Below are 71,118 nucleotides of genomic sequence, written 5' to 3' on the forward strand. Positions count from 1 at the left end.
AATCTCTTTCATTACAAAGTGGTTGAAACAGTGGATGTGCGGTTCGATAAGACAAATGGTTCACAAAGAGAGCAACTGCCAAATGTGCTAGATGAGATTCCAGCTAGTGAATCAATCAAGCTAATGGGAACTGGAGAGATTATACCTTCTGAAGCTCATCCTGAAGAAGAACTTATCATCTCAGCACCTGATCAACATGAAGACAATGCTCAGCCTGAAGACATTCCTCCCAACAACAACACAGATCAGCAAGAGCAAAGTCTTCGCCCTATACATCCTCGTGTTGCCAATGAAGTGCAGATTGACAGAATAATTGACAGCATCAATGCACCTGGTCCACTCACTCGTTCAAGGGCAACTCAGCTAGCAAATTTCTGTGGGCACTTCGCATTCGTCTCAATATCAGAACCCAAGAAAGTTGAAGAAGCCTTCATGGAACCTGAATGGATTCAAGCTATGCAAGAAGAGCTTCAACAGTTTGAGCTGAATAATGTATGGGAACTGGTTAAGCGTCCTGATCCACGGAAGCACAACATAATAGGCACCAAATGGATATACCGCAACAAACAAGATGAGCATGGTCAAGTTGTCAGAAACAAAGCTCGTCTCGTTGCTCAAGGATATACTCAAGTGGAAGGCATTGACTTCGATGAAACATTTGCTCCCGTGGCTAGGCTTGAAGCCATACGCATTCTGCTAACCTATGCAAATCATCATAACATACTTCTATATCAAATGGATGTGAAAAGTTCCTTTCTCAATGGCAAGATTGAAGAAGAAGTGTATGTTGCACAACCGCCTGGCTTTAAAAATCCAAAACATCCTGACATGGTATACAAGCTCAACAAGGCACTGTATGGCCTCAAACAAGCCCCTAGGGCCTGGTATGACACACTCAAATACTTCCTGAAGAGCAAAGGCTTCATACCTGGTTCCCTGGATCCCACTCTTTTCACGAAGACATATGATGGTGAACTGTTTGTGTGCCAAATATATGTGGATGACATTATCTTCGGCTGCACCAATTAGAAGTACAGTGAAGAGTTTAGATATATGATGCAAGAGCAATATCAGATGTCCATGATGGGGGAGCTGAAGTTCTTCCTTGATCTTCAAATACGACAACAACGCAATGGCATCTTCATATCTCAAGGGAAGTATCTCAAAGATTGCCTGAAGAAGTTCGGTATGCAAGACTGCAAAGGCTTCACAACACCAATGCCAGCCAAACATCATCTAGGTCCTGATGACAATGGTAAAGAGTTCGATCAAAAGGTATATCGCTCCATGATTGGTTCTTTGCTTTATTTATGTGCATCTAGGCCAGATATTATGCTTAGTGTTTGCATGTGTGCTCGATTTCAAGCGGCACCAAAGGAGTCGCATCACTTAGCTGTGAAGCGAATTCTTCGATATTTGGCTCACACCCCAACTCTAGGATTATGGTATCCAAAGGGCTCAGAGTTTGATTTGATTGGATTTTCGGATGCTGATTATGCTGGTGACAAAGTTGATCGCAAGTCTACATCAGGCACATGTCACTTTCTGGGACGATCACTTGTATGTTGGTCTTCAAAGAAGCAGAACTGTGTATCTCTCTCCACTGCTGAATCTGAATACATTGCTGCTGGATCTTGCTGCGCTCAGCTTCTGTGGATGAAGCAAACACTCAAGGATTATGGCATTCATCTGAAGCAAGTACCACTTTACTGCGACAACGAAAGTGCTATCAAGATTGCCAACAACCCAGTTCAGCACTCGAAGACAAAGCACATTGAAATTCGTCATCACTTTCTCAGAGATCATGTTGTGAAGGAATACATTGATATCATACACGTCAACACTGAAGAATAATTGGCAGATATCTTCACCAAGTCCTTGGATGAGAAGAGATTTTGAAAGTTACGGTGTGAGCTAAATATCCTGAAATCCTCAAATGTCCTGTGATCAGGCACAAATCCTAACACTTATGCATATGATGACTTAGATGTGCAACGCACAAAGTAAAGTATATCTTCAATCAATGAAGACATACATTCTAAGTGTGAATACATTAATGTGGAATTTGACTTCGGAGCGCCACGATAATTGTGCGCCGTGTCTGGGTCTAATACTTCCTATACGGTGGGTAACGCCACCACCAAACGTTCTATTTTGAAGTGTTTCACTCATGGCATTACCTTGCAATATCTTCACATTTGGTTTGGCTTCGAACTCAACATGTCTTCATGATTATCTTCACTACGTTGATTATATAGATGTATACATACTAGTGTTCTGTCCTCTACAGCATTCACTTATAGCTATGTCTTCTTGGTTGAATCTTTTGAACTAAGTGAATGTGATCGGACCCTAATCTCTCTATGCTTTCTATCTCAAATTCTATCTCTCCAAGTCATATGCATTCTATTGAAACTGTCGAATGTCTTCACTGCGTCCTTGTCAGGAGAAGATATAGAGACAACCATAAAGTCTGTTTTCAATGCTCATTCCTCCACATAAAATCCGGAGAAGCAGGAACGACCACCCGACAATCCAGGCATGCGTGGGACGTGGAACAAACCCCAAACTTCCGCAAACAGGCCACGCGTTCCTCAGATGCGAATCGCCAGGGACACCTGTGTAATAGCACAGTGCCGCCCCTGTGCCTATAAATTCACACTTACCGCGGTCATTATCTCCTTCTTCCACCCTGGCACGAACCCTAGCGCCACCGCTAGCTCTCGACGACGCCGACGACGAAGCGCTTCGCTGCCGCAACCTCTCTGACGCCGTCCTCACGCCGACCGCGGACATCGTTCTCTCTGCCGTCGCCGTAGGTGTCTTCCGTCGCCAAGTTAGGGCACGAAGGACTGAACTGCTCGGCATCATCTCCCACTTCTGTCTAGCAGTTCCAAGTGTGGTAAATAAAACTTCTTTTAACAGCCCCTTTTGATCTCATGGTTCTGCCACTTGCTACCATAAGAAGTTTATCTTCACACAAGTTAGATCTCTCAATCTGCATCTCATAACATGCCTAGTATATTCACTTGTGCTTCATGAAGTAGTTAGATTCCTCACTTGTACTGATCTGTGGGTTCGTACAAATCTGGAACCAATTTCTTATCTATGAGTGAATGTCTTCGCACGATGAGGTCAATGTCTTCTAAACTGATTAATCTTCAAAACCTTCTGAGAATGCATATGACCTCTTCCCCTTCCCTCGCACCTTAATGCTGTCACAGGTACATGTCCGTGGGAGAATCCTTCGGTTCTCATAGTCTGCATTCATTTGCAGAATTCCTACAGCATCACATAAATTCTCCTGAAGCCAGTTCCTGTTGGTCCAGCAAAAGAAAGCCTTTGAAGCCTTTGAAAGTTTTGAAGCCTTTCAAGTTAAAGTTTATGGCTTCAGAAGCAGTAGCAAGGAAGGGGGGCAAACAGCGATGTGAAGGAACTTCCAAAGATCTGCCTGAAGACCTGGCAGAAATGTATAAAACAGATCCTGAAGATAATTATGGGCAGCGCAAGACCTGAATCCAATGGATTCGACGCTATTGGGCTGAACAATGGTTCAAATACCGCTTCACAACCCAAGAGTATGCTGAGAAAAGTGCCATCAAAAGACCGTGGGGAGACATCTTATACAAAAACCTTGTACCCAGGTCCAGAGATGAAGCTATTGCCCAAAGCTTCTATCCATGCATGGTTCGTGGGCCACAGCCTGATGATGCACATCCGTCATCACTACTCTGGTGTCGTGACGACAATCTATTCAAGCACAACTTCCAGTTTGCCCAACAATCAGCGAAGCAGAACAAGAAGAAGTTGGGGTTAGACTTCAACACTGGTCCCTCAGCACCAAGGGAAGATGGCACACGCTACGCAGAACCCAATATCATCGGTCCGTATGCCAATCTTGAGGGCCTCATCACCCGCATCTTAGTCCAAGGGACTGCCGTGAATGACCCTCCAGCTGACTCTGAGTCTAATGAAGCTCCTGCTGTACCAAAGCCAAAGCAGTCGAAGAAGCCAAAAGCTTCAAAGCCAGCCCCTTTATCAAAAATCTCAAGGGCGAAGCCATTGGCAACTGCACCTCCTGAAGACAGTGTGCAGTCTGAAGACGTATCCCGCGTCTCCAAGCCCCAGAAGGCCAAGGTGCCTCAGCCACACACCGGCAAAGAGCTCACAGCTGCTGCCATTCTGCGCAGCGAAGCCATTGATCTATCAAGTGATGAAGATCTTGGAGATGACACTCTAGAGCAGCTCATCAAGAGCAAAGAAGAAGCTGAAATCTTCAACAATTTGCCTCTCTTTGATGTCGCCATCATCCACAACTTCATCGACGAATGGTTTGCCACACCAAACATCAGCTTCGAAGATCTGCAGCTGCCTGTTGGCCTCAGCGTCGCCTTCCAAGGCGCAATTGCTTCAGAACTTGCCATTGCCCAGCGCATTGTTGAACTGAAGCAGAAAATTGATCATGAAAAGGCTCAGTTCAAGAAGAATATGGCCAAGCTCAGCGTGCAACAAGTGAAGAGCTTCAAGACCATGTTGCATGAGCTCAAGGAAAATTTTCTGAAGAAGCATGCAGAAGCTCAGGGCTCACGTGAGCGGATGAAGTCTCTGGCTGAAAGATGTGTACAAGCCTACAATGAGGCTGAGAAGCGCAAGGCACTTGGGCGTCCTGGCATCGACCCCAAGATGGCCGCGAAGAAGAAGAAGCCTGCTATGGCTGAACCAGAGGCACCTAGGCAAGAAGCAGTTCCAATTGTCTTCCCAACTGCAACGACTGGCTCGAAGCCAAAGAGCCGGTCAACAGCTTCAGAGCTCAAGAAGACAAGAACTGCTGAGACTGAAGCCAGGAAGAGGAAAAGCTCTGAAGCCTCTCCTACTGCCCCCAGCAAGAAGAAGCGAAAGATCAAGAAATCTCGGGCTGCTCCCATAGAGCCCTTGATAGTTGAACCTATCTCTATGGTTCACCCCAACGCAGAACGACAACTGACAGTTCATGAGCCTGCTTCCACAGAGGCTCCTGAAGCTGAAGACATACCAGCAGCCGACCCCATTGCTGCTGAAGACATTAGTCATCAGGAAAATGTACAAGATGATGCAGCCCTTCCTCAGTATGAACAAAGCGAGATCATCAGCATTGGTCGTCCTCTGACGCCAATTGCACAAGATGCATCATGGGAGGATCGCCCTCAAGAGGAAGAAGACAATGAGGCCCAGCCCACTCCAACCCCACAGGCGTCGTCTGCATTCCGCAGGCTTCGCAAAGGTCCAAGGCCTCAAGTCTATGCTGAAGACATTCCGGCTGCATCAGCCGCAGAAGACGCACCACAAGAGCCTACTCCTATGCTCCACCAAGAAGCAGTTCTCCAGGAGAACGTGCTTGTGACTGACCCTCCAGCTAGTCAAGCGGAGGCTGAAAATATTGAGGCTGCCACAACCAACACTGAAGCCAATGTGGAGCCCTCCCCACCAAAAGCTTCAACAGACAGCGAAGCTACTAATCCAGACACTTCTGTTCCTGAGTTTGCTGCAGGTCCTCAATTTGATTACCATGTTGAGCACAGGCCTCATGTCCAGAAGCCAGTCCCAAGGCTGCCAAGGTTCCCAGGTCCTGCATCAGCACCTGGCTCCTTTGACATCAATAGCTTCAAGGCAGACAATACGTTCTTCAACAGCTCCAAGAACCCCTATTCAAGGGAAAGGATTTCATCAGATAGGTTCTGGAGCTATCCTCAGCGCAGCTACTATTCATGCATCCTATACAACCAAGGTCGCATCTTCCCGCACAAGCGCCTTGATGTTGAAGTCATTGCTGGTCTGCCCTGCTTAGAGGAAGCGCTGGATTGCTTCAAGCAAGTGGGTCTGCTGCAGTTTATAACTGATGAAGAGCACTGGAATGAAGAGCTTCTGTTGCAATTCTATGCCACCCTACACATCAAAGGATACAACAGAGATCCGAAGACTTGGGCCCTGGAGTGGATGACCGGCAATGTCCATCACGAAGCCAATGCATTCGATATCATTGAGCTCACCGGCCTGCCCACTCCTGGCGAACTATTCGAGGAAGGCTGTCCACTACACACTGAAGCTCTTGAGAGCATATTCCAGAGGCCTGAACCAAATATGAGTCAGATGCTCTCCATGATGAAGCCATTGCCCCACGATGCTCCTTATCCAACAGAGTTCTTCATTGAATACTTTGAGTACCTGCCCAGAACCATCTATCACATTATCCGGCGGACTCTCTGGCCTATTAAAGGGCACTCTCCAAATGCCAAGATCGAGGGTGCAATGAAGACTCTGATATTCTGTATCCTTCATGGCAAATGCTTCAACGCACAGGATTTCTTCATACGCCAACTCGCTGCATCAGGCTCAGATCTGTTTGGTTTAAAGTTCTATGCTCCTTGGGTAATGAGACTGATCAAGCTTCACTCTGCGATCTCATATCAGCCCTCAGCCCGCAACCATCGGATCTTCTTGCCAGATGTGGATACCTCTGCTGAAGCTATATATCCTGAGCCTGCCAAGCAACCTTTGAGTCTTCAGAATGCAGAACACCAGAGCTTCACTCAAAACGATGAAGGTGTTGAAGCCATCTCCAGGGTGTATCCTTTGGCTGGCACTACACGTGCGCCACACCCTGCTTCAACTGAAGCCACTGATAGTGCAACTGCTTCCAGACCCAAGAAGCGTGCTCGTGTTCTCAATAACCGAGAGCTTCTTGTGGCCCTTCATCAAAAATAAGATAGGCATCACGACTGGCTAAAGCGTCAGATAAAAAGCCTCTTGGTGGATGTTAATCGTCTTCGAAATCTTGCCACCAAGAATGCTTTCGTCACTCATGAAACCTGTCGTCGTACATGGAAAGGGCTATCAATGATGTGTACTGAAGCTGAACTTGAAGAGGATGGCTTCACTGAGCGATTCAAGTTTGACACCACACCTCCTAGAAGGGCTGTGATGCGCAACACACCATCACTTGAAGACTCTGAGTTTTCTTCATCTGCTGCCACAGTCACTGCCAGAATCATTGATGAAGAAGACGATGCTACATCACCGCCACCTGCTTCAGCACCTCCAAGCTCTTCTGCACCGCCAAACACCTCCAACGACCCTGCTGCTCCTGGGAACGAGTAGACACTCTATGTCTTCAAACCTTTTTGGTCCTTGCTGACAAAAGGGGGAGAAGCATATGGGTTGATAGTCTTCAAGCGGGTCCATATGGGCGGGTGCCTTATGCTTTGCTATATTTTGCTTCGTGCTTACAACTCTCTTTTTGCTTCATTTGGTTCTTTGAGTTGTAACACTAAAACTCGATGGTCGTCTGCTACTTGTTTGCCACCCTGTTTGCGAAGATAAATTCCGCATGTGCGACGATAAATTCCGCACTTATCTCATTCTGCAGACGTCCATTTTCCATTATGCATGTCATTATCTTCATATACTTTCACATGCATAGTGGATTATCATCATAAGCTGAATTGGATCTCCACAAGTACAACCTGCCATGTGCATTTGCATTCCAAAAGCAAATTAACTTATATGCACATCTTCAGGGGGAGCCCTTGAAACTTATGAAGAAAATTCCTTATCCTTTACAATTTCACAGACTATATTCCCCGTTGAAAACTTCAACTAGTTTGTCATCAATCACCAAAAAGGGGGAGATTGTAAGTGCATCTAGTGCCACCCCTAATTGGTTTTGGAGTATTGACGACAAACCTAGTTGAGGGACTAATGTGTTTGTGAGAATTGCAGGATAACACAGGTAGAAGTCCCTCATTGATTCGGTTTTACTAACAGAGATGACCCCTAAAAATGTATGAAGACATTGAAGCCAAAGGTGGTATATGAAGATATTCACATTGAAGACTATGACAAAAGAAGACACGTTATGAAGCCTATGGAGCTCGAAGACTTGGATCTTTCGTAGTTCTTTTTCTTTTGTGTTGAGTCATAGGAACCACCGTACTGTTAAGTGGGGTCCAGGAGAAACAGTCAGAATGACTGAAGTGATGCCTAAACCAAAAACCTATGTCTTCGAGTGAAGACAATGAGAGCGAATCTTGTCCAGAGCTGGACAAGTCAGCTTTGCTTGTAGCCCAAGTAAAGTTGCCATGAGAGTTTGAAATCTGACCGTTGAGACACGTGTCAGTTCCTTAGTGACCCAGGGTCATTTCGGACAAATCAGGTCGGGTTGCCAAGTGGCTATAAATAGCCCACCCCCTACAACCATAAACGGTTGGCTGCTCAGATTTCAGTGCACGGCTTTTGTCGTTTGAGAGCAACCCACCTCGAAGCCTTTGAGAGAAAATTCCTAGCGAGGAGAAAAGCCCTAACCACCCAGAGCCAGAGAACATTGGGCATCACCTAAGTTTTCTTGTCTGTGTGATCTAAAGACTTATTACACTTGAGGACTGTGAATCCTCCAGACGGTTAGGCGTCGCGTTCAGAGCATCCAAGAGACATTGTGGATTGCCAGTGAACAAAGTCTGTGAAGGTTTGGGAGTCTACCTTGAAGACTTACCAGAGTGATTGGGTGAGGACTATGTGACCTTAGCTCAAGGAGAACACGGTGAGGACTTGGTGTCCTGAGCTGCGTGTTCAGGACTGGGTGTCCGCGACTGTGTGTCCTAAGGTTTAAATACCTAGCCGCTCCAACCAGACGTACAGTTGTCACAGCAACTGGAACTGGTCCAACACATCATTGCCTTCAACGAGTCACCGGTTTCATCTTCACTTCCTTTTTCTTACTGTTACTCATTGTGAAGCCATTGCATGCTTGCTCTATCTTTTGTCTTCACAACGTGAATGTATGATCTGTTTGGCTTCATAACTTCTTCCTACCTGATCCTTATTACACTGCAGCTGTTTGTCTTTGTGCTTTCACTCTATTGAATACTTGACCATGGCTTGCCTAGTGTAATCTAACTTCCGCTGCATAGTAATAGGCAAAATCTTCGCTGTTTGTCTTCATAACTCCCACGTTTTGAAGACTTTCATAAAAATCGCCTATTCACCCCCCCTCTAGTCGATATAACGGACTTTCAACGCCGGCGAATCTTACCCAGCTTCGGGGCTCTCCGTGGAGATAACACCCCTACTGTTGCTCTACGGGGTCTCCGCATGATCACTAGATGAACAAGTAGCTACACGATGCTCCGTGAGCTGTTTGGCGAGAGGAGGAAGAAGGGCATGGCTCGCTCTCTTCTCCTTCCTATGTGGTGTCTAAAACTAGCAGGGACCAACCCTTTGCATGGGTGCCCCGGGGGGTTTATATAGGCCTACCTCCCGGGGATACAATGGTAATCCGGCTGGGCGTGGGGCCCAGCCGTCAGTGTCTACACTCGCGGCTGCTGGGGCCCGCTGGCTGGTGGGTCCCGCCGGCTGCCGGCTCCTTGATCGACAGGCAGGCCCCACTATCCAGGGCCTTGTCGGCGGCTGGTTATTGTGGCTCAATCCTGGTGACGAGGGCTTCGCCGAGGTGGGCGTGGCTACAGTGCCGCCGTCCGGCGGGTGATCGCTGTAGCCTCACCGCGTCTTGTCTCCTTAATGGGGGCGTCTCCTTTGAGGGAGGTGGCAAGCCGGCTGTGGGGAGCCGGCTCTGTCTTGGGCCGACTGGGGGAGGCCTGACCGCCTTCGGGTGTCTCTCTGCCCGAAGGGGCCCACCGCCCGTGGGCCGCGCTAGCAGCCCGTCATGGATGACATCAGGGTCAACGTGGCAACAGTGCCGCGCCGGACGGGTCATGGCCACCCGTACGGCGCATTGTGCCAGGCGTGCTCCGGGATTCGGGGGTGGCAGGCTTTACTGTAGCCACGCCCCGTCACATCGCCGTTATGTGGATGCAGACTTCGAGGGTACGATCTTAACCGCTTTGTGGGAGCCGTCTTCTTGGAGTCGGCCTTCTCGCGGCCGGCTTCTCGGAGCCGACCCTCCCGCGGCTTTCTTCATGAGGGCTAAAGTCGGGTTGCCTTCCGATAGCCGGCCTGGGAGACAGCCGGCAAGGGGAAGGTGACCCCATGTCTTGGATTCTTGAGGGCCGGATCGGCTCGTAACTTTTTCAGAAGGGCCAGGGGGAGCCGGCTAGGCTACCCATGGTTATTTACTCCGACAATACAACAATGCAAAATAACAGCGACACCACCACAACCCACTCCAAGATCGCAACAAGAATACAAAGAGAGTCTTGCAAGAAGCGGTCGGAGTGCTCCATCGTGACAGAGGTGTCCCAAAGAGACGACATTGCGCCCGATGAATCATGGACTCCAAGACGGTGCCTTCAGAAAGGGCACGACACCGGAGCACCGCCATCGCTGATTCAAAAAAATCATGGGTTTCACGAGCAAACCGAAGGAGGAGAGTAGCCGCAACGCCGCCTTCACGAAGGTAACCACGTCTATAGTTGCCGCTGCCATTGACCTGGTGCAAGACAAACAAGGATTACCCTGTCGCACACACTCTCCGCCTCCGAGACCACTATTGGTCGCTGAACACCGAACACCATGCCGTCCGCACGTCCATGGCAGGGGTAGTCGCCCATAGCCCGCACCACCCACGACCCACGCCGCTGCACCTAGCAGCCCGTTCCGGTCGCAGCCTGCACCGCCCATGCCACCATGCCGCCCGTCACGCCGCCGCCACAACACCGTCTGTAACCGCTTCGGCACACCACCGCGCCCGTTTTCCAATGCGGTGTCCATGCCTGCTCGATCTAGCCCAGGCCTGACCTCCTGTGCATGGAAGACGAAACTTCCCCGTCGCCGCCTACGCCGATCAGGCTTCGGCCGGCCACGCCCTTTGTCAACGATTAGGGAGGAGGGGGAGGGGGAGGGGGAGGGGGAACCCCGACGACGGTGGCTAGGATTACCCCCGATAGCTCACGGGAGCGACGCAGAAGGGAGAGGGGAAAGAGGGGAGGCCTCCTGACTAGCTCACCACTCGAGTTGTTTTCTTAGTAGCAATGAGTGTACCGGAGCACACTGTCCATGGTTGAATTGCTGGAGGCTTTCGCCCTCAAGGCAGCCCAAAAAGCAATCAAGGGTTAGGTGTAGAATGCACAATTAGACTTTCTTGCGACAATTTTAGTAGCTAATGAATTAGAAATACATACATTCATGTGTGTTAAGACTATTTCTCCTCTAATTTGGCAAAAGCAAACTAGTCTAAAATGGAACAAATGGCCATTTTAGTGATTTGTTATCGATGCCTCACAACCATCACAAAAAAACCAAAGCTCACATATTAAATCTATTAGAGGAAATACTCTCAATATAGTTAAAATAAAAAGCACCTGACCAAACCACATAACTGGACGCTGTTTTCAGTCGTGGTCATCATTCGCAATAGCGTCCAGCCTGGATGCCGTTGTCAATAGCGTCCTTCCTATTTTTCAAATTTCGGCCCTATCATTATCATTTTTCTAATTGCTGCCGTACTAGTTACTATTAATAAAAAATCGGGCATGGGGTGGACAGCACCGACAAACTGATCCGACACGCGAGCTGTCGCTCTGGACGCCACGCAAGACAAGGGCATCACACCCCATGGGCCACTCGCGCAGGCACGCGCCCCACGCATGGGACCAGCGAACATAACCGCCTTACCTCACGCTTGAGCCATATCATGCAGGCGCGATGCAGGTCCTCGCGGTACACCACCACAACGAGACTGAGGAGGCGGGCACTCCAGCATTCCTCATTCTTTTATAAGCGGTCGCTACAGTGTAGCTTTTTCTAGGGAAAATTGTTTTTTTTTTGGAAAAAATGGTTCGCTGTAGTGCGCCCCTGCAGTAAATAAAGTCAGTAAAATGCTACAGAAAACTGTTTGCTGGGCTGACCCAACTGCTCTGGCTTCAGCGAAGCCCTCGAAGAAAAGAAAAACTTGCCGCACACAAGCGGCGACTCTCCTTGGTCAGAGGTGGCGTGGCGGCGTGGAGAGGCTGCGAATCAATCCTCTCTCTGTGGAACGGCGGTGGCGGACGACGGCATCCTCGGCGGTAGCGGGGAATCAGGTAACGGCGCCCCTCTCCCCTTCTCGGTCCTCCCACTGGGACGGCGCCCAACGGCGGCTGGTCGATGGACCGACCGCCTGGAACTTGGTGAACTCCCGTGGAACTCCGGATTGACATTGGCGCTGATTCATCCTCGGGTGTGTCGTGCTCGGCGGTGACCATGCAATATTGTGTAGCAGCGGCGGCGCAAGAGCGCGGGTGCCGGAGAGGGCGCCGTATTTCTGGCGGAGGTCATGTTATAACAAGTACAGTAGTAGATGTAGGCATGTAGCACTGGATTCAGACAACAGCCAAAGCAGCCTTTATACCTCACCTCCCTAAAATCAGTAATGTTGCATGATAGCGCTCGCCCAATGCATCTCTGGATGCTGGTTTGAGCAGACGTGGGGAACATATTGGTTCGATTGTTACAGTTCCAGCTTAGGAGTGAAGAAATCAAACTGCCGTCGCATTCTATTGTTAAACGTTTGATGACTAGAGCTTCTTATGGTCCCAAGCTTGCAAAGAAAAATTAGAGCCTCCATTGTAATATTGGTCTGGTGTGGTTCTGTAATTTCACAAACTACTAACTGATGCGTTTGTGTGCCAGCTTCCACTTGTGTTCTAAGCAGACCAGATCAATCAAGAGATGAAGAGCAGAGGCACGTCGGTTCGCAGAGCGCTTGTTCATCCTGGACAGTATCACAAAAAGAAGAAAGCAATTGTGAGTCCCCACTAGCATTGGACCATGAATCCTTTATTTGTTTGCAACCAATGATTTCCACCTGCTATTGTTGTGTACATATTGCTTCTAATTTGCAAGGTCCTCAATAGCTGGTGATTGTCTGCCAAACAATAGTGAATGCCCACTCTGAAAACGTGTTTGTCTTTGTGGTTACATGATGCATGCTCACTTTATTTTTTCTCGCTCAGTTTCAGGAAGGTGGGGTGGTGTTTTTCTCGTAGTGCAAGCACATCTAAGACTTCCGTTGCTTTGTTAATAGGACATCTCACACTCAGTTCTAACGGACAAATGTTAATGTTGCTATATAACCATGCTTATGCCTACTATTTGTGATACTTTAAGGACTACTTGTGTACAATTGAGTTCCTTGTTCTATTTCCAATCACTAACAATTCAGTTCTGACCATGTATCGTTGCAATCTATTTATGTTTTGAACTATTTAGGGACGGTCCCCTGCTTTATCTTGATTCTTTTTTTTTTGAAATATTATCTTGATTCTTTCATGCAGCTGGGTAATAAGAGTCGTCTTTCTGGTTTTATCAAGATTTTATTGTTTTGCTTCACGGCGACCCATAGCTGCACAACAGCTTCTTTTGTGAACCCGGTCATGGGAAGAAATTTATTTGACAACAAAATAAGTAGGAGAGAACAAATAATCCTGATGCGCAACTGTTTTTAGCACCTATGCAACCGGTAACCACTAGCAATAGCCTGGATAGTATCTACTGGCTACTGATAAAAACGTGCAGATTTGTCATGTTTGTGTTAATTTTGTATTGGTTGCAGATGTGCTTGATGTGTTGCTGGTTGACCATAGAAGCGCTAGCATTTGGAGATCATCTCCAGTGTCAGATTCATGTCATATTCTGTCAGCACTGCCGCTTGTGCCAATCGTGATTTTAATAGATGAATACCACTATGCCAGAATGTTGAGTCTTTTATTCATATAAAGAGAGAATAATGAATAATTGTTGCTGATCTTTATCTTGGATCATGCTTGCAGCATAGAAGCACTGCATTTGTTTGGTCATCTGGACATGACGACAATATCAAGCTCTTTGTTTGGACATCACACATGTATGTGCCTCTACTCCAACTTCACATCACATGTATATTGCCATTGAATCCAACATAGAGATGCTCTTTATTTATTGTTAGTTCATCAAATGCTTTAAGCTGCTCTTGATTTGATACAGAAAAGCTGGTTTATTATTGGTTCATCAAATAGTCTAAGATGCTCTTGATTTGAACGTGTGATGGATTAAAATCAGTTGCATTGAAAACTTACCCCTAAAAACCATGTGGGCTTTCACAATAGTGACCGTGAGAGGTAAAGTGAGACAATTGGAACATTGGGTTTGATTGTACTTTAAAGGTGTCATATTATAATACTCCCTCCGTTCCTAAATACTTGTCTTTCTAGACATTTCAAATAACTACTACATACGGATGTATGTAGACATATTTTAGAGTGTAGATTCACTCATTTTGCTCTGTATGTAGTCACTTGTTGAAATGCCTAGAAAGACAAGTATTTAGGAACGGAGGGAGTAGTGAGTAGCAGCAAACAATGATTTAGCACGAATCTGTCAAATTACATTTGATTTAGTTGACAATAATTTTTACATTGTTGCTCTGTCCTTGATTGACCATTGCATGTCCTAATAGAACTTAGATTATTTTGATATTTTGTAAGTTGGAATTTTTATAGTAGCGGATTATGCGACGGGAGGGCGACGCCGTGCTCACCGCACCTTTGTATGGATGGGCCAGAATAATGAGATTTTGCTGCGACTGTAACAGAGGCCTTGTTTCAGAAGGAAAGAATGGTTCGGGGATATTGCAACAAGACTCTTGTTGCAGCAGAGGGCCAAGCGCACCACTAGTCTTGTACTCTTGTTGCCTGCTACCTCATGTGGGAGAGATCGGACGGCTATCAGGGGCTGTGGATGGCCGGCGAAGCCAGTGGTGGAGGACCCGGTCGGGCAAGGCCTGGCGGCCGCCATGCCTTGATTTGGCTGGTGTAGGCTCGGCGCGGCAGCGGTGGCCAGTGACCAAAGTTAGCCCTACCTCAACTTTGTCCATCATCCTCCACCACTGGGCGAAGCGGTCGATCTTTTAACACTATCACCCCGTGAGCGCATATGAATTTTGCATTTCATCAATCAAAACATAATATTTCCATCGCGCACCACGCAGTCACGTTACAATTTACAGCAGCATGTCCGGAAGCTAGAGACAGAACAGAAGCCCCGTGTCTGTGAGTCACAGCACGTAGACCATGCCGACCTCAAGCAGCGACGCCGGCGGCACGCGCAGCACGACGTCCGGGCCGCGGCAGTTCCGGCGCAGGAAGTTGTAGCCGTACCCGATGGCCAGCCTCCTGAGCAGCGACGACCCGGGCTTGGCCTTCACGTGGGAGTGGCCCATGATGAAGGCCGTGCCGGCCTCCCTCGCCTCGCACAGCTCGTGGAGCTCCTCCAGCATCTGCTTGTCCTCCACGTCGGGGCTCCCGGGGTCCACAAGGAACCTCACCCTCTTCACCACCCGCGGCGCCGCCGCCGGCATGGCCGTGAGCTCCATGGTGTTCGTCCCGTTGCTGCCCGTCGGGCTCTCCACGCGTATCTCCACGGACGACGCGCTGTCGTGGGTGTCGTCGTAGCTGATGCGGCGCCGGAGCGGGTTGCTGCCGATGACGGTGAAGGCGTTCTCGCGCTCGTAGTCGGCGTCGCTGCGGGCGTCGCTGCACCGGAAGAGCGCGTCGAGCCGGATGAAGGACGCGAGGCTCTCGACGAGCTCCGTCTCGAACGAGTCCACGTCCTGGTGCACGTCCCGGTACCCGTAGCGCACGATGCAGCGGTACGAGCGGTGGCCCGGCGGGCCGACGCGGCCGACGAGGTAGCGCTCGGCGGGGAGCACGCGCGGCACGGGCACGGACTTGACGCAGACGAAGACGAGCACGCGGTGGAAGGCCGGGAGGTTGGTGACGAAGCGGGAGAAGTTGGCGGGCACGCCGGAGGTGAGGTCGGTGTAGACGAGGCCGATGCCGGGGACGCGGACCATGCCGAGCCTGTCGCAGAGCGCGAGGAGCCACTCCATGGTGACCTTGTTGTGGAGGTCGAACTCGTACTTCTTGACGGTGGTGTGGTGCCACACGAACATGACGGCGACGAGGATGAGCGCGAGGAGGAGCGGCACCCACGCGCCGTCAAGGAACTTGGTGAGTGATGCCGAGAAGTAGAGCGCCTCGATGGATCCGAAGAAGACGAAGAAGGCCAGCGCCAGCACCGGCGGCCGGTGCCAGCACAGCATCATGACCAGCGACGTGAGGCACGTGGTGACCAGCATCACCGTGATCACCGCCAGCCCCGACGCGTTCCCCATGTGCTTGGTGTCGCGGAACCCGACGGTGACCGCGATGCAGAGCACCATGAGCATCCAGTTGATCTCCGGGATGTAGATCTGGCCATGGACCTTCGCCGATGTGTGCACGACCTTCACCCGCGGGAAGCAGCTCAGGGCCTGACTCTGGTTGATGATGGAGAAGGTGCCGCTGATGATCGCTTGGCTTCCGACCACCGACGCCATGATCGCCAGCACCAGCACTGGCCATCTCACAGCCTCTGCATAAATAAATTTTGGTGTTCAATTAGTGTCTGTTTACTGAATAAAATGGTAAATGCAGAACAGTGCAAGTCTTTCACAGATACTGTGCTACTGTAAGAATCATCAGCTAGCATTAGTACTGGTAATCTACTAATCCAAGTAAGCAGTAGGTCGGTTTTCGCCCGGTTTCTAATTAATCAATCAGGGAATTCTCATCTTTTAATTAATGATGAGGCAAAGTTTTTGCCTCTGTTTCAAAAAAGTAAGCAGTAGGTACCTGGAACTGAGATGTAGTATCCAATTTGGTAGCTTGAGTCGAAGTCATGGTGTTTGGTTAAATAGGCAGCTTGACCCATGTATCCTAGGATCAGTGCAGGGTACACCAAAGAAGTGAAAGCAAGCTGCAAAAGCAAGGAGCAGAGTCAAGATTTGCCCAAACAGCATGATGAGTTGAACAAAAATAGCGTAGGAACTGAACTAGTTGCTGAAATTAACCTGTTATAGTACCTGGATTGCACTGTAGGAGAAGTGGCCAAGATCTGCAAACATTGCTTCAGATCCTGGAAAGAAGGAAACATGTCAGACTGTTTACATTTGGACAATTCCCCTGTGTAATTTTGGCAAAAAATAAAAACTGTGTTAACCAATGTTTCATTTCATACTGAATTTTACCTGTCATGCAGAGCAGAATCCCTCCCAGGGACATCCAACCAGACTTCTTGGTCTTCTTCAAGAATTTGAACATGTATACGGGATTGAGTGCCATGTAAACCTGAGGGTTCCAGTAGATGATATTGTACACGCCAAGCGCACTCATGCAGATCAGCCAGGCTAGAATTATGGGAGCGAAGAGAAACCCGACGCGGTGGGTGCCGTAATGCTGGAGCGCAAACAGGAACACTATTATGGCACAAGTAATCGGAGTGACGGCATCTGCATGAGAGCAAAAACAAGAAGAACAAATGAGCATGGCAGAACAAGCGACAGAGAACTAGTCTAATAGTTTTCACTTTCTGGTCACTTCAGTCGGTACTGAAATAATTGCGTTTTGGTCAGAATATTTCAGCCACCAAATGATCTTCTTGAAATTTCAAAATATTTGGTTGGATTTCAATCGAATTCAAGTTATAATTATGGTCCTTTGGCCGGAATGAAAACCAAAATCACTGAAATTCAGTGATTTTGGCTGTGACTGAAATATTTATGAGACTTTATCGCATTTAACAGTTCTCTCATACTTTCTTTCAGTGCAATTTGTGACAAAAATTCTGACGTACAAGTCATGATACAGTTCTGCTAGACAGCTGATAACTGGGAGTATTTGGGCCCAGGTAAGTGAAGTAGGAACGAGTGACAACTTATCAGTTTGCTCCAAAATTAGTTTTTTTTTTGGTAATCCTCACAGTTTGCTCCAATTTTGCTAATTCCAGAAAAAAGGATTTCGCAAGTCCATAGGCATCATTGTGAAGTACTGTATCAGTTCATCAGTAAAGTCACTAGTGTTTACTTATTATGACCTATTGTGCAGTACTCTGTTCATTGATTTCAGACAAATCCAACAAAATCTTTAAATGCAAAAAAACAAATCTGCAGTTCAGAGTTGAGGGAGGCTCACATTCATGCTGATGCTTGGACAAGGAGAGCTCAAGCCCAGAAACAGCCGAGAACACTGCATTTGCAACAGACAAAAATCAACAGCAGTATTAATAAGTAACTGCTCCTCACTCCCTGAACTGAAGAGCCAACTGAAGAACAAAAGGCCAAAAAAGAAAGAACTTGGACCGAAAAAGTCTGAAGATACATACCGGAGATGACGGGGGTGAGGACGCCGTCGCCGATGACCATGCAGGTCCCGATCATGACCATGACGAGCAGGGCGGTCTTGAGGCTGCGGTGCGCCTCGAGCCATCGCCTGACGCGGGAGCCGTGGGCGACCTCCTCCGGCGGGCGCTCGAGGCTGTAGGTGGAGAGCTCCTCGTCGGCGAGCTGGCGGTTGGGGAGCAGGCTGACGTTGGCGTGCCTGCAGATGAGGGAGTAGAGCGCGAAGGTGCCGCCCTCGCCGTTGTCGTCGGCTCGGAGCACGATGGAGACGTACTTGAGGAGCGGGATGAGAGTGAGCGTCCAGAAGACGAAGGAGAGGACGCCGAGGATCTCGTCGTTGGAGTCGGTGTGGGTGATGTCGTCGGCGAAGGTGCTCTTGTAGACGTAGAGCGGGGAGATGCTCAGGTCCCCGTACACCACCCCCAGGCTCTGGTACGCCAGCAGCATCGTCGTCCGCCATGTCTCCCGCTGCATCCAACCGATTGATTGGCACCAGTTTCTGTCAGCATCGTCGTCTTGCTTAATTTTGAAAAATTGGGAATCTATGGCTGACCTTTCCGGGCTCCATGGCTGCCGCGCTCCCGAGCTCGACCAGGATCCGTCGGCCGTCGGCGAGGGAACGGCTACGCCCCTATGATTTCCTTGTGCTAGCTAGCTCCAAGAACAGAGCACATCATCAAGGTAAAGGCAACGCTGTTAACAGTCGAATAGATTGAACCAGCTGCCAAGAACAAGTTCGCCACAAGCACACGAACGGACGGACGGACGGACACCTCGAAAGAAGCGGGAGCTGGCAATGCCAGGATACGGCGCTATACTATACTAGTAGCATACGAAGGATTCAAGGTGAGTATATGAAGGGGGTTCGGAAGAGGACGAAGAGATCGAGGAAGCAGATAGATAGGGGAGGAGAATGAAGAAAGGCATCGGATACATATCCACCGAGGAAAACATGGTGGGTATCACACCGAGTGGAGTGCAGAGACGTGTCACGTGTGGTGGGGGCCCGTCCACCTACGACCTCCACAACTAGTGCGCCTCTCCCTAGCTGCTTCATCAAAGAGATAATCAACTCAAAAACTCACTCGTTCAGACAAAGTGAGGCCGGCATACTAAAATCCATGGATATGATGTGCACGCAGACACGGGCGGACCAAGCTTTTGGCCGGCCGGCGGCCGTGAGTGTGGTTGGGTGGGGTGGGGCCGGAGGACAAAGAAAGGCATGTGCGTGCGTGAACTCACGCACATTCTCACGGCACTCTGCCGACCCCTATCAACTATCATCTTCGACCTTTAGCTTTCGGGGGCGCGGACCAGGGACGGCCTCCCCCAGATCGCGGCTGCCGGCGCCGGCGCCCCGCGCTAATGGCGGGGCTCGCCTCGCATCTTTCGTGGCTACTAAAAATCTAGGCTTTTCTTCCTTTTCCGCTTTGCCGCAAAGCGATGCCGACGATTGGAGATGCCTCGCTGAAAAGATGGGTGTCTCTTGAGGGTTCGGCGGGGGGAGAAGATTGATTGATTGGTTGGTCCGAGATCGGCGAGCCGGCCGATGGCAACTGATCGGCATTCGGCACCAGCAACTAGGACTGCGAATGGATGGTACTAGTAGCACGGTAGTAGCGCTAGACATGCTTAAGAAGAATCTTGCATTCTTCTTCCAATTAATGCCGATAGATCTATGGGATCATTCCTTTCTTTATTATGGTTGTGCAGGGGAATCGATCGGAAGGGGAGAGATCCTTATCTCTCGCTGCAAGGGAAGGGAGCACGATACCCAAACAGATAGTACTAGTATTGAGAAATGGAAGCTTCTACTGACCTTCTGTTGCAACCAGCAGGCGATGGAATGGAATGATGGACGCAGAAAAACGACGGGGGGTGGAGTAGTGGATCAGTGGAAGAACATCCGTGTATCTTCTTCTTCCTGACCCAAGCAACGGCAGTGGTGCTACTGTTGTGGTACTTCTTCTAGCGAGCTGGGATCCGCCCCGGATAAAATATACATATACGCATGGGCTCTGATCGTCTGATCTGCGTGCAACAGAGAGCGTTGGAACGGCCGGCCGGCCAAGTAGCGAGAACACGTGGGCGATCTCTTCCTCTATCTCCTCGTGGATCTCGCAATCGCAGCGCATGGTCCACCCCCGCGCCACATGATGGAGATCCAAGCGAATCGTCACCGCCACTCGCTCCCGTAGTAATTATGGGATAGTAAATAAATGACTAGTAGCATGCATGACAAGGCCGTCCGTTTCCTCCAAAGAGTCATAGTAGTAGTAAGATGGTGTAAAGTCTCTGAAAAGTTCCTCCCCGTTTGTTTTCAGAGACTAAAAAGTCCCTAGTCTCTTCCTAAAGGTTATTAAATGACCATGTTGCCTCTAGTATATAGAAAAATAACAATCAAACAATATCATAGGGTGGCGGGCCAATGAGTGCATTAAGGGGCATTGTTGGAAAAGTCTCAAAAATTCTCAAAAAGACTCTCCTTGAGAGTCTTCTTCATTTAGTCCCAAATGCCTAATTTAGTCCCTAAAAAGTCCTTCCCGTTTGATAAAAAAGTCTCTAAGAGGGACTTTTTCTAGTCCCTACACAAAAAGTCCCTGAAAACAAACACCCCCTAAATTTTAGCACCGTCGCGGACCCTCCACCGGCTGGGTGCGGCGCGGCGGCGCCCCGCATGGCATGCTACTTCGCACGTCGCCGCATCAGACCTCTTCCAATGTAATGGTGCTTATTCCCTCTCTCTCAGTTTATAGGGCGTGCGCGTACCCCTAGGTCGTCAATTTGACAAACCTTTTGGAATTATTTGGATTGCTTACCACATGTGTCAAGTGATGTCAATTTGACAAACCTAATACAAGTCATAGATTACAAAAAATATATCAATTTAAGCTTCAGATATTCTATTTCTAAACAGTATAATTTTTGTGTTATATAGTTTACATTAGGGTGATAAAATTGGCAACCTAGATATACGCGCAAGACTTAGGCTAGTCATAGTAGGAGTAACTTAGGTAGTAACATAGCGTACTCCAATTTTTTTTTGCTTATGTGGCATGTAGTTAATGAGAAGAGAGGTGTTGAGAGTAACATAATATGTTACTGTAACATAGCGCTTCCCGAGAAAGGATGAGTCTACAAGCTAATAAATGAGGTCATCTATGACACTAATACTATGTTACTCTGCACTATAAAGGTAGTAATTTAGACTAGTATTATATGCATGACACTAGTATAAGTTACTACCCACTATGACCAGCCTTATAAACTAAAACCGAGGGAGTAGATGAGATGCTAAGTGCATTAAATATTTTAGTAACTTAACTCCCGAATGCATAGGTGCTTTATTTATAATAAGTTAACATCTAAAGTCTTTCATGTATTGGTTAAATTGTGTCATTTTAAGTGGTTTATCTAGATTCTCGTGTTTGACATTGGTTTTTCTTAAGGTCATCAAAGTGCTTTCTCCTCTTTTTAAATATCATGTCATGTCATTTTTTCATTTATGTGACATGCTTGGCACGTGTTCACGATGGAACACTGGGAAGGGCATCAGTCGCAACGCCTCCGCGTTGGCCGCATCGAGCGTGCCGTGTCCGGCGGCGATCTCGACCCCGAACGTGCCGTGGCTGCTCGCGTGCTGGGAGTGGGACGCGCCGGCTGCTCTGCTTGCCGCGCACGGCGAAGGCCACGGACAAGAGCATCGGTTTCGCAGGGGGCAAAGAACGTTCTCTTCTCTCCCGGTCTGCGACAAGTCGCCGGGATTTCCGGTCTACTCCTACTACTACGGTGCCCGTGACACTGATTGGCGTCGCGAGCAGGGGCAGCCTCACGTGCTGGAATAGGGTGGGTGCGAACTCGCTGGAGTACTACTAGTAGCACCGCTGAATGCATGCACGCACGCACGCACGCCGATGGGAATCGGAATGCTGCTTTTCGCCGCTGCGCGGACGGCTGCCATGCAGAGGCACCGAAGCTCTGCTTTTCCGAATGTATGCGCGCATTTTCCGCGTCTTTGGGTCTTCTTTTTAAGATCGTACATATGTAGATGTCTATACACTCGCCTATATAAATACACGTATGCACGCATACTCTATCACTATAAGCATAGTATTTGAAAGAGTAAGCCGGCATTGACAAAGTCGACACAGACACTTACATAGTCAACAGGAACGTCTCCTTCAAGTGGCCGCACATCGATAGAAGGCCTGAAATAAATAAATTCAGAAAAATATGAGCACTAATTGATGTGAAGTCTATGAGTTGATTCTGATAGGTTGAGTATACACTATCCTCCTTACTATTCAATCATGGGTTGGTTCACGATTTTTTTAAACACATCCTATATCTCTATTTTTAATGGAGCAGTCAAGAGGATTGCGTCCATGATTTTTGTTGTTCGTTTTCTTTTTCCGTCTCACCTCCCACTGCCACCCCTTCACATCGGTTTTTATCGTCTAATAAAACCTTTCCTAACTAGCCACTTTTCAAATGGATAGGAACCGATAGCACGTTACCAAACAATGAAATTCAGTTTCATGACAATCAATGCTAAAATCTTAACTTTTCTAATGCATCGAATCTTTACCTTTCCTAACAACCAAATCTTGTACTATTAAAGGAAAATTGGTGAATGATGATTCATCATTCAACTCTTTCATAATGGTACGTCGTGGCCTTCCCGCACTTACCAAAACAATTAGTCGTACTTACCAAATCTCTACTCTTAAAGGAGAAGTCTACGATGGTGATGGTCGGTTTGGTCGTAGTTCGTTTCGTTTCGTTCGCCTCGCTCCTTCGTTCCATCGCACGTCTCTATTCGCGTACGAGAAAAGGAAACATCCCCGTCTATGATTCCCCCCCCCCCCTCCCCCCACCAAATCAGCCCCTACTCAAAGAAAAACAAATTGCCCCACCCCTTTCCTCTCGAGCGAGGCTAGGTCTCCTGCTCGCTCGTATGCTGTCGCCATCCTCCCGCTTGAAAGCCCTGGCTCTCGCCGTTGGTCGCCTCCCTCTGCGCCTCCTGACCACCCCTCACCACGTGTCTCGCCTTGCCACCTCCCAAGAATCCGGTGACAGACGACTCCCGTATTTCATGGATGGAGTTTTCAAAGTCCAGACCGGCGTCGGCGCCCTCTTCGCCCAGGCTGTCGGGTGCATCGACGTTGTCATCCCCCCCGACCGTGTCACAGATCGGGCGGTGCTAAGAGGAGCCCAAGGGAGCTGTTGCTGTTAGCAAACACCGAGGCTATGATAATCAGAAGCTGCTGTTGTATACGTCTACTCCAAGTCATGGTAGAGTAACTATCTGGTTTTTTTCTGGGTAGGGAGCTCGCACCCTGTGCCGACCACATCTGGCGATCATGGGCTCCCCTAGAGGTGAAGATCTTCGCATGGCTCGCGGGGCGAGCTAGGCTGTGGACGGCGGATCGGCTGGCACGAAGAAACATGTTGCACACACGGTTATGTCAGTTGTGTTGCTAGCAAGACGGGGATACCACTCACATGCTCCTAGGATGTGCATACGCTCGCGAGGTCTGGTACAACATGATGCTTCCTCTGAGGTTGCACAGGTTCACTCCGGATGGCGCGAAGCCCCTAGTAGAATGGTGGCCACAGATGGTGGAGGCGGTGCCGGCAGGCCAAAGAAGACATCTGAACACCACCACCTTGGCCTTCTTCCTGGGTAGGGAGCTCGCACCCTGTGCCGACCACATCTGGCGATCATGGGCTCCCCTAGAGGTGAAGATCTTTGCATGGCTCGCGGTCCGGGCTAGGCTGTGGACGGCGGATCGGCTGGCACGAAGAACACATGCCGCACACACGGTTATGTCAGTTGTGTTGCCAAAAAGACGAGGATACCACTCACATGCTCCTGGGATGTGCATACGCTCGTGAGGTCTGGTACAACATGTTGCTTCCTCTGAGGCTGCACAGGTTCACTCCGGATGGCGCGAAACCCCTAGTAGAATGGTGGCCACAGATGGTGGAGGCGGCACCGGCAGGCCAAAGAAGACATCTGAACACCACCACCTTGGCCACTATACGTTTCATCTGGCTCAAGCGCAACAGCCGTGTCTTCGAACACAAGGCGTCCCGGCCACGGCCACGGTAGCGCTAATTATGGCTGAACTCCGTCTATGGATTCATGCTAGGGTAGAGGGTGGACACCCCTTTCAAATTAATGTTTAGTGATTATTGGAGAAGTAATGAGGAAGTTGTATGGCATACTGAGGTTTAGTTTTCTTTTTCTTTTCTTTTTGACGGAAAGGGTTTTGCTTTTCCAACACACTGTTGCACCATTTACATCTCACTTCTTGTTATATATTAAAATGAGTGCAGCCCAGTGGGATTGATATGTCTCTCGTACAGACGACTTCTTTGTTAAACCACACACGCAAAAGTGGATCTCCTTCAAATCTAAGTACTTGATAATGTACGAACTATATACATTTATGAATATTTTGGAGTTTGGATCCTATTATGGTGCCTACAGGGAAGAAAGTGTTTCTCCCCAAAATCCAACTTCCGTAGCCAAGATGGCAAAGCACCATGGGGTAGGTATGCGTCAGAGAGAGGACCATAGGAAGCTGAGGTTGCAAATATGAAAGCAAATTCCAAGGTGCTCAGTGGCCATGACATCTTTGCTCCTCAAAAGGATCCTCGGCTATGCAAAACTCCATGAACGGCTTGATCACTGAGTGCCATGGAGAAGCACACATGTTCTGATCTCTCAACACATCTCTTTGTACTCTGCAGAATCTTGCCACTCGTAATATAGTTTTGATATGAAGATTTACTTGATGCTTATTCCTTATGGTAATTAATCGCATTATCAGATAAATTATTTTAGACATAACATACGCTATCCCCAGCCCCCGCGTCGTCAGGGCGGCTCGGGCGGCTCCCTACCCAGCCGCCGGGGGCGCATACTCCTTCCTCCCCACCCTCCGCCGCCGCCGGGGGACGCCGCCGGTCTAAGCCCGGGGGCCGACGGCGGTGGCGGGCGGTGGCGGAGGACATCACCTCTCTCCCGTGGATCTGGGGTTGTGCGGATCCCCGAATCATGTGGAGGCGCCTCAGATCCGATCGGCAACGGCGATGGCTGTGGCGTGGCGGCATCGGAGGCGGTGCGGGCTGCGGGCGCGGCGACCAGCCCGGTTCGGGCGGCGGCGGCGGCGCGCCATCTGCCTTTGGATCGGCGGCGGCGGCGTGAAGGGCCTGGTGGTCGCGTAGGCGGCACCTCCATCAGATCTGTTCTGACCGGTGCAGTCGGCGGTGGTGGTCATCTCTTCCGTCAAAGGTGATCGGCCTACGGCTGGGTGATCGGATCTCGAGATCCGTCAGCTAGTCCCGGCTACATGTCGGGGAGACATAGTTGCCGGTGAAAACCGAGCCGTTGGCGGGCGATGACGGCGTTTTACGTCGTTACCTTGATGAAGGCATCGTCGTGTAACTGTTGTCAACCCACTCGTGCTGCTTCGGGGGAAACCCTAGGATCTGGTCTTCCAGATCGGACGATGGCGGTACTACGGTGCCGTCTCTCTTCTGAGAGCATCGTTTGTGGAGCAGCGCTGGAAGACAGAGGCGGGAGGTGGAGCGGCTTCGTCTTGCACGGAGCTTCGATGGAGCTGTCAAGTCATGTCTGGCCGACAGGTGCTACGCTGAGTCATGCCTGTTCGGCAGGTGCTACGCACGACAGATCTTTCAAAGACTTCAAGCTGTGTCGGCTGGTGGTACTTGGCAGCATGGTGCTGAGGTGTATCAGTGGCGACCGCGACGTGCTCAGCTGTTTGCGCGCAGGGAGGAGGTACCGTTGGGCGCCATGGTGGCGTCGACGATAGCTAGACCGAGTAAGGTTGATGCATCAGTACAGTTCTAAATATGGAGCGATGGCAGTTGGCGGCGGCGGCCTCTGAGAGCACGCCGGACCGGCGAAACCCATGTCCGGCAGGCGTCCTGGATGGGTCCTCAGATCTTAGATGTTAGGTTTGGCTGCAATGTTTGTTTGGTATTTGGTCCAGGCTATCTGCACCCCTTCATCAAGTGGATAGGTGTAGCGATAGTTTGTTGTTTAGACGTCGGTTTAGTCTTACTGTTGTATTACTTTGTAAGATCTTGTGAAAATAATTAATAAAATGGCCGTATGCATCGCTCAGATGCAGAGGTCGGAGGTCATCCTTCTTTTCTAAAAAAACATACGCTATCCTCTCCTCAACCAATAATTAGTTTATGATTTTAATCTTCTTTTGAACAGGCTACACAGTTACAAATCAATGGAGGATGGATATGTCCTTCGAAGCTAAAAATAGTAACATGATGCCTTGTAAGGTATCGTGTTCAAGTATGAAACAAATCGCAACACATTGAATCATGTCTGCTACAATATTCGTCCATGTGGTATACTTAAATTTGTACAATGCGAGTCACCCTGCAGCAATTCGTGTAGCACAAATGAAATGGAAGAAAATTAAGTAAGGCATTTTACTTGTACCAAAAAAAAAAGTAAGGCATTTTAGTTAATCAGCTTTCTGTTTTGAATTTTATTTTCTCAGCTATGCATCGTATTTGTTTTAATTTATGCTTCTGCTTGTGGCCAACATAACAGCTAACGAACACTAGTAGAAAACAGAGCATCTGTCCCGGTTTCAGAGGGCTTTTAGTCCCGATTCTGCAACCGGGACATAACGATCGAGACTAATGCCCATCACTTTTAATTTTGGTTGGCTTATGAACCGGGACTAAAGGAGCTCCACGTGGCCGCTGTGGGGCGCTCAGGTAGGAGGACCTTTAGTCCTGATTGGTAACACCGACCGGGACTAAAAGAAAGCCACGCGTTAGCAGCTCCCAGGCGCTGGGTTTTTTTAAGGAGGGGAGGGGGGGGGGGGATTAGGAGTTTTGGAGGGTTTAGGGGTTTCGTATTGTGTTAGCTAGCTACTACCTATATAGAGAAGTGACATCTCTTTCTCCGTGCTTGGTCGACGCTAGCTACTACATATAGAGAGAACTCGACGGTAGCTAGTAAGCAAATGAAGGAACCATTAATTACACAACATCGTCATGAACATATATAGAGAGAAGTGACCTTTCTTTCTCTGTGCTTGGTTGAACAACAAGTTTTCGTATATCTATCCGACGATACTACATATAGACAATATAACATCTCTTACTATCCCTGACATCATCTACCCAAATCATTCAATTCTGCATGGTATTCTCCGTCTTTAGGTATGACGTGGTCAAGAAAAAATCTCACCAATTCCTCTTAAATTGCTCGTATGCGATCATGTGGTAAGAGTTCGTCCCGCTTCTCCCATATCTAATTTAAAGAAGGGGGTCAATACATATATATGAATGAAACTCAACACAATTGATGGTAATACAATAAAATTATGAATATTGTTTACGTACTTCAAATTGTTTGTCAGATAAGCCCCGCTCAGAGGTCTAGTGGCGAATGAACTCGCAAACATAGTATCCTTATAAATTATTCCCGTGTGCCTGCCACAAGCACTTTACGAAAATAGAGTTCAATCAAACAGATAAGCAAGCATGACAATGGTATTGATGAAACTAGAATCAATGAGAGATGCGCGGAACTAGCTAGTACTACTTATTTTAGGATGCGTAAATCACAACTTCTTCTTCTCTAGACTCGAAACCATTCCGGTGAATTTATTCCAAACCCTTCCCGGCCAATAAAATGATTACTTGATTTCAGGAAATGAACAAAAGTTGCCGATATGATGTGATAATAATTGAACTTACTTCTGGAGCATTTCACTCATGTTCGACCACTCCTTAGCCTCTTTACGTCTCGAGTCTAAGACAATTGCTACTCCTGCGTCAAGCTTAATGGATAGCAGAATAAAGTGGAACCTGCGCACGCATAACTCATCAATTACACTTAATGTCGTGTAAGCGAAACCGAATATGCACTAAGACAGTAACACTCACTTGAAGTTGTAAGGAAAAAGTATTTCCCTTTTGTTTTGATGTCGAAGGAACACGTTTAGCAAGTTTTCCTCAATATGTTTAGCTCTGTTTTGTACCGCCCATTCATTTACGATATTTGGGCTAATGAACCCAACATCATAGATTTGTCCTCTTTTGCACTCGACGATCTTCAATCTGCATAATATATAGTGAGGATAATTATATATACATACAATGAACGAGCTAAGCTAGAGACTTAATTACAAAAATAATACTTACAGACAGTAGCAAGTCACGACAGTTTTGTTGATGGCGTCTTGATTGTATAACTGAAATAATTTCACAAATTCAACGTACATCATGTCGACTCCAATAAAGTCACGCTCATGTTTAATTTCCAGCAAAATACTATCGTCACATCCTTGCTGCATGTTTCCAAATACCAGTCATGTAATTTTTGTATCATCGTTGATAGTTGCCGGAGCTCATCAGGTTTGACAAGAGACTTCCTGCGCTCGTACTTAAATATACAAATGGTACAAGTAGCACATACCGGAGATGACGGGGGTGAGGACGCCGTCGCCGATGACCATGCAGGTCCCGATCATGACCATGACGAGCAGGGCGGTCTTGAGGCTGCGGTGCGCCTCGAGCCATCGCCTGACGCGGGAGCCGTGGGCGACCTCCGGCGGGCGCTCGAGGCTGTAGGTGCAGAGCTCCTCCAGCTAGGCTCTGATGATAACGCTTAGGTTCTCCTCCTATGTCCAAGAAGAGAGCACATCAAGAACAGAGCAGCCAAGGACAAGATTGCGGCGCGCACACACGAACGGACGGACACCTCGAAAGGAGCGAGAGCTGGCAATGCCAGGATACGGCGCTATACTATATTAGTACTCCCTTCGTTTTTATTTAGTCCACGTATTAACTTTGATCAAAGTCAAGCTTTTTAAACTTTGACAAAGTTTATAAATAAAATTATTAACATCTACAATAACAAATCAATATTATTAGATTCATTATTGAATGTACTTTCAATTCATATAGATTTATTATGATAAATGTTTGTATTGTTTTATATAAACTTGGTCAAACTTTATAAAGTTTGACTTCAGTCAAATCTAATATGCGGAATAAATAAAAAGGAGAGAGTACTAGTATACGAAGGAACCAAGGTGGGTATATGAAGGGGGAAGAAGACGAAGAGATCAAGGAAGCAGATACTCCCTCATTTCCGGTTTATAGAGCTCAATTCAAAAATCTCACCAACCAAGATAGATGGTGAGCGGTGAAATACTTTTTTGTAATTTGCAAAAGCACCCAATTAATGCTCTTGTTTTCTTTAAAAATTTATGTTTACCAATGTATTAATTGCAATGCATGCATGTATTGGTCAATTTTCTTTTAATACCTGCATGTAATTATTTAAAGCACCTTGGAATCTGAACTTGTGATGAAGAACAATTAAATTGAGTCTTATAAAATGAAAAAAATCAAGATTTCAGATAAGCCCTATAAATCAAAAAGAAAGGAGTAGATAATGAAGGAGAATAAAGAAAGGCATACATATCCGCCGAGAAAAATATGGTGGGCATCACCGAGCGGCGGGGGACGTGTCACGTGTGGTGGGGGCCCGTCCACCTACAACCTCCACAACTAGTGTGCCTCTCCCAAGCTGCTTCAAAGAGATAATCAACTCAAAAACTCACTCATTCAGACAAAATGAGGCCGGCATACTAAAATCCATGGATATGATGTGCAAGCAGATACGGGCGGACCAACCTTTTAGCCGGGCACCAGTTTATCGCAACGTGCAGAGGCACCGAGGCCGGAGGACAAAGAAAGGCATGCGCGTCAACTCATACACATTCTCACTCCTACTCTATCATATCATCGACCTTTAGCTTTCGGGAGCGCGGACCAGGGACAGCCTCCCCTAGATCGATCGCTGCTGCCGGTGCCGGCGCCCAGAGGCGGAGCCAGGATTTCTCAAAGCCTAGGGCTAAAACTAAGTGGCTATGAAAAAACCAAATACCACGCATGCTAATACATGTTAGAAGTACACCACAAATTCACCAAAATGAAAAATATGAATTCATATTATGTTAAGAGCAATTTTGATAAAATATGTAAAAAAAATTAACAATATCCATCACTGTACCAATTAATGAAGACTTTGTTCATTTGAGGTCATTGTCTGTTCACAAGCAATAATAAAAGGACATGGACTTGTAAATATAAATCAAGTACTAGTATTTAAAACCAAGACATTGGATAGACTAAATCAAGTGTTCATTTGAAATTTTGCAAAATAAGAACATATGAACAAATTGACTAAAGTGATAGAATTTTAACATCACTAATTCATTGATTTTGGCTGCTACAAAAGAACTAGAAAAAAATGATACAAGAAACTACAGATTACCTATCATGTCCAGCCGGTTGTGTAAATGGAGCTGAACAGAATAGAACGGTTGATGGGGGCTGTGGCGCCGTCCGCCGGGCGCAGCCGCGCAGGTCCGGATGTACGGTTCGTCGAGTCAAGTAGTCGAAGTGTCGAGGGGAATTGGCGACGCAGCATGAACGAGGTTTGTTTTCTGATCGATCTGGCGAAACGATGGAAAGAGATCAGCGATGGTGAGGTGGTGAGCAGCAATCAGGCAAGATCTTTTTTGGGGGGTAGCTACCATGTGAGATCTGTTTCTGATTCGTTTTGGAGCGATCGTTCGTCGGGGCTTGATGGCGGTGGAGAGCTTTCTGGGTTGTATATGGGCTGAGGCATGGCAATGGATGTGGACGTCTGGGGCTGGGCCTTTATAAGTGTAGAAACATGCAAAATTCCTACTTTTTTTTTGAGACAATGCAAAATTCCTGCTGGATAATGTAGTTGCGAGTTGGGCCACGCCTGGGGCTATAGCCCCAGTTGCCCCAGGCCCAATTCCGCCTCTGCCGGCGCCCCGCGTTAATGGTGGGGCTTATCTCGCATCTTTCGTGGCTAAAAATCTACGCTTTTCTTCCTTTCACCTTTGCCGCAAAGCGATGCGAGCGATTGGAGATGCCTCGCTGAAAAAGATGGATGTCTGGTGGTAGACGGATCTTGGTAGGGAGTTTGGCACGGAGGGGAGAAGATAGATTGGTCCGAGATCGTCGAGTGGGCGGATGACAACTACTAATCGGCAGCACCAACTACAACCATGAATGGGCAATAGACTTGCTCAAGTTCCATACTACCACCTCCTCTCCGTATCACTCAGCCTGCCACTAATGTCTACTACCTTTGTGTAAGCTAGGGGAGGTGGACGATGAAGAGGAATCTTGGCATTCTTCTTCCAATTAATGCATGGAGGGGACACGATAGATCTATCTGATCTCATTTCTTTATGGTCGTGCAGGAGAATCAAAAAAGGAGAGAGATCCTTATCTTTGGTTGCAAGGGAAGGTGGAAGGTACCCAAAAAAATACTCCCTCCTTTCCGGTTTGTAAGGCTTATCTTAATTTTTTTTTTCATTTTATAAGGCTCAGTTTGGTTATTTCTCATCACATGTTTAGATTTGGGTAAAGTCTATTTTAAACCTTGAACTTGTAGGGCGGGTCGAAAATGAACCCCGAGTTCTCAATCCCGGAAATCCACACCCTGTATTCACGTATCCCAGTCAATCCTAACCTTGCCAGAGTAATATCTTGTTTGTTGTATCGGAAAATGGAGAATCCCGGCCGGGATCGATCTCTACTCTCACTGACTATCCGGTCCCACATGTAATATTCATCTCCTTCTGTTGTCTCTCTCTCACACACAAATTCACTTCAGATCCCCTTCTTGTCTCTCCACGTGCTGGCCTACCCCGCCTCATTGAGTAGCTCAGTAAAGGAACCGGCCTGCACAGACGAGATGCTTGCCGACCTCCTTGTCCCGGCCGGTCCCGACAGGAGCGGACACAACCCGGCTGTCGAAGCGCGAGCAAGAGCTCGGACCCCCCTGTTCATCTCCGATGTGCTGCTGCATAACGACCTTCTCCCATTGGTTCTGATGCTTGCTGGCGCTGGGGAGGCTGACCTTGTCGATGTCGTCGCATGTGTGCATGCCATACGAAGGCTTCCCGCTCTTAATCATCGCACTTTCCTCCCTGTCTCTTCTCACCTTGCTTACTAGTGTGGTGTCAACGGCTGCTAGTAGCTAGCCCTGCCTGCCTGACGACGACAAAACAAGGATGCAGCCAGCGCGAGAACACCACAGGACCGTCCCGGACTAGAGAATGAGGGCACGCCGATGCCGGCGATGCGACGCGGCGAATTCTTTCTAACGATCACACATATACGAAACTAACCTATTAGTTTGCGAACTGGCCGGACGCGGCAAGGTGCGCAAGTGAACGCCTGATCAAAATACTCTATGGAGCACGTACGGCGAGGCTAGCTAGCTAGCAACCAAAGCTAGCTGATTGATTTCTCACGCACGCCATTCCTTGGCAAACGCATGCTACCTTGACGTCTGACGTCCGCCGGACAAACGTATGAAGGCCGGGGAGAGCACCATCCTCATAGTTGTGGCGGAGAAAATTCAAAAAAAAAAGTGGGGCAGAGAGGTTCTGGCATGACGACCACGACGCCATGGGTCCAGCCGTCACCAAAAATGTCTGGTTGCCGCCTGTGGTTTCCCATATTGCAGGAGTCAACGCCGACACAGGCTCTTGTGTCAATTTGAACAAGCCGCTTAGGAACACGCATACAACTATACAAGAACAGGAGGACGTCGCCAAAGCGGAAAATTTTGGCGAAGATGGATATGACATGTGGGCCAGGGATGTGAATGACTGTAGCTTGTGATCCCGGTTGGGATCAGTCTTTTCCCGGTATACCAAACATGTCTAGGGTCAGAATTGATCGGGATCTGTGAATACAGGGTATCAACTTCAGGGATTGAGAGTTCAGGGTTCATTTTCGACTAGCTCTACCAGTTCAAGGTTCAAAATAGACTTTACCCTTTAGATTTTAAGATGCATTAAATCATCGCATGCAGGTTGAAGAGAAAATTGACCAATGTATGCATTTTATGCATGCATGCATTGCAATTAATGCATTAATAAACATAATTTTTTGAGAAAAACAAAAGCATTACTAGTTTGGTACTTTTGCAAACTACAAAAAATATTTCACTACTCATCATCTATCTTAGTTGATTAGATTTTTGAATTAAGCCCTACAAATCAAAAAGGAGGGAGTAATGTGAAAATGAAAATTTCTAAAGTACTGACCTTCTGCTGCAGCAAGCTGGCGATGGAACGATGATGGAAAACGCCGGAAGATCGAGTGGATCAGTGGAATTCTTCCGGTCCCTGCACCTGAGCCAAGCAACAGTACTATGCTAGTTGATACAGTATATTCTTCTAACGAGTTGGGATCCGTCCCCAATAAAATGTACTAGTAGACGACTGGACTCTGATCATCTGATGCAACAGAGAGCGTTGGAACGGCCGGCCATGATCGCCGCACCACAGGTTTATCACACGATAAAGAAATGAAGCGGCGAGCGAGTACCGAGAGAACACATGGGCGATCTCCTCGTGGATCTCGCAATCGCAACGCGCAATCCATCATGGTCCACCCCCGCGCCACATGATGGAGATCCAAGCGAATCGTCACCGTCACTCACACCCGTAACAATACATTATGGGATACTACTAAATGAGTAAATGAAACGACAGTAAATAAGTAAACGGGATACTAGTACTCAAAAAATAAAAAACATTGGCGAATAGTAAATGAGTATAAGGTGACAAGTTCGTCTGTTTCCTCCAAGGAACTGAATTTGGCTTGGCGCCGTCGCGGACCCTCCACCGGCACCGGCACCCCGCATGGGACGCTAGGTTGCCATCGTTGCATCAGTCGCAACGCCACCGATCCATCGATTGGCCGCATCCAGCGTGCCGTGCCGTGGCCGCTCGCGTGCCGGGGCCGCGATCGGCGTGGGCTCCCTCCTCCCTGCTCTCGTGGTGGATGGGAGGGGCGCGCCGGCTGCTCTGCGGTGCCGCGAACGGTAAGCGCCACAGACAAGAGCATCGGTTTCGTGGACGATTTTCGGGTCGCCGAGTAGTCCCCGGGTTTTCCGATTCACGGTGCCCGTGACAATGATTGGCCGGGTGCTCTGCTGACTGACTGCCAACTTTGGCACTGTGCGTCGCGCGGTCTCACATGGCGGAATAGGCTGCGACTGGGACCTGCATGTGCTTCTCGAATGTACGCACGCCGATGGGAATCGGAATGTTGCTTTCGGCCGCTGCTGCACCTGCACGGGCGGCTGCAATGCAGAGGCGCCCAAGCATTTGCTTGCCCGCATGTACTCTGTGGTGCATGCACCTCAGGTCTTTTGGGATTTGGCTTCGAGTGTCAAATACCATCGTTAGCAATTATATGCAATACAATTCTCTGTTGAACAAAACAGAAGTTAATAAAGTTTAAGTTATTTCTTTTTTCAAGAGAAACCCGGTAATTTTAGTAGACAGCGACAGATATACATACAGTTTGGTGACGATAGTTGGGCAGTTTGAACATAATCCGGTACTGTTGTCGAGTTTCTGAATAGATATCCTAGTCTTGTTGTCCATCTCTCTCCATGCCGAGCAAAGTTTTAAGTTCAAGACCCTGTCAATACAATATTATAAAAATGTTTAAAGGCATCTTTAACATTGACCCACAAATTTGCTCCGGCATTTGTCCACGGATAGGGGGACCAGCCTGCAGGTACTGATGCCAGGGGCCGCCATCCAACGCCGCCGACATACATTTCAACAACTGTTTGAACTAACCGGATGAAATTCATGCAAATACGGCAGGATTTATAAAAACTGGATGATATTCATGCAAACACGACGGATTTTTATTACATTCAGAACCAAAAAAAAGTTCCGACACTAAACCTATCCCACGGCGGCGTGTGATACGTCTCCGTCGTATCTACTTTTTCAAACATCTTTGCTCTTGTTTTGGACTCTAATTTGCATTATTTGAATGAAACTAATCCGGACTAATGTTGTTTCCAGTAGAACTATCATGGTGTTGTTTTTGTGCAGAAATAAAAGTTCTCGGTATTGAACATTTTTTTTACAATTTTTCTATGGAATATATAAAAAACAATGGAGCCAAGACCCACAGGAGGGGCGCCATCAATGGCTCACGAGTCATCAGGGCGCGCCTTGATGCCTCGTGGGGCCCACGTGGCTCCACTGATTCTAATCCCAAGTCTATAAATTCTTAATTCCCGAGAAAAAAATAAGACAGGAAATTTCATTGCGTTTTATGATACGGAGCCGCTGCCACCTCATCTACTTCATCAGGAGGCCAGATCTGGAGTCCATTCGGGGCTCCAGAGAGGGGGGGGGGGTCCTTCATCATCATCATCATCATTAACCATCTTTCATCCATAATTTCATGATGCTCATCGTCGGGAGTGAGTAATTCCTTCGTAGGTTTGCTGGACGGTGATGTTTGGATGAGATTTATCATGTAATCAAGTTAGTTTTGTCAGAGCTTGATCCCTAGTATCCACTATGTTATGAGAATGATGTTGCTATGACTTTGCTGTGCCTAATGCTTGTCACTATGGCGCGGGTGTCATGATTTCAGATCTGCACCCTTTATGTTTTCATGAATATATTTGTGTCACTGATCCTATCTTGCAAGTTATGATCCGCATCTCCCAAGATGACAATAATTGGGATTCTTTCCGGTGATTACCGTAGTTTGAGGAGTTCATGTATTCATTATGTGTTAATGCTTTGTTTCGATTCTCTATTAAAATGAGTCATTAATATTCCTTAATTTTTTTATGGACCCCACTGCCACGAGAAAGTAGGACAAAAGATGTCATGCAATTTTTAAAATTTCAAATAATTTTGAATTCTAAATATTTTTTAAAAATACGCATTTTTGAAAAAAAGGAAAAAAAGAGAACTAAAAAAAATATATAAACAAAAATAAAAATAAAAAAGAAACAGAAAGGAATTTTTTTTAAAAACTAAATTGAAACTAGTCACAAAAAACAATAAGAGAAAAGGAAAACCTATCCGGGGAACCTTCTAGAAGGTTCCCAAAACCGGAGAAAACCGTACTTACGCTAACCTCTAACGGCCCGACCTAGATCGCGTCGCTTGCTCCTGAATCCCGTGCGAACCCTCGACAACTTGACGCGACATGCGTTACATAGGATTTTCCCGACTATGCCTCACTTCAGACGAGACCGAGGGAAGCCTCTGGCCTAGTAGAGCGCGAGATTAGCTGGTTCAAATGCGCGGGAGGCTACAACATCATTTTTTTGCATCATGTTTTCTGTTTTCGTTTTTTCTTTGTTGTTTAATTTATTTATACTTCCCAATATTTTAAATAAATATATTAATAAAAGACTTTACATGTTTAAAAAAACAAACATTTGAAAAATCTTAAATGTGTATAGAGAAAATATTTCTCATGTATGCAAAAAATGTAAAACATGTGTGAAGAAATTGATCATGTATTTTAAAAAAATGATAATCCAAACATTTTAAAAAATATTAAAAAATATTATAAAATGTTAGTCAAGCATTTTTTTTAAATGTGTATAAAACATATTGACTGTCTATTAAAAAATTCTTAATCAGCCACCTGAAAATATGTTAAATGTTTATTGAAAAATATTGACCATGGATTGAAAAAATGTTAATTAATCTTTTGAAAATATTAAATGTGTATAGAGAAAATGTTTACCATGTACTAAAAAACTTAAATATTTTATTTGAAAAATGTTAGTCAAGCATTTCAATTTTTTTAATGTGTATAGAAAATATGTTGACCATCAAAGTTGTATTTAAAAAAGGTTAATCAAACATTATATTTTTTAATATATATTGTAAAAAATTTGACCGTGTATTAAAAAAAATATAAATCTGCTATTTGAAAAATGTTAATCAAGCTTTTAAAAAATGTATGGTGTCTCTAGAAAAAAATGTTGACCATGTATTAAATAAATGTGAATGTTGTATTTGATTTTTTTAAATGTTTATTAGATATATACCCAAAATATTTATAGGAGAAACAGAAAAAACCCATGAGAAAACTAAATAAATCAAATGAAAAACAAGAAAGGGAACAACAAAACTGAAGAAAAAGGTGAAAACTGAGAAAGAAACAAAGAAAATCGAAGAAAATAAAATTAAAGAAAATGAAAGAAAAAACAGAGAAATAAACGAAGAAAACCCGGTGAAAAAGCAAAAAACAAAAAACCTGAAAACCAGTGGAAAACTTTCTCAATTCCTTGAAGTTGATCACGCCATACAAATTTAAGACAAAACGCAACCAGTGACTCAGTGGCTAGCAGGGCTACGCAGCAAGAACGAGATCTTAGGATTGAGCCCGGCGCTTCGTTTTTCTACTCTATTTTTTAATTACTTTTCGTTACGCTACAATGAGCCGGCCGGTCATTATAGACTTTTTAGGAGCTGTATGGGTTGTGTTAAATCGACCGACCACATGTTTTATTATGGGTCAGTCCATTCCTTACTGGGCCGAGACCCATCACCAGGTGCGACCCAGCTTTGCCTTTCTGCCAATGTTTTTTCTGTTTTTATCTGTTTTTGATTTTATTTTTTTACTTTGCTTTATTAGTTGGTTTTCTTTTCTGGGTATTTTTGAGTTGTTAGGTCAGTGTAAATATATTCACAAAAATAATACTACACAACATGTGCAAAAATTACACTATTATATGATTGATCTTTGCATATTAAAAAAGTGCAATTTCAATGCAAAGTTGTGTGCAAGAGTTTTTCATTTTCGTTCTTTGTAAAGGGTAATATCAGTGCTACTAATTCATTCTTTCTTGTAAAACATTATGGTTTATATTTATGTTAGTTTTATTTTATTTTTCTTCTTCTTTAAGGGCAATACCAAAAGACTATAATTCACTCCTTCATAGGAAACTTTTTTCACTATCATAAGTTTATTATTGCATATTAAAAAAACATTTTCGTGTATATTGTGTGCAAATTTGTCATTTTTTTAAGAATTTATTTTATTTCAAAGGGTAATACCAATGCCACTAATTCATTCTTTGTTACGATATTTTATTACTTTTATTTAGGTAGTTTTTCAATTTTATTTTCTTTATTATTTAAGGGTAACACCAATGCCACTAGCTACACTATTATATTCTTGTTCTAGCATATTTTAAAAAACAGCATGTTTTGTATATAGTGTGCAAGTTCTATCATTGTTTGCATTAGAATTTTTTTAGTATTCTTGTCTTCTTTAATGGTAATATGAATGGCACTAATTCATTCTTTCTTAGAAAACAATTATTATTTTAATTTTTCTTTTAGTTTTTATTTCATTTTCTTTATTATTTAAGGGTAATATCAATGCTAATAATTCTTTTTCCTTATAAACTTGATTATTTTGACTTATTATTATTATTATTATTATTATTATTTCATTTGCCTTTCTTCTTTAAGGGTAATACCAATGCCATTAATTATTTCCTTTTTTGGAATATTTTTTTCAAAAATTCCTCTATTATATGCTTATTCTTGCATATTATAAAATATACAATTTTTATGAATGATGTGTGTAAATTTTGTCATTGTTTCTTTTAGAATTTTATTTTAATTTTCTTTGTTCCAAAAGGTAATATCAATACCGTTTAATTCATTATTCCTTAAAAAACCTAATCATTTTGCTTTAGCTTCAGTTTTCATATGTGGGAACTACTTTATGATGAAAACCTTATTTATTTTATTTTTGTGTGTGTATGTACACACGCGAGTATTATACACTATGTATGCATATTATACTAGCGTGTGAAAATTACACTATTATATGTTTATTCTTTGCATATTACAAAAAGTATGATTTATGCCACTAGTTCATTCTGTATTTGAAAAACTACTTTTGTATGAAAATTCCACAATAATAGACTTATTTTTGGGTCATTTACATTTGTGCCCCTAACTCGAACCCACTACTCAGATTTGCCTCTAATTTCGAAGCATGCTCAAATTTGCCCCTATGCCGTTAAGTGACCTTACAGAAATGCCCTTCCGTTCCGTTTCCGTCCGGTCAAAGGGGTTTGACCGTTTACCTGACGTTTTCTGGACAATTTGCCCCTGCCTCCATGTGTCACTTACATGCAGGACCCACTCAAAATAAAATAAGATCAGAAACACTTCCTCTCACCCCCTCTCTCACACACACTTCCATGTGGGCCCCAACCGATGAAAAAAACTAGATAAGGACTAATCAAACTAGACATAGGGCCACATGTCATTGTATTATTATTATTATTATTATCATTATTATTTTCTGAAATATATTGTGTTATTTAGGGGTGGGTCCACTGCTCAGCCAGACAAAAAAATCATTAAACTAATTCTAAACTAATGCCCCTAAACTAATCCCTTCGAGGGATGCCGCCGGCGACCAAATCCAGCGGCGGAGGCACACCGAGAGGCCACGAGGAGGCCGGCTCAGGGAACCAGGCGATAGCCTTGGCTCAGCCTCGTCCAGGGTTGGTCTCTTAGGACCATATGGTCGCTGGATCTAACGGCAGCGACCGTTCCCACGGCGGCTCTGGCGGCGCAAGCGGGGGAGCTGTAGTGCGAGAGGGAGAGGGTAGCGGGGTGTCATAGGCAAAGGAGATCACTAGGAGGACGATGGCCGCGCCACTGGGGCTCGGGGAACACCAGAGTGATGACTTCGACGATGGCGGCCATGGCAGTGCTCGGAGCTCGCGGGGAAGATGACCAGAGGTCACGGGGCTTGTTGTGGAGGACGTCCACATATTCCGTGGTACCTCAGGATGCTCTGTCGGTGGCAGGGACCGGTCGCGGAGCTTCAACAACGCCGAATCGGTGGCGGCGGTCCGAGGCCGGAGGTGGGGAAGATGCATCATGGCGCTTGGTACTTAACTTCTTTGGTCAAATTCATAGGCTGAGATGATGAGGGCATCTCGTAGGGGCTTCTTGGAGAGGTGGTCGTGCTTGGGGTTGCAGTTGGCCACGTGAGTGACCGGCGACGGTGATGGCGCGCTCTCCGGCGTGCTTGCGGGAGAGGTCTAGAGGGCGGGAGAGAGAATTAAGGGGAGGCGAGCGGTGGCATCAAGGGAGGCCAGCGGCAGCGCAAGGCGAGCTAGCAGCAGCCGCGGCGACCAGGCCAGGGCCTGTGGTTCGCCGGAGGTGAGAGATGCCGCGAGGGAGGGAGAGATATAGAGGTGGGAGAGATTTTTTATTTTCTTTTTTGTAGCCCCACATGTAAGTGATACAGAGAGAGAGGTGAGAGAGAGTTTTTTTTAGTGAAAGGGCCCAACTCTCAGGAGGGGTAAAATTGTCCAGTAAACGTCAGGTAGACGGTCAAAGGCCTTTGACCAGACGGAAACGGAACGGAAGGACATTTCTGTAAGGCCACTTAACGGCGTAGGGGCAAATTTGAGCATGCTTCGAAATTAGGGGCAAATCTGAGTAGTGGGTTTGAGTTAGGGGCACAAATGTAAATGACCCCTTATTTTTCGTATTGTAAAAAAATAATTTATGTATAAATTGTGTGCAATTTGTCATTGTTTGTTTTAGATATTTTTTTAGCCTATCGTTCTGTGATTGCATGTACTTCATTAGAGCTTCTCCAACAGCCGCGCTAAACAAGGGCCGCGTCGTAAATTTGGCCATTTTAGCGCGCGCGCAACCGGTAGAGTGGCTCCAGCGGGCGCGCAATAACCACGCGCGCGGCATATGGAGTTGGGCGCGCGGTCCGAATCGCCAACGCACGCTATGTATTTGGGGCGCCTGCTTCCGCGCGCAGCACACACGAGCGCTCGCGCCGCACTCTCTCCTCCGCGTCACCTTCGCCCCGCACGCGCCGGCGCCGGTGAACTGGACCCGATGGACGCACGCGCCGGCACCACGCTCACCCCATCCTACATCCGCGACCCCTCCACCGCCGCCGCCGCCGCAAACCCTAGCGCGGGGAGCGTTGGCCTCGCCTCCGCCGGAGCTCCTCCGAGTATCAGCCTCGTGCGCGGCCTCTTCATGCTTCCACGGATAACCTCGGCGGCGGGTGGCGTCGCGCCGGCGCCGCCCCATGCCCCCCCTTGAAGCTTCCAAATGCGACGCGGCCGAAGAAGGGCAAGACATCCGCAAAGAAGAACAAGGCGACGGATGGCTCTGGCACCTCGAAGGCGTCGAGGAAGAAGCTTGCAAGGCGTGTGACGGGTGCAGCGGCTACCGAAGCGCCGGCGAGCTCACTCGTTGAGCCGACGGCCGATGTGCACAACGTGTTCGACGATATGCCCCAAAGGTAGAAAATTTCCCCAACTGTTTTTCTTGTTATTTTTTGAATGCATTCATATAGATAGCTTATTTTCATTGTTCTATATATTTTGTAGTCTCAAGGATGATGCATACATGTCAACTATGGGTGTTGGCTCCAAAAATTCGCATTGGTCTCAAACCAATGACATGCACTTTGATGACCATGAGTTCGAGGTGGACGAGGATGGTGAGGGCATTGTCGACGCACCGGAGGGAAGAGCGGGCAATTACACCAACACCGAAGACATCTTACTATGCAATACTTGGTTGCAAGTGTCGAGGGATCCATCCATTGGAGGTGATCAAAGTAGAGATGCTTATTGGAACCGGATGAAGGAACACTTGGATGTTCGCAACGTGAGTGGAATTGACCGCTCCGAGCGATCTCTTCGGTCTCGGTGGTCGACAATCAACAAGGATTGTCAAAAGTGGGCAACCACACAAAAGGCTGTTGACAAGTTGAACCCAAGCATTACTAGGAAAATGCTTATAGATAGAAGTTTACCAGTAAGCGCCTGTTTAAGCACCCATGCTACTGGTATATAGCAGTGGCGCCTGGTACAAAACACACGGCTACTACTAAATAACAACAGCGTTTGTTAGCTTGGGCCGCGCTGCTATTACGTGGGCCACAGGGCAAAAACGGTAGCCCACTTACGTGTAGCGTTTGTTTTGAACGGGCGCTACAACTGGTGGGCTTAGAAGTAGCGCCAGCCTCTACCCAACGCTACTACTACAGGAAAAGAAAACCGGCCCGCGTGCTGGTCCCCTCGCACCACCCCTCACTCTCACATCGATCCCCTCCGCCCGACGACGCCACCGCAGTTAGGGTTCCTCCCCGGCCGCCTCACCCCCGCCGACGGCGCCGTGCGCCGCCACCACGGGCTGTCGCCTCTCGCCTCCTCCGATGCTCCAGCCCCGTAAGTCCCCCTCGATCTCCTCCTCCCTGCGCGCGCCACCATTAGGCTCCGTTCGATTCACCGCGGCGGCTCGCCATGTTTTGGGATTTCGCATGGGAGAAAGGGATTTAGGGATTGCACGGTGGCTCCGTGCTTCGATGCAATGAGTACGGTTCGCTCGCGGTGTTCTCACGGGCTTGTTTCCTCGCGTGATTGGGGAGAGAGTAGAGAGAGGGGTTAGGTGAGAGAAGTAGAGGCTTTTTGTTGCTCACTGAAACTTGGGTTTCAATTCTTGATTAGCAGTTTAGCACATATATGAACACCACTGGTTGTTGGAACTAATCCAGATGCACAAGTTTGATCGGCCAAACTTGGTCGAATCCAGGAGACAGAAAAGGAAGCGGGTAGAGGCGGGAGGGGGGGGGGGATTGAGGGCAGCACAAGGGAGCGAGTGAACTGACCTGAGCGATTGCGCTTGGATTTCGGCATGGCGGAGGCTTGGTTTCTTCTTCCTTGGCTGCTGTTCCTGGAGCAGTGGTAGTGGCGGCGGTGCCTAGTTTTCTAGGGTTTAGAGAGGGGTTCTCTCTCTCATCCTGCCTTGGCTTTTGTTTAGTGTTGCGCCCCTCGACGAAGGGGAGGGGCCGCAGAGGCGCAGACCAGGCCTAAGTTGGGCTAGAGCAAGCATATTAGATAGAGGCCAGAGCGGTTGATGCAAAGGGAAACATGCACTTGTAGTCTTGTTTCATTGCCTTTTAGGAGTAGTAGGAGGTTAGTCGGTGACGGCATCGATCCACCAGCACCCGGCCGTTAATGGAATGATCGACCCAAATCACTATCCATCTGATGCTGTTAGTGAGCCCATTTTTGGTAAATTTCAGAAAAAGAAAACACAGAGAGACAGAGAGTTGTATCTTATTTAAAAGGAGTGTGTTTGCCTTTTATTGTTTTAATTATTGTGCATCTGATGCCAAAGGTGAAATGGATGTTTACTTATTGTGTTTTGTGAATCTTGTGCCGTGCTGTTTTGAAAGATTATAAGCTAGTTCTACTTTTGGATGTGGGAATAGATAAAGTGTTCCCCTGGATTGATCCACTTAGTTCAGTTGTCCTTGATGAGGATGGAAGTGTTTTTACCCTTGTGTCAGGGCTGGGAGTTGTCCTTGATAAGGATGGAAGAGTTATTGCTCTGCTTTGCGATGCTTGCAGAGATAATGCATAATTGATATTTGTGTAAATAAATGGTATTTTATCTATTGACGATCTTATTGCTGCCTTATAGCTGCCTCGATTAATGTGTGAATAAATGTTATTTTATCTACTAATAATGCAGAATTAAGCTGTTTTCGAACTACTTTTGCTTGTCTGCTTGCGCAATAATGGCAATATGCCATTTATCTTATTATTAGGCTTTGTTTGGGTTACATGATCTCTATTAGGTTATTGTCTGAACTGAACTACAATTTAGTTGTTATTTTGCTTGCCATGTGAACCTGATGTGTATTCTCTATGATGTGAACCTGATTTGTATATTATTCAAAACCTGATGTGTATTGAAAACTTTATGTTTACTTTTTGGATCGCTAATCCTTTAATCATATTGCTTTAGGGAAATGGCGCCACCACCACCACCATGTCGATGGTGCAAGTCAAGGTGCGTCAACAGCCTTGCAACTGGCACGCTGTTCGGCATCCACTTCTAGTCTAGTTTTCTTCATGCGGCGGTAATAAATTATATGAAACCAGTAACCACTATTTTGTTTTTAGTGTGATTGGCATTAATGCTGTTGGGGAACGTTGCAGAAAACAAAAAATTTCCTACTCGTTTCACCAAGATCATCTAGGAGTTCATCTAGCAACGAGTCATTGGATGCATCTACATACCTTTGTAGATCGCGCACGGAAGCGTTCAAAAGAACGGTGATGATGTAGTTGTACTCGACGTGATCCAAATCACCGATGACCAGCGCCGAATGGACGGCACCTCCGCGTTCAACACACGTACGGGACGGGAGACGTCTCCTCCTTCTTGATCCAGCAAGGGGGAAGGAGAGATTGATGAAGATCCAGCAGCACGACGGCGTGGTGGTGGATGCAGGGCGTCACAGTAGCAGGGCTTCGCCTATACTACGAAAAGGAGACGTAACGGGGAGAGAGGGAGGCGCCAGGGGCTGGTGTGAAATCCCTCCTCTCCCCCCCACTATATATAGGGGTGCCAGGGGGGTTGGTGCGCAGCCTAGGAGATCTGATCTCCTAGGTGCGGCGGCCAGGGGAGGGTTTCCCTCCCCCCCAAGGCACCTCGGGGTGCCTTCCACCACTTGGACTCCTCCTTGGTGGAAACCCTAGGCGCATGGGCCTAGTAGGGCTGGTGCCCTTGGCCCATCTAGGCCAAGGCGCCCCCCTACAGCCCATGTGGCCCCCCGGGACAGGTGGCCCCACCCGGTGGGCCCACGGGACCCCTCCGGTGGTCCCGGTACAATACCGATAACCCCGAAACTTGTCCCGATGCCCGAAACAACACTTCCTATATATAATTCTTTACCTCCGGACCATTCCGGAACTCCTCGTGACGTCCGGGATCTCATCCGGGACTCCGAACAACATTCGGGTTACTGCATATACATATCTTCACAACCCTAGCGTCATCGAACCTTAAGTGTGTAGACCCTACGGGTTCGGGAGACAAGCAGACATGACCGAGACGACTCTCCGGTGAATAACCAACAGCGGGATCTGAATACCCATGTTGGCTCCCACATGCTCCACGATGATCTCATCGGATGAACCACGATGTCGAGGATTCAATCAACCCCGTACGCAATTCCCTTTGTCTATCGATATGTTACTTGCCCGAGATTCGATCGTCGGTATCCCAATACCTCGTTCAATCTCGTTACCGGCAAGTCACTTTACTCGTACCGTAATGCATGATCCCGTGACCAGACACTTGGTCACTTTGAGCTCATTATGATGATGCATTACCGAGTGGGCCCAGCGCTACCTCTCCGTCATACGGAGTGACAAATCCCAGTCTTGATCCATGTCACCCAACAGACACTTTTGGAGATACCCGTAGTCTACCTTTATAGTCACCCAATTACGTTGTGACGTTTGGCATACCCAAAGCACTCCTACGGTATCCGGGAGTTACACGATCTCATGGTCAAAGGAAAAGATACTTTGACATTGGAAAACTCTAGCAAACGAACTATACGATCTTGTGCTATGTTTAGGATTGGGTCTTGTCCATCACATCATTCTCCTAATGATGTGATCTCGTTACCAATGACATCTAATGTCCATAGTCAGGAAACCATGACTATCTATTGATCAACGAGCTAGTCAACTAGAGGCTCACTGGGGACATGTTGGTGTCTGTTATTCACACATGTATTACGATTTCCGGATAACACAATTATAGCATGAATAAAGACAATTATCATGAACAAGGAAATATAATAATGATGCTTTTATTATTGCCTCTAGGGCATATTTCCAACAAATGCATCGTGTATATATCATTTTGCTTTTTGCACACAGATCATCCCATGCAATGTGAGGTCAGAATTCAACAAGCTGACCGAAGACTCTATGACCTTTGAGGCTCCTGGGGGCCCCTACACTATGGAGGTCGAGAAAGGACGAAATATGACGTAGGTGGGAGGAGATGGATGGGTTCGTTTCATCGCCCACATGCATATCACCGGTGGTGAGTTGATCATCTTCTCCTTCAGAGCAGAAAGACCCAAGCTGGCCGTCATTTATGTCAACAAAGCGGAAGATGATGAGGATGATGATGACCCACTTGATGAAGCAATCGTAGCTCAAAGAATGAGGTTGAGCGAGGAGGAGGTGTGCAACCTATGGGACATAATTCCGCCACGTGCTGACTTCGTCGAGATGCCATTCGTGGCCCGCTTGACAAGTACCATGGTTGATCGACATGTCATGGTATGTTGCATTTACTGTAGTAATTTGATGATATGCTTTATTGTTATACTTAGTGTAGAGTCCGATGATATATATGCTTAGTGAATCCGATGATATATATGGTTAGTGAATCCGGTGATATATATGCTTCGTGTAGAATCCAAAGAACTGTTAATAGTGTAGAATCCATATATACTTCTTAGTAGAATTTATGCTTAGTAGAAATGTAGTACTGTCTTTTAATAGTGTAGAATGTGTGAGGCTAATTATTAATTGATATGTTTTTCTTATTCAGAAATTGCCAAAGAGCCTATCTGAGAGTTGTGGTATCAAGCCTGATGAAGAAGACTCTGCTGGAATACGCCTTACCGCGAGGGGCTCTGTCACCACCTGTGCGTACGGCGTGGACACGGATGGTCACACACACTTCAACTCGGTTGGGTGGAAGAGCTTCCTCGTCGGCAAGAATCTTCATGTTCGACAGGCCATCCTAATTACTATCAGGAACACCCACCGCCAAGGCTTGAGGATGATGATCGTCATCGATATCATCTAGAACTACATATGCATGCGTGTGGCTGCTGAACCATTTATATGCCAGTATGACTACCTAGTAGACTTATCAACTATGATCTATCCATGCATTGTTGACTACTATATATGAGTTTGTGAGATTGCGTGGTTATATTAAATGTGGTATTGTCGTTAATGTTTGTGAGATGGTTCTGTGAACTTAGTTTATTTGCACTAGACTTGTCTTGATTTCCATGAATATTGCATCTGACTTCTTTTTATTATTTTTAATTTCTATTTACCTAGTTGTAGCGTGGGCGCTACTACTATGTGATGATAGTAGCAGCGTTGGTAGAGAAAGAGGCACTACTACTAAGTATTTTAGCTGCAGCGCTTGTTTAGAAATGTGCTACTGTTAAATAATAGCTATAGCGCCCTAGCAGTAGTGCGGGTGCCCCCGCTACTGGTATGTAAAAAACCAATGCCACTAGTAAGGTTTTCTCGTAGTGAAGTGGCACCAATGAGGACGATAGAGTAAGTGACATTTCATCCATGTTCATCATGCTTGTTGTTGGTGTTTGAAGTGCTAACTTGTTTTGTTTTCATGTAGTACAACATTGCACAAAACTTGTTCAAAGGAGAGGAGAAGAGGACCAAAAAGGGGAAGATCAAGAAAGGAAGGCCATTTACCTTGCCTCATTGCTATGATGTGTTGAAGGATGATGATTTGGATGATTTGGATTTGAGCAACAAACACAAGAGAACAATTGAGTTGGATGATGATGATGAGGATGAGGATGCATCAAGTGATGACGGCAAGAGAAGCCCCGCGCCCAACTCGGTTTCATACTCGAAGCCAAAACGACCGGATGGGTGCAAGAAAGACGCAAAAGAAAAAAAAGAGGAAAGGAGATGATGAGCTCAAAAATGCTATGGAAGCTATTGTGAAGGCAAGAAAAGAAGCCAACGAGGTGAGGAAAATGGCAAGGAACCAAGATGCCGCGGCCGAGGAGAGGAAGGTGGCTTTGGAGGAGAGGAAGGTGAGCAATGAGGAGCGAACTAGATTGTTGGAATGGGAAAATCACTTGTTCTTCTTGGACACATATATCCTCAATGAGGCGTAAAAGGAGCATGTCAATCTTGTCCGTGAAGAAGTCTTGATCCACAAAAAAGCCATGATTCGCGTAATGGGTGGTGGTGGCCTTGGCGCCATGGGAGGCATGGGTGGCTTTGGAGCTATCATGGGTGGCTTAGGTGCCATGGGTGGCTTTGGAGCTACCATGAAGACCTTGGGAGGCATGGGTGGCTTTGGAGCACCCCCGGCGCCATGGTCGCCATGGGAGGCATGAGTTTTGCGTCTCTCATGGGAGGCATGGGTGCATCTCCGGCCACCATGGACGGAATGTCTTCCGGTGTGCCTCACACACCTTCCCATGAAGATGCCGTTGAAGATCTTGCCAATATCGTCCGAGCTTCACGTGATGCGGTGCGCGACAATGATGATGATGAGGAAGAATCATTTTCGGAGGAGGAAGAATCGTCTTCGAAAGATGAGGACGAGGCTTGATGTGTCTTTCGTTTATGTCATGGATTTGGTTGGATGAACTTGTGGGCATGAATTTTTATTCATCAACTTGTTTGTGTGAAATTATATGCCATGTTCATTGCATTTTGAATGTTTGAAATCCATTATGTGTCCAAAATGCAACATATGGCATGCGCCGGCGAGTCGCTTGCGCTGCATTTTAGCGCGTCCGGTCGCGCCAAACCAGGCGATGAACGCGTGGCAAAATAGTTTTTTGCGCGCGGCGTGTTGGACGGTTGTTGGAGATGCTCTTAGTAGAGTTAGCTTCGGAGGTTGTTGTGGCAGTGGCCGCACCTGCGTGTGTATGTTCTCTGCATATATGTACATACTTGACTGATAAATAGACATGAGTTCAGTCTCTCACTATCAGAAAAACTGGGGTTGCCGACGGCCAAATATATGCCGAAGGCCCCCGTCGGCATCGCCGGACATATGCCGACGGCCAAGGATAGGCCGTAGGCGTAGGAAAGCCGTCGGCATACATACATCTATGCCGACGGGGCCGTCGGCATAGACGAGGCCGTCGGGACCGCCCGAGATACGCCTACGGGGCCCGTCGGCATAGGTCAGGCCGTCGGCATAGCACGGGCCCACCTGCCCGGTCAGCGCTGACCATTTGACGGCGTTGAACCTATGCCGACGGGTGGTAACGGCGGCCGTCGGCATATCTGTGGCAGAGGTATGCCTACGGCATAGCCGTCGGCATAGGCCCCTCTGCCACATCAACGATCCGTGTGCCATGCCACATCATCGATCCGTGTGTGCGCAGGTATGCCGACGGCCTTGCCGTCGGCATATATTTACTTTACTTAATTTTTGTATTTATCTATGGCAGAGGTATGCCTACGGCACAGCCGTCGGCATAGGCCCCTTCGCCACGTCATCGATCGTTGTGCCACACCACGTCACCGATCCATGGGACAACCTCCGTGTGTGCACATATATGCCGACGGCCTTGCCGTCGGCATACGTGGGCATTACTTTATTTTTTTATTTTTACTTTGTTTTGTTATTTTTACTTTATTTTAGTTTTTGCTTTTGCATAAGATAATTATGCCTTATCTAAAAAAACAAACCCAATGGTATATCGATTGCCTCCCGTTACGAACGTCGCTATCGCCGTGTCACGGAGGTGGGAAACGGTCGACACGGAAGGAATTCTGGTTGGGGGGGGGGTTCGGGGTGTAGCTATGTCACCGAAACATCGCACGGGTCCCGATGCATATGTGAAAGTGTTCATGCATGCGTAGACGCCCGTCTTGGGGCTCTGGGGTGTGCCCCCCCTCACGGACGGCGCCGCCGCCGGCACCTGGAGGGGGGAAACGGACGCGTGGGGTCTACACGGAGGGGATCTTGCTGTGGGTCTGGCCCGGATATTGCTCCAAAGTGTTCCTATGGGCTGACCTAACACAACCGGGTGGGGAGGTCCACTGGTCAAAGCCCGTCCGTGCAAAGTCAAAGGGCTAGATCCCGTGGTCAAACGCTACAGGGTTAGGCGGGACGGGGGCACTGGGGGTAGCAATGCCACCGGAGCGTCGCACCGGGCCCTCATACATGCGGGGTGGTGTGGTGGCATGTCTGAAGAGGCGGGACGCGTCTCCGGGGCGTGGCCCCCCTCACGGACGGCGATGACACGGTAGTAGACGTTCTGTGGTAACGATGCGGCGTCAATATTACTAAATACTCGGAGCGCGATAAAATCATGAGTTTTTTTGCACGACGCGGGCACATGTGTTATAGGAACGATGGTATTTTTTCATAATTTTTGGTGATGGAGAAGTATCCGAAAAATTCCCTCTACGCGGATTGCCCTTCGCGCGTCTACGGCTGTGGCCGGCGGCCTCCGGGGGCTAGCATGCCGCCAAATCTTGCGTAGGCGGCCTCTCACAAGTCTGGAAGTGTTGTGGCGGTTGCAAACGCCCGGCACGCGTGTCCGGGGTGTGCCCCCCCCTCACGGACGGCGCCGCCGCCGGCACCTGGAGGGGGGAAACGGACGCGTGGGGTCTGCACGGAGGGGATCTTGCTGTGGGTCTGGCCCGGATGTTGCTCCAAAGTGTTCCTATGGGCTGACCTAACACAACCGGGTGGGGAGGTCCATTGGTCAAAGCCCGTCCGTGCAAAGTCAAAGGGATAGATCCCGTGGTCAAACGCTACAGGGTTAGGCGGGACGGGGGCACTGGGGGGTAGCAATGCCACCGGAGCGTCGCACCGGGCCCTCATACATGCGGGGTGGTGTGGTGGCATGTCCGAAGAGGCGGGACGCGTCTCCGGGGCGTGGCCCCCCCTCACGGACGGCGATGACACGGTAGTAGACATTCTGCGGTAACGATGCGGCGTCAATATTACTAAATACTCGGAGCGCGATAAAATCATGAGTTTTTTTGCATGACGCGGGCACATGTGCTATAGGAACGATGGTATTTTTTCATAATTTTTGGTGATGGAGAAGTATCCGAAAAATTCCCTCTACGCGGATTGCCCTTCGCGCATCTACGGCTGTGGCCGGCGGCCTCCGGGGGCTAGCATGCCGCCAAATCTTGCGTAGGCGGCCTCTCACAAGTCTGGAAGTGTTGTGGCGGTTGCAAACGCCCGGCACGCGTGTCCGGGGTGTGTCCCCCCCTCACGGACGGCGCCGCCGCCGGCACCTGGAGGGGGGAAACGGACGCGTGGGGTCTGCACGGAGGGGATCTTGCTGTGGGTCTGGCCCGGATGTTGCTCCAAAGTGTTCCTATGGGCTGACCTAACACAACCGGGTGGGGAGGTCCACTGGTTAAAGCCCGTCTGTACAAAGTCAAAGGGCTAGATCCCGTGGTCAAACGCTACAGGGTTAGGCGGGACGGGGGCACTGGGGGGGTGGGGGGGTAGCAATGCCACCGGAGCGTCGCACCGGGCCCTCATACATGCGGGGTGGTGTGGTGGCATGTCCGAAGAGGCGGGCTAGAGCGGACCAGATCGTGCTGCGCCAATGCAAGAAGAAGGCCCGCCAGATGCAGTACGAGGTGCGCTATGTGGCCATCTCCACATACTACCACGACTATCTGGTGTGAAGATGACCAAGGAAGAAGCGCGGAGGATGGCCATTACCTTGGAGAGGCCCGAGTTCTTGGCGGTAAGTATAAAAGATTTTTCATTATGCTTTCATTATGCTTTCATTACCTTGTGGTACATTATGCTTTATGCTTTATGCTTCCATAACACCAATTTGGACACACCTACATGCCATTATGCTTTTATTATGTAGGCGTGTCCAAATTGGTGTTATGGAAAAGACGAGTCCTGGGCGGCATTGGTGGATCTTTGGTGTGATGAGGCTGGAGCCTGGGCGGCTATGAGAACCAAAAATAAGGCTAACCGAGGGACGGAGGGAGTACATGCTCAGGGAAACCGAAACCACTATCTCCACAAGGCAGTTAATGTATGACTAACCCCATTAAACATTCTTCTTCTTCTATTTACCATCACTTTCTTATGTATGACTAATCTCTGTTTGGTGATGCAGGAGGAGAAACTGAAGCGGCCGCTCTCAGACATGCAGGCGTGGGAGATCGCCCATACGCGGAAGGACTCCAAGCCTGGCGAGCCCCAGTACTACGGCAAGAAGACCGCGGGGAGGAAGCAGGCCTACTCCGAAGCGTATCTGAAGTTGCATCCTGACACACCTGACCCCATTGCGGCGCCTCTGGACGACAGGGCGGTGGTGAGCATGGGGCCCAAGGAGCACGGTCGGGAGGCGGTTCTTGATGCTGTGATCACTCCTAGTATCTCCTACACACAGCTCTGTCGGATCGACCCGAGCCTGAGCCAGCGCACGAGCCAGCCAGTGACCAGTACACAGTCCCTCTTTCAGGAGCAACAATCTGTAAGTATTTTCCCTCTTATCTTCATTGCTCACTTCATTTTCCGCATTTAGTAGTTTTATGAGTTCCATCATGTCATACCGTAGGCCTACATGGAGTACACACGCCAGGAGACCATGGCGTGGCATCAGAGGCTTTATGAACACCAAGTGCAGAGGGATAGCCAGATGCAGCAGGCTTTTCAGGATATGGCGGCCGACAGGTGTCCTCAGTTCCCTCCAGCACAATGCCCTCCAGCACAACCAGTGCTGATGAGCTTTGAGGAGTTTGTGGCACAGAACGCTGGCCCCTCGCCGGTTAGTTCATCCCCAATCTATTCACCCAAAGCATGTCATGCCTTTCAACACAGTCATATATCCTGTGCATATGTCTTTTCAACATCCAGGGAACATGTGGATCTACCGTTGGCGGTGGTCTTCGCAGCACTCCGGAGACACGGAGCCCGACCACTCCGATCCACGAAGGCGGAGGCGGTCTTGGCGGTAGCGCTGCCGCTAGCAGTGACGACCTGGGCTTTGGCCGTCTTGGCGGTGACGACCTCCGCGGTGCTCGATGATCCTTGTGTGGTGATGATGCTTGAGATGACTTGTGTGTGGTGATGATCATTTAGATGACTTGTGTGCTTCTCTATATGCTTATGTTGGTTGTGGTGATGTTCATTTAGAGACTTGTGTGTGATGATGCTTATGCATATATTGTTGTGATGGTGCCGGATGATATCCCGTTGTGTTTTATATGTCTATCTCATCATATATATCTGCTGATATGTGCTGCTATTTGAATTGAATTGATCTGAAAACAAACAGAAAAAAGGAAAAAAAAGCAAAAGCAAACTATGCCGACGGCTAGGCCGTCGGCATAGGGCTAGCGTGAGCTCCCAGTAGCTGACACGTGGGCGCCTATGCCGACGGCCTAGCCGTCGGCTTAGTTTAAAAACTGTGCCGACGGCTAGGCCGTCGGCATAAGCGCCCACGTGTCAGCTACTGGCAGCTCTGTATGAAGGACTATGCCGACGGCCTGGCCGTCGGCTTAGTTTCAAATTATGCCGACGACCAGACCGTCGGCATAGCCCTGGTCCTAGAGCAGCGGCTGGTCGCCACGTGGCACACCTATGTCGACGGTCGAGCCGTCGGCATAGTTTTTGACTAAGCCGACGGCTAGGCCGTCGGCATAGTGGTGCCACGTGGCGACCGTTTGTTGGGCAGACTTGACGGCGGCCGCCGTTAGGCGTGATAGTTGCCGACGGCCAGGGCCGTCGGCATAGATGTACGGCCCCCGTTGGCGTATCATATATGCCGACGGCTTTTCTATGCCGACGGCCTCCCTGGCTATGCCGACGCATATGTTGCCGACGGCCCTATGCCGACGGGGGCCGTCGGCATAGGCCTATTCCGACGGGACTCAGGGCTATGCCGACGGCCCTGGCCGTCGGCATAGGGGGCGATTCTGGTAGTGTCTCTGGTGTTACTCTACCTTGCATTGCATGGTATCACATACCTTGTTCTTCTTCCTCGCTTTCGCTTCCGCACTCATTCCTAACATCTGAACATAAAAATTGGTCAGATCCCATATTCTCGTTGTATGCAAAATTACTGCACACCGGTCAAAACGAGGGTGAATTGCCCTGAACAAATTATAGCATGGGGATGATGAAAAGCACGCGTATATTTTCTGTTCTACTAAGCCAATTGATTTTGCAGATTTTTGCGTGGCAAACGCCAATATAGATCGCTCAAGTTGGCCCTATCCACTTGCATGCGTGAACCTTCTAAATATGCGGCCAAGTTTGTCGATACCATGTACGTAGCAGACCGCGATAGGCCTTACCCGATCGACCGGCTAGCTGTATTTGGTTGGAAAGGTTTATGGATGGATAGATGCCGTGTACGTCGTTCGAGAGGCTAACGCTGGACCAAGCGGACCTAGATTTTGGATGCTCTCTCCCTAGTGGGGGACAGGGAGCGAGGGAGCGATTTGCAGGTGCACCTGAGCTGAATCTTTGACTATAAATATGCATGCGATGCACTGCTCTCTTGCACAAGCCACACTAGGGAGCTAGCTAACCATGGCCGCCTCTGCCTCTTGCATTTCTCTGGTGGTGCTCGTGGCCCTGGCCACGGCGGCGTCGGCGCAGCTGTCCCCGACGTTCTACGATTCGTCGTGCCCCGGGGCGCTGGCCGCCATCAAGAGCGCCGTGACGGCCGCCGTGAGCAGCGACCCCCGCATGGGCGCGTCGCTGCTCCGGCTGCACTTCCACGACTGCTTTGTCCAGGCAAGTTCCGCATAACTGGAACTTCGCTAACTAATTTGCTTGATCGAGGAACAGCTGGGATTGACCAATTATTTGCTGTGCGTGTTTTGCTGGCTGCAGGGCTGCGACGCCTCTGTTCTGCTGTCCGGCAACGAGCAGAACGCGGGTCCAAACGCGGGGTCGCTGAGGGGCTTCGGTGTCATCGACGGCATCAAGGCCCAGGTCGAGGCCGTGTGCAAGCAAACCGTCTCCTGCGCTGACACCCTCGCCGTCGCCGCCCGCGACTCGGTCGTCGCCGTAAGATCATCATCTTACAAGCACTTACATGCATGATCACTTGGATGGTCGCCGTAGGATCATCCTCTTGCACCATCGTTAAGACGTTAACTGTTGGTTTTGAATCATTCGCGTGCGTGCAGCTCGGAGGGCCGTCATGGACAGTTCCTCTGGGGAGAAGGGACTCCACAGGTGCAAACGCGGGGCTGGCAAACAGCGACATCCCAGGCCCGGGCTCCAGCCGGGCGCAGCTCGAGGCCGCGTTCCTCAAGAAGGGCCTGGACACGGTCGACATGGTGGCCCTCTCCGGCGCACACACCATCGGGCGGGCGCAGTGCAGCTCCTTCCGCTCTCGGATCTACGGCGGCGACACCAACATCAACGCCGCCTACGCGGCGTCGCTCCGGGCCAACTGCCCCCAGTCCGGCGGCAACGGCAACCTGGCGCCGCTGGACGCGACGACGCCCAACACCTTCGACAACGCATACTACACGGACCTCCTGTCCCAGAAGGGGCTCATGCACTCGGACCAGGTGCTGTTCAACGGCGACACTACCGACAACACGGTCCGGAACTTCGCGTCCAACCCGGCGGCGTTCAGCAGCGCCTTCACGACGGCCATGATCAAGATGGGCAACATCGCGCCGCTCACCGGGGCGCAGGGCCAGATCAGGCTCAGCTGCTCCAAGGTGAACTCCTGATTGACGTACACGTCGATCGGCAGCTCGCCAGCACGACACACGTCAATGAATAAGTCCCCAGAAGCAGTAGCCAAGACCAATTATAGCACTTAGCAACCAGGTCATGGCCTACTCGGTGCATGCTGTGGTGCTTGAAGACCTCAAGTTTGAAATGCGCGCCAGGTTTTCGAAGCCTGAGGTTCAGGCATGCAGGAGAGATGCAAACAGCGCCGCCCATGTACTAGCTAAACTAGCGACTAGGCCTGCAACCTAATGGTGCCCATGCTTTAGACTAGCCATAGTGGGAATAACTTCAGCAATAATTTCAAATTCAACTCAGCAAATTTGCTTATGTGGCAATGAGTTAATGAAGAGAGAGGTACTTGTAGTAACTTAGCTAGTTACTGTAAGATCACATGTCCCAATGCAATATGAGTCTGTAACTTAATAAATGAATCTTTGCATGTTATCACCCTTATGTTACTACCCACTATGAAGATAGTAACATAGTCTAGGGATATGTGTATGTTACTAATGTATGTTACTATCCATTGTGGCTAGTCTTAATGTAATGTGGGAGTATGACTATGGTGGTGTTTGGTTCTCTAGTCCTAGGATTTTTTCTAGTCCCAACTAAAAAGTCTCCCTAGTCCCTTGCTAGAGGTTATTAAATGACCATGTTGCCCCTAGTCTACTACCCCTATAAAAGAAAGAGAGAGCGGAGAACCAAACAATCAGACCCATCCATCAACAAGATCTAATGGTCCTAAATCCTTCCAAGTTTAACGCAAAAAACCACGCATTAAGGCACATCGATCGCTAACTCTGCCGTGCCGTTCGAAAAAAATACCCGCACACCCACACGACCTCTCGCCCACGTAGCCTCCCGCACACCCGCATCGATCCTCCTCACGGGCCGTTCCTCCCGCAGCCTCCCGTCCATCGTCGCTCCCTTTGCCGCGGGAGCTGCCGCTGGTCGCGCCCTCCGACGCCCAAGTTGTCACCGGAGCCGCCCGTCGCGCCTTCCGCCGCAGGTCGCTGCGCCCTTTGCCGCGGGTGTCGTCCGAGCCGCTCATCTTGGAGTCCTCAACCGCCACCGCGCACGCAGGTGAGAGGAGCGCGACCCTAGCTACAGGTTCCTATTGGGTTGGGTACCGTACTGATGGCTGATGCATGCGGCGGGTTGGGGATTGGGATGTAGGTGGCGCGACGGAGGGGGAGTACGACGAGGTTCTGGGGCAGCTCTCCTCTCTCATGCAGAACGTGCGGGCACACACCGGCAACCCACGCAACCAGTTGGACCTCATGGACCGCTACCTCCAGGTTCGTCCCCTCCTCCTCATGCTCCGCCTGAATCGCGATGAGGGAATGTGTTGTCTGATGCGGGTGAATTTGGTTAGATTCTCGAGCTGGAGGAGGCCATCGCGTGGATGAAGGTCATCCATGTCACCGGGACCAAAGGGAAGGTGAATCACGAGATAACATGTAATAACTCTCTCCAATTACAATACCAGATGTTGTGTTCTACTATACTGTTCGCCAGTGATGGGGCATTCTAATTTGGTTCTCATATCTAAGCAACTATTGTGCAACAATGAAGTTTTACCAAATCAATATGGTGCTATTTGGCACTGACATGCAGTGTAACCAGTTACAGAGTTCCCCAATCTCTGCTTTGACTGATTTGCCACTATACAGTTGGTGCCAAGGATTCGAGAAGGTGAACTAATACCAAGAACCATGTCGCCGGATGATTCAGGAAGAGATGGTCCTGATAGTCGAGGTATTTGAGCCTCCCATGTTAACTGTGCTTGGTTATTACATAACATCCATCATATGCAATTGATTATTACATAATCATCACCATTTTGTTAACTATGCTTGGTTCAAACATTCAGATTTCAGTTAAGTATTTTCTCTCTGGAAAGCATGCAAAATAAATATATAAATTGTGTTATCTGGACCTTTAATGGCCTTCCTTTATATCCATGCATTTTCTCTTCCGTTCAGTTGTAATTATTTTACCATTTTCTTCTTGAAACAGATAAACTGTGCATTGGGTGAACTTGTTACTACAGAGATTTCCGTATTCAGTCTATCCCATTACTCATTTGCTTCATAAGTTCCTACCATATTGTTTATGTCGATTTATTCTACTCATATTCATAATTCACGCGCCGCTATCGCCGCCACTTTGAGGCCTTAGCCACCAAGCGGCATCCTTTCCCGTGAGGCTTAATTCAGTACATGCTTCTCTGAATTTCTATGAGATTAATTCAGTATATGTTTCTCTGAATGTTATCCTGCCATGTTGGAATGTATCATTGGAATGCAAGTTAGGATGCTCTCTCTCCGTATGATATATTTTATGTTCTATCACAAATTTGATTTGTTTTAGGTGATGTACATGAATGGTGGCAGATGGTTGTGGATTGAGGGAATGTAGATGCGACTAGCGAGCACTTACTCTGAGGTGCTTTCAGGTCAATGATTGCTTTCTACCCTATGCACACAACATGTCCCTCCCTTTATTTATGATTTGAACAGGATATTGCATGGTGTTCAAGTTCTATTATATTTTATTACTCTATAATTTGGTCCTAAAGATGACACCTTCCAGAATTTGGTTAGTTCTGTTCATGTCATGCTTGCTTCTCTTACACATGATTGTACTTTTTCCCTCGATGTTTTGCTTTCGCAACTTCATTAGAAGCATTATTGTTCTAAAAGTTTCAGCTGTACTGATCGTGGCACTTCTTTTTCCTGTCTTTGTAGATGATGGATTAATAAGACTGTTTGGACAAAATTCTGATTTTTTTAACACTTGTTCCATGTGCGAATGTTCTGGGAGCACCAACTCCAACTGCTGACAAGGTGAAGCTTCTTAAGTCACTGCCAAATCTCACCATGTTAAGTAATCGATTTTACTTATCAAAGAAAGACCAAAGAATTGGCCATGATGCCATGTTTTAATTAAGTTTGTTGCATGCCACGAGTTAAAGGGAACCTGTTCCTATAGGATAATAGAATGCAATGTTAATAGCCAGGGACTATTTTGAATATTTACATGTAAAGTATCCATCCTTTTTTCTGTATATCTTTTGTGTTTTTTCTTCTAACATCAGCACTTCAGCAAAAGATGTCGTAAACCGTGTAATGTGGCAACACCAAGAAGGCCACCATCAAGACGAAGGTGAAGGAAATATGCCCTAGAGGCAATAATAAAGTTATTATTTATTTCCTTATTTCATGATAAAGGTTTATTATTCATGCTAGAATTGTATTAACCGGAAACATAATACATGTGTGAATACATAGACAAATAGAGTGTCACTAGTATGCCTCTACTTGACTAGCTCGTTAATCAAAGATGGTTATGTTTCCTAACCATAGACAAAGAGTTGTTATTTGATTAACGGGATCACATCATTAGGAGAATGATGTGATTGACTTGACCCATTCCATTAGCTTAGCACTCGATCGTTTAGTATGTTGTTATTGCTTTCTTCATGACTTATACATGTTCCTATGACTATGAGATTATGCAACTCCCGTTTACCGGAGGAACACTTTGTGTGCTACCAAACGTCACAACGTAACTGGGTGATTATAAAGGAGCTCTACAGGTGTCTCCAAAGGTACATGTTGGGTTGGCGTATTTCGAGATTAGGATTTGTCACTCCGATTGTCGGAGAGGTATCTCTGGGCCCTCTCGGTAATGCACATCACCTAAGCCTTGCAAGCATTGCAACTAATGAGTTAGTTGCGAGATGATGTATTACGGAACGAGTAAAGAGACTTGCCGGTAACGAGATTGAACTAGGTATTGAGATACCGACGATCGAATCTCGGGCAATTAACATACCGATGACAAAGGGAACAACGTATGTTGTTATGCGGTCTGACCGATAAAGATCTTCGTAGAATATGTAGGAGCCAATATGAGCATCCAGGTTCCGCTATTGGTTATTGACCGGAGACGTGTCTCGGTCATGTCTACATTGTTCTCGAACCCGTAGGGTCCGCGCGCTTAAGGTTTCGATGATAGTTATATTATGAGTTTATGAGTTTTGATGTACCGAAGGAGTTCGGAGTCCCGGATGAGATCAGGGACATGACGAGGAGTCTCGAAATGGTCGAGACGTAAAGATCGATATATTGGACGACTATATTCGGACATCGGAAAGGTTCCGAGTGATTCGGGTATTTTCGGAGGTACCGGGGAGTTACGGGAATACGAGGAAGAAGCAATGGGCCTTAATGGGCCTTAGTGGGAAGGACCAGGAGGTGGCGCGCGCCCCTCCCAAGCCCAGTCCGAATTGGACAAGGGATTTGGGGTGCGGCCCCTCTCTCCCTTCCTTCCCCTCTTCCCCCCTTTCCCCCCTTCTCCTAGTTGGAGTAGGAAAGGTGGAAACCTACTCCAACTAGGAGTAGGAATCCTACTCCTCCTTGGCGCTCCCACAAGGGCCGGCCGGCCTCCCCCTTGCTCCTTTATATACGGGGGCAGGGGGCACCCCATAGACACAAGTTGATCCACGTGATCATATTCTTAACCGTGTGCGGTGCCCCCTTCCACCATAATCCTCGATAATATTGTAGCGGTGCTTAGGCGAAGCCCTGCGACGGTAGAATATCAAGATCGTCACCACGCCGTCGTGCTGACGGAACTCTTCCCCGACACTTTGCTGGATCGGAGTCCGGGGATCGTCATCGAGCTGAACGTGTGCTAAAACTCGGAGGTGCCGTAGTTTCGATGCTTGATTGGTCGGGTCGTGAAGACGTACGACTACATCAACCGCGTTGTGCTAACGCTTCCGCTGTCGGTCTACAAGGGTACGTAGATCACACTCCCCTCTCGTTGCTATGCATCACCATGATCTTGTGTGTGCGTAGGAAATTTTTTGAAATTACTACATTCCCCAACAGTGGCATCCGAGCCTAGGTTTTATGTGTTGATGTTATATGCACGAGTAGAACACAAGTGAGTTGTGGGCGATATAAGTCATACTGCTTACCAGCATGTCATACTTTGGTTCGGCGGTATTGTTGGATGAAGCAGCCCGGACCGACATTACGCGTACGCTTACGCGAGACCGGTTCTCCCGACGTGCTTTGCACAAAGGTGGCTAGCGGGTGACAGTTTCTCCAACTTTAGTTGAACCGAGTGTGGCTACGCCCGGTCCTTGCGAAGGTTAAAACATCACCAACTTGACAAACTATCGTTGTGGTTTTGATGCGTAGGTAAGATTGGTTCTTGCTTAAACCCGTAGCAGCCACGTAAAACTTGCAACAACAAAGTAGAGGACGTCTAACTTGTTTTTGCAGGGTATGTTGTGATGTGATATGGTCAAGACATGATGCTAAATTTTATTGTATGAGATGATCATGTTTTGTAACCAAGTTATCGGCAACTGGCAGGAGCCATATGGTTGTCGCTTTATTGTATGCAATGCAATCGCGCTGTAATGCTTTACTTTATCATTAATCGGTAGCGATAGTCGTGGAAGCATAAGATTGGCGAGACGACAACGATGCTACGATGGTGATCAAGGTGTCGCGCCGGTGACGATGGTGATCACGACGGTGCTTTGAAGATGGAGATCACAAGCACAAGATGATGATGGCCATATCATATCACTTATATTGATTGCATGTGATGTTTATCTTTTATGCATCTTATCTTGCTTTGGTTGACGGTAGTATTATAAGATGATCTCTCACTAATTATCAAGAAGTGTTCTCCCTGAGTATGCACCGTTGCGAAAGTTCTTCGTGCTGAGACACCACGTGATGATCGGGTGTGATAGGCTCTACGTTTAAATACAACGGGTGCAAAACAGTTGCACACGCGGAATACTCAGGTTATACTTGACGAGCCAAGCATATACAGATATGGCCTTGGAACACGGAGACCGAAAGGTCGAGCGTGAATCATATAGTAGATATGATCAACATAGTGATGTTCACCAATGAAACTACTCCATCTCACGTGATGATCGGACATGGTTTAGTTGATTTGGATCACGTAATCACTTAGAGGATTAGAGGGATGTCTATCTAAGTGGGAGTTCTTAAGTAATATGATTAATTGAACTTAAATTTATCATGAACTTAGTCCTGGTAGTATTTTGCAAATCATGTTGTAGATCAATAGCTCGCATTGTTGCTTCCCTGTGTTTATTTTGATATGTTCCTAGAGAAAATTGTGTTGAAAGATGTTAGTAGCAATGATGCGGATTGGATCCGTGATCTGAGGTTTATCCTCATTGCTGCACAGAAGAATTATGTCCTTGATGCACCGCTAGGTGACAGACCTATTGCAGGAGCAGATGCTGACGTTATGAACGTTTGGCTAGCTCAATATGATGACTACTTAATAGTTTAGTGCACCATGCTTAATAGCTTAGAATCGGGACTTCAAAAGACGTTTTGAACGTCATGGACCATATAAGATGTTCCAGGAGTTGAAATTAATATTTCAAGCAAATACCCGAGTTGAGAGATATGAAGTCTCCAACAAGTTCTATAGCCAAAAGATGGAGGAGAATCGCTCAATTAGTGAGCATGTGCTCAGATTGTCTGGGTACTACAATCGCTTGAATCAAGTGGGAGTTAATCTTCCAGATAAGATAGTGATTGACAGAATTCTCTAGTCACCATCACCAAGTTAGTAGAACTTCGTGATGAACTATAGTATGCAAGGGATGACGAAAACGACTCTCGAGCTTTTCATGATGATGAAATCGATGAAGGTAGAAATCAAGAAAGAGCATCAAGTGTTGATGGTAGACAAGACCACTAGTTTCAATAAAAGGGCAAAGGGAAGAAGGGGAACTTCAAGAAGAACGACAAGCAAGTTGCTGCTCAAGTGAAGAAGCCCAAGTCTGGTCCTAAGCCTGAGACTAAGTGCTTCTACTGCAAAGGGACTGGTCACTGGAAGCGGAGCTGCCCCAAGTATTTGGCGGATAAGAAGGATGGCAAAGTGAACAAAGGTATATTTGATATACAGATTATTAATGTGTATTTTACTAGTGTTCGTAGCAACCCCTCGGTATTTGATACTGGTTCAGTTGCTAAGAGTAGTAACTCGAAACGAGAGTTGCAGAATGAACAGAAACTAGTTAAGGGTAAAGTGACGATGTGTGTTGGAAGTAGTTCCAAGATTGATATGATCATCATCGCACACTCCCTATACTTTCGGGATTAGTGTTGAACCTAAATAAGTGTTATTTGGTGTTTGCGTTGAGCATGAATATGATTTGATCATGTTTATTGCAATACGGTTATTCGTTTAAGTTACAGAATAATTGTTGTTCTGTTTACATGAATAAAACCTTATATGGTTACACACCCAATGAAAATGGTTCACTGGATCTCGATCGTAGTGATACACATATTCATAATATTGAAGACAAAAGATGCAAAGTTAATAATGATAGTGCAACTTATTTGTGGCACTGCCGTTTAGGTCATATTGGTGTAAAGCGCATGAAGAAACTCCATGCTGATGGGATTTTGGAATCACTTGATTATGAATCACTTGATGCTTGCGAACCATGCCTTATGGGCAAGATGACTAAGACTCCGTTCTCCGAAACAATGGAGCGAGCAACTGACTTATTGGAAATAATACATACTGATGTATGTGATCCGATGAGTGTTGAGGCTCGCGACAAGTATCGTTATTTTCTGACCTTCACATATGATTTGAGCATATATGGGTATATCTACTTGATGAAACACAAGTCTGAAACATTTGAAAAGTTCAAAGAATTTCAGAGTTAAGTGGAGAATCATCGTAACAAAAATAAAAAGTTTCTACGATATGATCGCAGAAGTAAAATATTTGAGTTACGAGTTTGGCCTTCAGTTAAAAACAATGTGAAATAGTTTCACTACTCACGCCACCTGGAACACCACAGCATAATGGTGTGTCCGAACGTCATAACCGTACTTTATTAGATATGGTGCGAACTATGATATCTCTTACCAATCTACCACTATCGTTTTGGGATTATGCATTAGAGACAGCTGCATTCACGTTAAATAGGGCACCATCTAAATCCGTTGAGACGACACCGTATGAACTATGGTTTGATAAGAAACCTAAGCTGTCGTTCCTTAAAGTTTGAGGTTGCGATGCTTATGTGAAAAAAACTTCAACCTGATAAGCTCGAACCCAAATCGGAGAAATGTGTCTTCATAGGATATCCAAAGGAAACTATTGGATACACCTTCTATCACAGATCCGAAGGCAAGACTTTTGTTGCTAAATTCAGAAACTTTTTAGAGAAGGAGTTTCTCTCGAAAGAAGTGAGTGGGAGGAAATTAGAACTTGTCGAGGTAACTGTACCTTCTCCCTTATTGGAAAGTAGTTCATCACAGAAATCTGTTCTTGTGACTACTACACCAATTAGTGAGGAAGCTAATGATGATGATCATGTAACTTCAGATCAAGTTACTACCGAATCTCGTAGGTAAACCAGAGTGAGATCCGCACCAGAGTGGTACGGTAATCCTGTTCTGGAAGTCATGTTACTAGACCATGACGAACTTGCGAACTATGAGGAATCGATGATGAGCCCAGATTCCGTGAAATGGTTTGAGGCCATGAAATCTGAGATATGATACATGTATGAGAACATGCATGAGAACAAAGTATGGACTTTGATGGATTTGCCCGATGATCGGCAAGCCATAGAAAATAAATGGATCTTCAAGAGGAAGACGGACGCTGATAGTAGTATTACTATCTACAAAGCTAGACTTGTCGAAAAAGGTTTTTGACAAAGTTCAAGGTGTTGACTACGATGAAATTTTCTCACTCGTAGCGATGCTTATGTCTGTCCAAATCATGTTAGCAATTGCCGCATTTTTATGAAATCTGGCAAATGGATAAACAAAACTACATTCCTTGATGGATTTAAAGAAGAGATGTATATGATGCAATCAGAAGGTTTTGTCAATCCTAAAGGTGCTAACAAAATATGCAAGCTCCAGCGATCCATCTATGGACTGGTGCAAGCATCTCGGAGTTGGAATATATGTTTTGATAAGTTGATCAAAGCATATAGTTTTATACAGACTTGCGGTGAAGGCTGTATTTACAAGAAAGTGAGTGGGAGCACTACAACATTTCTGATAAGTATATGTGAATGACATATTGTTGATCGGAAATAATGTAGAATTATTTTGCAAAGCATAAAGGAGTGTTTTGAAAGAAGTTTTTCAAAAAAAGACCTCGGTGAAGCTGCTTACATATTGAGTATCAAGATCTATAGAGATAGATCAAGACGCTTGATAAGTTTTTTCAATGAGTACATACCTTGACAAGATTTTGAAATAGTTCAAAATGGAACAGTCAAAGAAAGAATTCTTGCCTGTGTTACAAGGTGTGAAGTTGAGTAAGACTTAAAGCCCGACCACGGCAGAAAATAGAATGAGAATGAAAATCATTCCCTATGCCTTCGCCATAGGTTCTATAAAGTATGCCATGCTGTGTACCAGACCTATTGTATACCCTACACTAATTTTGGCAATGAGTACAATAGTGATCTAGGAGTAGATCACTGGACAGCGGTCAAAATTATCCTTGGTGGAATAAGGATATGTTTCTCGATTATGGAGGTGACAAAAGGTTCGTCGTAAAAGGGTTACGTTGATACAAGTTTTGGCACTGATCCGGATGACTCTTAATCTTCATCTGGATACATATTGAAAGTGGGAGCAATTAGCTAAAGTAGCTCCGTGCAGAGCATTGTAGACATAGAAAATTGCAAAATACTTACGGATCTGAATATGGCAGACCCGTTGACTAAACTTCTCTCACATGCAAAACATGATCACACCTTAGTACTCTTTGGGTGTTAATCACATAGCAATGTGAACTAGATTACTGACTCTAGTAAACCCTTTGGGAGTTGGTCACATATCGATGTGAACTATGGGTGTTAACCACATAAAGATGTGAACTATTGATGTTAGATCACATGGCGATGTGAACTAGATTATTGACTCTAGTGCAAGTGGGAGACTGAAGGAAATATGCCCTAGAGGCAATAATAAAGTTATTATTTATTTTCTTATTTCATGATAAAGGTTTATTATTCATGTTAGAATTGTATTAACCGGAAACATAATACATGTGTGAATACATAGACAAACAGAATGTCACTAGTATGCCTCTACTTGACTAGCTCGTTAACCAAAGATGGTTATGTTTCCTAACCATAGACAAAGAGTTGTTATTTGATTAACGGGATCACATCATTAGGAGAATGATGTGATTGACTTGACCCATTCCGTTAGCTTAGCACTCGATCGTTTAGTATGTTGCTATTGCTTTCTTCATGACTTATACATGTTCCTATGACTATGAGATTATGCAACTCCCGTTTACCGGAGGAACACTTTGTGTGCTACCAAACGTCACAACGTAACTGGGTGATTATAAAGGAGCTCTACAGGTGTCTCCAAAGGTACATGTTGGGTTGGCGTATTTCGAGATTAGGATTTGTCACTCCGATTGTCGGAGAGGTATCTCTGGGCCCTCTCGGTAATGCACATCACCTAAGCCTTGCAAGCATTGCAACTAATGAGTTAGTTGCGAGATGATGTATTACGGAACGAGTAAAGAGACTTGCCGGTAACGAGATTGAACTAGGTATTGAGATACCGACGATCGAATCTCGGGCAATTAACATACCGATGACAAAGGGAACAACATATGTTGTTATGCGGTCTGACCGATAAAGATCTTCGTAGAATATGTAGGAGCCAATATGAGCATCCAGGTTCCGCTATTGGTTATTGACCGGAGACGTGTCTCGGTCATGTCTACATTGTTCTCGAACCCGTAGGGTCCGCACGCTTAAGGTTTTGATGATAGTTATATTATGAGTTTATGAGTTTTGATGTACCGAAGGAGTTCGGAGTCCCGGATGAGATCAGGGACATGACGAGGAGTCTCGAAATGGTCGAGACGTAAAGATCGATATATTGGACGACTATATTCGGACATCGGAAAGGTTCCGAGTGATTCGGGTATTTTCGGAGGTATCGGGGAGTTACGGGAATACGAGGAAGAAACAATGGGCCTTAATGGGCCTTAGTGGGAAGGACTAGGAGGTGGCGCGTGCCCCTCCCAAGCCCAGTCCGAATTGGACAAGGGATTTGGGGTGCGGCCCCTCTCTCCCTTCCTTCCCCTCTTCCCCCCTTTCCCCCCTTCTCCTAGTTGGACTAGGAAAGGTGGAAACCTACTCCAACTAGGAGTAGGAATCCTACTCCTCCTTGGCGCGCCCACAAGGGCCGGCCGGCCTCCCCCTTGCTCCTTTATATACGGGGGCAGGGGGCACCCCATAGACACAAGTTGATCCACGTGATCATATTCTTAGCCGTGTGCGGTGCCTCCTTCCACCATAATCCTCGATAATATTGTAGCGGTGCTTAGACGAAGCCCTGTGACGGTAGAATATCAAGATCGTCACCACGCCGTCGTGCTGACGGAACTCTTCCCCGACACTTTGCTGGATCGGAGTCCGGGGATCGTCATCGAGCTGAACGTGTGCTAAAACTCGGAGGTGCCGTAGTTTCGGTGCTTGATCGGTCGGGCCGTGAAGACGTACGACTACATCAACCGCGTTGTGCTAACGCTTCCGCTGTCGGTCTACAAGGATACGTAGATCACACTCTCCCCTCTCGTTGCTATGCATCACCATGATCTTGTGTGTGCATAGGAATTTTTTTGAAATTACTACGTTCCCCAACAGAAGGTGCAAACATGCAGAGCAGGTCTTGACTCCAGACTTATTTGTCATTCATTCACAGAGGCAATAAATATTATCTTTGTAATTTGAGATTTTCAAATATGATGCCTCAGTTTATAAGTCTGTTGCATGTAACATCCTTTTTTACTTAAAAAGTTTGGCTTCGCTTCTCATTATGGGTTTGGTGCTTATATTATTCTTACACAAGCCAGTTTCACCTCAATTTATCATACAACTTAGAATTAATTAGAGCCCTGTTATTGATCCTTACTTAATGCAACTGAAAGGAAAAAACTTCCTAAAGATCCATCCACGTCTTTGCTCTCTTTTCCAACTTTTGGTTTTGTTCTCTTCAACATTTATTTTTTCAACACAATATCGATTTCGCTCACAACTTAGCAATAATTGCATGAGAGTAAAAATTGGGGTCATAGCAATGGTTAATAATGTCCTTTTTCTGTCATGTTGGTTCCATGTGTTTGTTACATTTATTTAATTAGAATTCTGCATGCCCTTTTGCTTTGTTGTGAAAATCTAAGCTCTGCTGAAGTTTCTGCTCCTCTGGAATGTATCATGTTGTCTCCACTCTCCAGTGAGGTGCATATGTATATAGTACTGAGTTTTGACAACTAATAGCTTTTCAGAATTATTCATATGGTTGTTGCTAGGAACTCTGAGCTTTGAGTTTTGAGAGGCATTTATTGTTAAAATATGAAATATGGTAAAATGCAAGCTCTAATGATGAAGCTCGACATAGAGAAAGCTTTTGACACTGTCCTGAGAGTTCCTGGTGATGGTGCTCAAGCAGAGGGGTATTGGTATTGGTTGGAGGAAAAGGATATATGCACTACTCATGTTCTCTTCAACCAAGATACTGACAGTTGGGGTATGCTCTCATTTCTTAATTTTCTATAATCTGGAAGGCCAATTCGTATGAGCGCCTTCCTCCGTCGTCGATCCGCGGCCCCTTCACACGCATGGTGCGCTCGACGCGCCGCCTCGACACGCTGCACTGGTATGTGTCTGACAGGCCCATACAAATTTCCGAATTTATCTGTGTGACTGGTTCATAGTAATATTCAGCTTCGTCCATGTTGCAATGACAGTTGATTGTATGTGTTCTTTTTTGTGTTTTGCGGAAGGACCTCAACAATTAAACGTACACCCAGAGATGCAAGGCACCTACAGAGTGTGAATGATACAAGTTCTAAGCTATCCAAGGTGTTGGTTTTTTTCTGGACATGGTTCAGTACGAAGAATGTACTGACATATATTTGCAAAAGCTTACATCGCTGACTGATATATGTAAAAATAGATATGCAATGTATAGGAACATTGATATTAGTTTTAGATATGGAGCATGAAGATTCTGAACCATGCAATTTTGTCACATTATGCCAGTAGAAGGAAGATAGTTAAGCACATCAACACATATCTTGGGGAATATCGTTATGCCATGTCCAGTGATATACCATGTATATATATGTAAAAGGTTAAAAGTGAACAATATCTAGCAAAAGAAACCATGCCCAGGAGCTACATAGATTTTGCCCAAATAGGTATTTAAGAACGGAGTTGGAACACTAGAGAGAGCAGGCCCTGGACATTGTTCTTTACAGTTGATTTTCTTCATCAAATTTGGTAACCTGGAGATGCATAAGGAGTAGGCACAAGGAGGCGGACGGGAGTAGTTTAATTTACTATGTGTTAGTTGTTAAATATATGTCCAAATGTTGATGCTATGAATTTTGCTACAAAAGGTTGCATTTTCATTTGAACTATCAATTTTGTTTTTAGTTCATGTCATGGGCACGACGACGGATGGATGTAAATCCATTGGAAAATCAGACAACAGTTAGATATGAAGCATATCCATCTTATTATAACTTGACATGTAAAACCTGTGTACAAGAAAAATCTTTGGAAACTCAGGCTGGCAGTTAGCTATGAAGCATATCCATCTTATTACAACATGATTATGATGTACTGCTACTGTACTTGTCTAACACAAGCACAAAATCAAACTCACAACACAAGAACCTGAATCAAACTCTTGTAAATCAATATCAGAAAAGAAAGAGGAAATAGCTGGTTCGAACGAGCAGGCCCAGCAGACAACGACACTTGCAGGTATTTCCCTGGGTACTATTTTGATACTTCATCAGGACACAAAGACGCATCAGCATGCACTAAGTATGTCATCTTTGCCAAGGCAGGCACGCATGAAGTCCTGTCTTTTATTTTTGTTGGACAATGTCTCATCTTGTCGATGCACGTGAATTTCACGTGCATGCTTACTAGTATATAGAAAAATAACAATCAAACAACACTATGGGATGGCGGGCCAATGGGTGCATAGAGGGACATTGTTGGAAAAGTCCCAAAAAAACTCTCCTTGAGAGTCTTCTTCATTTAGTCCCAAATGCCTAATTTAGTTTCTAAAAAGTCCCTCCCGTTTAATAAAAAAGTTTCTAAAAGGGATTTTTTCTAGTCCCTACACAAATAAGTCCCTGGAAACAAACACCCCCTATACTGTCCAACAGTTGTTGCTGATCATGCAAGGTGACATGCCCACGTCTTAATAAAGCTTTGGTAGTTCAATTATTGTACCAGCACCTGAAACGTGTAATTTCTGAAACCGCTTATAGATCAGTCAACCGATTTTTTTTCAAGTTTCAGTCACTTTGCTCTCAACCTTCGAATGTGATCCAAGGGTTAGAACATCTCCAATAGGCGCGCGATATTAGTGCCGCCTGAAAAAAAATCATACTTTCTGCGCATGCAGCCGTTCCGGACGCTTCAGCGGAGGCACAAAAAATACGCGTGTGGCATAACTAGTTCAGCGCGTAGAGCGAAATGGCATAGCGCGCCGCTTATTTCATGCGCCCGCTCCCGCGCGCTACACACACGAGCGCCCGCGCCGCACTGCCGCCACCCTCTCCGGCCGCCCCGCCTTCGCCCCGCCCCGCGCCGCCGCCGGCGAATTCGCCCGATGGACGGCCGCGCCGACATCCCCCCAACCCCTTCCTACACCCGCGACCCCTACGCCGCGCCGTTGTTGCCGGCGCAAACCCTAGTCCGGGGAGCTTTGGCTTCACCTTCGCCATATGATGATGTGACAATGATTGTTGACGTGCCGTGCAATTGAACTATGCTATGTCTTTTTTTTTGCATAATGTTTGAAATATCATCATATTGTCAAAATAAACATGTTGCAAGTGCCGGCTGCTCGCGCGCACTGTAAAAGTTCGCACGTTTGCTGGATCGGCGCGCACAATTTTTTGTAGCGGCCGTTGGAGCCAGCGCTCTACGGTGTGCAAAAAATTGCTATTTCGGCACTATAAACTTATTTTAGCACGCCATGCTGTTACGCGCCGGTTGGAGATGCTCTTACATAACCTTCTTTTTTCTGCATCCCGAAGGCCAAGAAAATCATACGAGGCGGGCTACTGTTCTTAAGTCTTGTTGGATAGGGCCGTTCCATCAAAATACACCATTGTACACAACAACTAATCAATTGTAATTTTACTTTCGAAGATAGTCTGCAAATACCCAAGCATCTATTCCAGCCAAAGTTTTTGCCGTAAGGTTTAGCCACTTGTGTGAAAATGATGTATGATGAATTCCGCATGTGACACGTGCTATTAGTTTGGTACCTGGTGGTGTAGAACTACTTTGTGGATTTAAGGTTTCGTTTCAAATTTTTTGAACTGGTGTGGCATTCGGTTTGGTTGGTTTAGCATTTTTTCATTCAATGTGGGGCAGGGTGGTGTGCTTATTTTTCTTGCATGGGTCATCTCAATCCGTTTGTGTCTCTGTTTTTGTACGTGCAGTCGCTTTCGGTTGTTTGGACGTGAGCGTTAAAATTTTGCCTTTCGTTGTTTGCACCGTTGTAGCATGGAGGGGTTATACGTACGTGTTTGCCTTGCATGCATGCACACTAATTGTGT

General features: G+C 46.9%; 4 protein-coding genes and 1 long non-coding RNA gene across 9 annotated transcripts; 3 read left to right on the forward strand and 2 right to left on the reverse strand.

Annotated features, from left to right (window-relative positions):
* The first annotated feature begins 11,832 nt into the window (after positions 1-11,832).
* On the forward strand, positions 11,833-17,936 carry LOC125535666 (uncharacterized). Its single transcript, XR_007294769.2, has 4 exons — positions 11,833-12,008; positions 12,598-12,711; positions 13,737-13,810; positions 17,588-17,936. It is a non-coding gene; the product is annotated as an uncharacterized LOC125535666 (long non-coding RNA).
* On the reverse strand, positions 14,869-19,270 carry LOC125535656 (putative potassium transporter 9). The gene is made up of 7 exons (XM_048698729.2): positions 18,714-19,270; positions 18,145-18,628; positions 17,955-18,008; positions 17,012-17,272; positions 16,847-16,899; positions 16,617-16,740; positions 14,869-16,356 (listed from the first exon to the last, which is right to left on the reverse strand). The coding sequence occupies exons 1-7, from the start codon at positions 18,726-18,728 to the stop codon at positions 14,999-15,001; spliced, it is 2,349 nt and encodes a 782-aa protein (XP_048554686.1). The 5' UTR covers positions 18,729-19,270; the 3' UTR covers positions 14,869-14,998.
* Positions 19,271-27,179: 7,909 nt separating this feature from the next.
* On the reverse strand, positions 27,180-30,922 carry LOC147983816 (uncharacterized). 5 transcript variants are annotated; one of them, XM_087543140.1, is made up of 9 exons: positions 30,781-30,922; positions 30,519-30,699; positions 29,876-30,109; positions 29,660-29,768; positions 28,376-28,854; positions 28,118-28,291; positions 27,929-28,039; positions 27,572-27,673; positions 27,180-27,479 (listed from the first exon to the last, which is right to left on the reverse strand). In XM_087543140.1, the coding sequence occupies exons 5-9, from the start codon at positions 28,525-28,527 to the stop codon at positions 27,413-27,415; spliced, it is 606 nt and encodes a 201-aa protein (XP_087399266.1). In that variant the 5' UTR covers positions 28,528-28,854; positions 29,660-29,768; positions 29,876-30,109; positions 30,519-30,699; positions 30,781-30,922; the 3' UTR covers positions 27,180-27,412. The 5 variants fall into 5 exon arrangements, with proteins under 5 accessions (XP_087399266.1, XP_087399269.1, XP_087399267.1 ...); XM_087543143.1 differs by having other exon boundaries at positions 28,376-28,521; positions 28,650-28,854; positions 29,876-30,699; XM_087543141.1 differs by lacking the exon at positions 29,876-30,109.
* A 15,082-nt stretch (positions 30,923-46,004) lies between these two features.
* On the forward strand, positions 46,005-46,797 carry LOC147983817 (uncharacterized). Its single transcript, XM_087543144.1, has 2 exons — positions 46,005-46,262; positions 46,537-46,797. Exons 1-2 carry the CDS (start codon positions 46,005-46,007, stop codon positions 46,795-46,797), a joined length of 519 nt encoding a protein of 172 aa, XP_087399270.1.
* Positions 46,798-54,207: 7,410 nt separating this feature from the next.
* Positions 54,208-55,677, forward strand: LOC125540988 (peroxidase-like). Its single transcript, XM_048704494.2, has 3 exons — positions 54,208-54,468; positions 54,568-54,744; positions 54,867-55,677. Exons 1-3 carry the CDS (start codon positions 54,262-54,264, stop codon positions 55,422-55,424), a joined length of 942 nt encoding a protein of 313 aa, XP_048560451.2. The 5' UTR covers positions 54,208-54,261; the 3' UTR covers positions 55,425-55,677.
* Positions 55,678-71,118: the final 15,441 nt, after the last annotated feature.

The sequence above is a fragment of the Triticum urartu genome, chromosome 2A (assembly GCF_056163025.1).
Source record: "Triticum urartu cultivar PI428250 chromosome 2A, HENAU_Tu73, whole genome shotgun sequence".
In the NCBI taxonomy this organism is placed as follows: Eukaryota; Viridiplantae; Streptophyta; class Magnoliopsida; order Poales; family Poaceae; genus Triticum; species Triticum urartu.

Excerpts from the sequence above, each read along its gene's own strand:
- LOC125535656 (XM_048698729.2), bottom strand. Across the intron at positions 17,273-17,954 it reads GTCCAAGCATCAGCATGAAT|ATGCCGTCACTCCGATTACT; the intron begins GTGAGCCTCCCT and ends GCTCTCATGCAG. Across the intron at positions 16,357-16,616 it reads ATACTACATCTCAGTTCCAG|AGGCTGTGAGATGGCCAGTG; the intron begins GTACCTACTGCT and ends TTATTTATGCAG.
- LOC147983816 (XM_087543142.1), bottom strand. The coding sequence starts at position 28,527 with ATGCAGCAAGGATGTGACGATAGTATTTTGCTGGAAATTAAACATGAG. Across the intron at positions 27,674-27,928 it reads ATGAGTGAAATGCTCCAGAA|TGCTTGTGGCAGGCACACGG; the intron begins GTAAGTTCAATT and ends ATTTTCGTAAAG. Across the intron at positions 27,480-27,571 it reads TATCTGACAAACAATTTGAA|ATATGGGAGAAGCGGGACGA; the intron begins GTACGTAAACAA and ends TCTTTAAATTAG.
- LOC147983817 (XM_087543144.1), top strand. The coding sequence starts at position 46,005 with ATGCATATCACCGGTGGTGAGTTGATCATCTTCTCCTTCAGAGCAGAA. Across the intron at positions 46,263-46,536 it reads TGGTTGATCGACATGTCATG|AAATTGCCAAAGAGCCTATC; the intron begins GTATGTTGCATT and ends TTTCTTATTCAG.
- LOC125540988 (XM_048704494.2), top strand. The coding sequence starts at position 54,262 with ATGGCCGCCTCTGCCTCTTGCATTTCTCTGGTGGTGCTCGTGGCCCTG. Across the intron at positions 54,469-54,567 it reads TCCACGACTGCTTTGTCCAG|GGCTGCGACGCCTCTGTTCT; the intron begins GCAAGTTCCGCA and ends TGCTGGCTGCAG. Across the intron at positions 54,745-54,866 it reads CCCGCGACTCGGTCGTCGCC|CTCGGAGGGCCGTCATGGAC; the intron begins GTAAGATCATCA and ends GCGTGCGTGCAG.